Source organism: Gossypium arboreum, chromosome 13 (assembly GCF_025698485.1).
Source record: "Gossypium arboreum isolate Shixiya-1 chromosome 13, ASM2569848v2, whole genome shotgun sequence".
Taxonomy (NCBI): Eukaryota; Viridiplantae; Streptophyta; class Magnoliopsida; order Malvales; family Malvaceae; genus Gossypium; species Gossypium arboreum.
The window spans coordinates 117,193,974-117,266,062 of record NC_069082.1 but is presented as its reverse complement, the minus strand read 5'-3'; the positions used below and the strand labels follow the sequence as shown (position 1 = coordinate 117,266,062).

Here is a 72,089-nt window from a genome sequence, read left to right as displayed (position 1 = left end):
AATTATTCAAATTAACCCAAAATCATATTTTGGAAAAATTACAATTTTGTCCCTAAACTTTGTCAAAATCACATTTTTGCCCCTAGGCTCGTAAATTAAACTTCATCCTATTTCCTTACATTTTATGACATGCTGATCATTTTTCCCTTCTATAGTAACATCAAATTCACACTCTAACATGTACTTATGAACATTAGGTATTTTTACTGATTATGTCGTTTTACTCGTTTTCACGTAAAATCGCTTAGTAAAAGTTGTTTAACACAATTTTAAGCTTCATATTCTACCATAAAACATCAAAATAAACACATTTCACCTATGGGTATTTTTCCAAATATAAACCCTAGGTTAAATTATTGCTAGAATAAGCTTAACCAAGTTACTAGGATTTCAAAAATGTAAAGAACTTTAAGAACGGGGATAATGAGCACTTACAATCGAGCTTGGGAGTTTAAACAAACCTTAACCATGGCTGCTTCTGGTAGAAACGGTTGAATGAAGAAGATGATAGCTAATTTGGCTTATTTCCCTTTCTAATTCTTTTAATTATTAGTTTACCAAAATACCCCTAACTTAAAAATATTTTATTACACCCATTTCATGTTTATTTTTGTCCAGAAATTAACCAATGGTCTAATTACCATTTAATGACCCTAAATTTAAAATTTCATAACAATTGGACACCTCTAGTATGTAGAACTCAACTTTTTCACTTTTTACGATTTAGTCCTTTTGACTAAATTAAGTGCCCGAACGTCAAAATTTTCGAACGAAATTTTCACAAAATTATTCCGTGAAATCGTAGACCATAAAAATATAATAAAAAATAAAATTTTTATCGTCGGATTTGTAGTCTCGAAACAACTGTTTTAACTAGGCCCAAAATCAGGGTGTCACAGAGCACCATTTTAATGGCATTTGTTTTTAAGGTTGTTGAGTTTATTCCTCTAAAACAATTACCTCATATTGAATAGAGAGTTGTTCAATATTGTCTTGTTGAGGTTCTAGATTCATTTCTTGATAATTAGGTATGAGAACTTGAACATTGTTAAAAGTGAAAGTAGGAAATGAGTTAGAATACAATTCCTCCTCAAAAGCAATGTTTCTAACCTTATTTCTCCCTCCAAACTCAACATCCTCAAAAAATGTTGTAGTTCCCGTCTTCAAAATATTCCTAATTGTGGGATCATAAAACTTATAGCCCCTAGACCGCTCAGAATAACCAATAAAGTAAATGCTCACTATTTTGGAGCCAAATTTCTTTCATTTGGCCTGTAAAGCCTTGCCTCAGCTGGACATCCCCAAATGTGAAAGTGTTTTAGATTATGTTTTTAACTTGTCCAAAGCTCGTAACTTGTTTTTTTTTTGCAGCTACTTTAATGGGTACTCTATTTGGAATGTAAGTTGTTACTTTTAGAGTCACTGACCAAATGAGCACTTTCAGACTTATCATGTTTCAACCTCGCTTCCTCTTGCACGCAATGAGAAATGAACTCATTAGGAGTCCATTTCTCATTTTGACAGATGTAACTAAGTTTAAATTGGTTAAATTACGTAGGAAGCAATACCAAAATCACAAGAACACGTAATTCCTCAAAAAGTTCGATCTTAAGTGTCTTAAGTCTTGAAGCAATACAGAATATCTCCATAATGTACTCCTTCACATTTCTTTGACCCTTATAATTCATAGACATCAAAGAAGTCAGAAGTGATGTCATCTCAACCTTATAAATTTTGACAAAACGTTTCTCAATTTCGTCAATAAAACTCTTGGTCTGAGTAATCTCTTCAGATTTTGTGTCCATAAAGGTTCTTGGAATGTTGTGCTTCATGATCATTAGACTCATGTGGTTTGAACGATCCCAGCTCTCAAAATCCCTTTCAGCATTAGAGATGCTTGACGCAGTGAGAGGTGCAACTTGTTCTTCCCTTAGTGCAAGGTCTATGTCCATACAACCGTACACTATAAGTAAATGCCTTTTTCATTCATTGAAATCGGTCCAATTAAGCATGGGCATAGAATTGATATTATCAGATATTGTGGCAACAGAATATGAACTAGCTGAGTATAGAACGAAATAAATAATAAAAATAAGCTCACATCAATATTCATAAGTAAACAATACATTCAAAATAATGGTTAATTCCATCTCAATACACCAAATACGACATTAATATCAAGTATTTGGACAATAATATTAATAGTAAGTGATACTATTGTTGTAGCAAGCAAACATTGACAATAAATTATACCAAACAATAAATTAATCTTTGGACTAACATATTATTCACTTAGAGTACCTTATAATTTTCACATATTTATCATCATAGATGTCATTGAAATTCGCCAAATATTGATTTGCCTTTGGGTTAATTAATAAACGTATAAATCACAAATACATATAATCATCTTGATATTTTTGTTAAAAAAACTTCTTGATATTTTAAACAAACTAATCACGTAAAAGAAGTCACTTTGATGGCATTTTGTTCCAACTAATCTATTTAAAATATTAGACATCCTTAATTAAAACCCAAAGCCAAAATCTGAATTTATTTGTTTCAAAGTATTGCTCTTAATTTCATCTTTGGACAAAAATATTAACTTATAAATGGTATTTTATTATAGTAATTAAAAAACTGACAATAAAAAACATGTTAAACAATAAATCTTCCTTGGGCCAATTTATTATTCACATGTAAAACTGAATAATTGTCACATGTTTATTACCACAGTTGCACATGTAATTTTGTTAAATATTAACTTTCCTTTTGGGCCGATCAATATTAACGTAGCTTAAGCTACATGCACACAACCTTTTTATATTTTAAAACTAAATATTTTGAACAACATAGGTCATTTTGGCAACTCATTGCTTCAACTAAGTTTCAATATTCAAATTTAAAATTCCCAAAATAATCAAAGGTTAAAAACTAAAATTTCTGAGCGCTACGATTTTCAAATTTTTACAGTAAAATACAAAACCAAAATTTAACCAAACTTAAAATCAAATTCTGTATCATTTTTGACATAAATATTTAATCATAGCAAACTATTAGATACAGAAGCGTATTTGAATTCATTGTTGGAGGTTGTCCATAAAGTTTTTTTTTTTTTTTTTTATCTTTCAAGAAAATAGTTTTCTCTTTTTGTATAATTCTGTGGTGTGGAAAGAAAAGATATATGAGATAACCTATTTATTAGGGACCACTACTACTTTAAATAACTGATTATTAAATCAATTTTGAGTATTTATGATTAGGCCCTCATCCAATTATAAGTTTAACTTATGGAATCTAGATATTATTTTTATAACACGTTAATACCTATGATACTTAAAATATAATTAGTCAATTAATTTTGTATCACACTTTATAATAGTATTATAAATTATACATATGTGTCCATAATTGAGAATTTTAATCCAACATTATATACTTGGAACTGGCAGTTAAGCTTTTCACATGTCGAATGAGAATACTCGAGTATATTAAATTAGCTTAATTTCAATGACCTTTTTCTCTCTTTTAAGAAAAGATTGTAATTGAAGTTGAGGTTTGTAAAATGCTGTTATGATATTTGTATTTTTAATTTTAATATTGTTTTGCTATTTAAATTTAAGTATATTTTCTAACATAAAAAATCTTAAATTATATCAAAATCAAATTCAACGCCTCCAATATTTAAATAAATAAAAAGAAGACAAGGATTGCCATCAAAAGCAATTACTTGTAGATGCCCTACATAAGTGACAGCTCTCCAAGATAAGATTGGGTAGCTGCCCTTGCATCGTTTAGATTTGTACACGAAAGGGATTTGGATTAGAGAACAAGGAAAGAGCCCTAATGATATGCATTCGGCCAACGATGGAACTGTTGGGATCTCCAATATTCTACAACCCTTACTTCATGGATTTGGATTTTATTTGACGAAACTAAAAACATAGAAAATGTTTTAAGAAACTTGTGTTTAAAAACTTCAAACCAAAACATCCACACACATCTCTTAATACTTATTACTTTTCATATATTAAATAAAAATAATATTCAGTAATAAATCTTTCGATTAAATATTTTAAAAAATTAAAATTTTTATTTTAATTAAAAATAAAATTATTTCAAATTTATTTTACATATATTTTCTAAATATAACAATGCATATATGTAAAATTGATTTTGGAATGAATGTTGTAATGCAATTGAAATTTCAATCAATATATGGAAAGGGAAAGAAAGGCAAACAATAAGAAATAAATATAATACGTAACCAATATACTATATAAATGATTAAATATGCATATCGAAATTCAAATTATAAAAATTTTCAAAAAATCAATTGAAATAACAAGAGAATTAGTAATAGAGACATGTTTTTTTCTTTGAAATAGTGCCTGCTCCAACATATGAAATTATCATATTATCTTTATATTTATATAAACTATTAAAATAATAAAATGTAATAACACAATATAGAAAAAAAAGTAACATATTTTTATTTAAATATCTTTTGAAGAATTATGTTTAAATATTTACTTGACGTTAAAAAAATAAAAATATTAAAATAAGTAGCAAAAATTAAATTGAAGTGGAGTAGATCGAGGTGAGGATAGATGTATCCAATAGAGATAATAGTTGTTTACAAGATTTTGCATCCATAATAAAGCATGATGAATGGTGGAGCAGAGTATGTCAACTATAGAGTGGTGACGGATTTAGCAATATTAACCCCCGCCTTGCTCAATTGTCATCCCTAGTTGATAGAGAAAATGAGGTAATAATCTTTATTTTATTTACAATTAATAGACTAATACCCTAAATCAAAATAAAATAGAATTAAATTTATCTTTAAAATCTTTTTAACTTTCTACCTTATCAATTTTTCTCATCTTTTATCATAAAGTCGCATTGTCATGTTTACGAGAAAGTTAGATTCTAAAAAAAACAATTGATATATTAAATATTGGAATTACTTTTGAAGTAATTAATTTTTTAATAAATTTATTATTAGTGAATATACACCACCTAATTCTTATTCTAGCTCATAGAAATGTTCATGGGCCGGGCCAGGTCGGGTTCGGGTCGGGCTCAATTAAAAAATCATGCCCATTTATTGGGCTCGGGCCAGGCCGGGTCAAAAAATAGGCCTAAAATTTTGCCCAAGCTCGACCCGGATAAAAATACTAAAACCCGAGCTCGGCCCGACCCGCCCGTATTATTTTTATATTATTTTTAAATACATATAATACATCAAAATACTAAAATATCAAAATAAATATTTTCCAACAAATTGAAAATAAATTTTAAAAATATGTAGACTTAAATAACACTAAGATAAATGCAACTTAACAAGCAAATGCTTCTAAAATAATAAAAAATTAACAAATGCCTTTAAAATAATAAGAAAATTAACAATAAAATAAATTTTATACAATATTCAAACAATAACAACAAAATAGTAGCAACATAATAGTAAAATAGTAGCAAAATAAGGAGAAAATAACAAGAAAATAACATTCAAAAATATTTAAAAAATGCAGATTTTTTTGTCTTTTAGTGAATTCGGGTCAGGCCGGGTCGGGCCGGGTCCGGGCTAAAATACTTTACCTGAGGCTCGACCTATTTTTTAAACGGGCCTTATTTTTTTGTCCAAGCCCATTTTTTGAGTCTATATTTTTGCCCAAATTCTCTCACATTTCGTACGGGCCTTCAGGCAGGACCGGGTAACCCGGCCCATGCACACCTCTATTTTGCTCCCATGAAATTCAATGTGGCCTTACATGGGCTTATTTTATGAGCTCATTGACTGTCCAATTTTCATGGGCCGCTAGACCTCCTAAAGGGCTTTCTTCCACTGCAAATATCCAACAAAGTAATTAGTCAATATGCAAGTTTTAATGACCCAACAATTTGAGCTTATATCTACTACTTTTTACACAATGTTTAATATTGATCATAACTCCTCCTCAATTATAATGCGTTTCAACACAATCGAATTTAATATTTTTATATTAACAACAATACTTATATTAATTAAATTAAGATTCAATTGACTTAATTTATGTATTTTTAATGTCTAGTGTTTCTTTTTTTTTAAATTGATTTTTAAATATTATAATTTCATCTACCATGTATACTTTTTACTCATTAAAATTTGTCATTTTCTTGACACACAAAGAAATGACGAGCATTTCGTATTATTAAATGTAAATATATATTAAAATATAAAATATTTCTCATTGTTATTGAATTATAACAAAATAATGTAACGAAGAAGACAATATAAGTATAAAAGTAAAAATATCACCCACATTGTAATAAAAATTATAAATTAATACATAATATCTAACTATTTAGACATAATTATACTAGAATTTTAATATTTCATCCAAATAAAATTATGTAGCATTACTATGATATAGGTTATTTAATTCATCACTAAATTTTAAATAGTTTTAAGTGAGTTTTTAAAATATAAATATTGTATGAAATAAGTTATTGTATTAGTTTAATGCTAGTTGGAATAGATAATGTCATTAAAATTTAAGAAGGCTATTTGTCTAACCCATTATATCCAAGCTCCAAATATTATTCGAGTAGTAAGTACATAAACTCTTACCAAAAGGGCTTGATTGATACGATACGATACTCAAATGATTTAATTAAAATATTTTGAAGTTTGAAGATAATTTAGAATTTAAGCAGTAATATGAGGAGTTCTAATGCAATTAATCCAATCATAGATTAGAAAGGTTTTCTAAAATTTCGTTTTAACCATTCTCGACCCGCTCCAAACTCCCTTCTTTCTCACATACCCGCCGCCAAACAAGCCTCTCCCTCCCTTCCGGTCCCTGACCCAAGCCTTCTCTTGGCTTCAAGTTGCCGACTGGCCAGGAAACCAAATAAGGTAATTTTGAAACCCTAAACTTAAGTTAATATTGTGCACGAGTCATGGGATTTTGAGTTATTTGCATTACTTTGCTATATTTGATTTTCTGTTTTCAATCCTACTGCTTGCTACTTTGTCTCATCTATACTTTATCCCTTTACTTTGTTGAGAAGAAGGGTTTTTTCTTGAAGCTATCGGTTTAGAGGAAATAGCAGACCGTTGTCGCTTCTGTTTTCTGTTACACTGCTATTTGCGGTCACTATCCTCTGCTATTGATGTGAAACCGCTATTGTGGTTTCTCTGCGGTGGCAGAAGGTGCTGCTACTACGAAATAGCGGCTGTGGCACTGATACGCCACTGCTATTTGAAACTCTGCTAAAAGAAATCATTAAATTCTTTTTCTCACCTTTCAGAAAAGTAGAGAATAGAAAAAATGGCGTCAGCAACATTAAAAAAGAACTATCGCTGCTCTCAGTCGCTGCAACAGTTTTATAGTGGCGGCCCATTTGTGGTCTCATCAGATGGCTCTTTCATTGCTTGTTCGTGCGGTGAATCCATAAAGATTGTGGATTCATCAAATGCCTCCACGAAATTTACCATCGAGGCTGAGTCCAGTACCATCACGGCATTGGCTTTAAGTCCCAATGATAAGTTGTTATTCTCTGCTGGACATAGTAGGCAAATTAAGGTCTGGGACTTGGATACTTTCAAATGCCTGCGCTCTTGGAAGGTCAGGCTTATTTATTTGTTTGCTTTTTTTTTTTTTCCTAAATAATGTTATTAAGAATTTAAACTTGTTCTTTGGCTCTACAACTGTGAAGCCAAAAGGTGGGATTTGGTGTTAAAGCAAATTATGTCTTTGAAGAATTAAAAATGTGCCATTGTAATTTTGCTAGGAACGAAAGTTTAGCATGCTTTTGCTTAAATGAGGTAAGTATTTTGAATTAGTTCAATTAAACTGCATAGAAAAATTCAGTAGCAAAAGTAACAATGGAATGAAGCATTAATTATTATAATGATTTCTTTAAAATCGCATGACTTATAAAGTTCATATATTTTTCAGTCATATTATAATGAAGCGCTAATTGTTATAATGACTTGCCAAGTTCAAGTTAGCGGTCTTGTAACCAACATCAATTTCAGTGAATTGGTCTTAAAAGATACGCTAAACATGTGCGTTGGAATATATTCATTTCTTTGTACTTGAATGCCTTGAAACCTTGTTTTTTTTTTTTTTAAAGTGAAGAAGAGTGACACATAAGAATGGATCCCAATTTTTACCTACCTTAGGACATCTTTAATTAGGTACAATGACATTTTATGATCCAAATCACTGATTTCACATTGAGGGGGAAACACAAAGTGGTTGTTAAATGTATAACATAAGTTTTATATTAGTATTAATTTATAGTTAATATTGTTATGTTCACAAACTTGGCAGAGCTTTTGGCCTTCTTTTTATTTTAATATTTATCTTTGAGTAGGGGCATGATGGTCCAGTAATGGGTATGGCTTGCCATGGCTCTGGTGGACTGCTTGCAACTTCAGGAGCTGATAGGAAAGTTCTTGTTTGGGATGTTGATGGTGGTTTCTGCACTCATTACTTTAAAGGTCATAAAGGTGTTGTGACTAGTATCATGTTTCATCCTGATGTAAATAAAAGCCTTGTAAGTAGTACCTCAGTCTATTTAGACTGCCTTTTTTTTCTTTTTGACCCTTGTGCTAGCAATTGGTTTATGCTTTTTAAATGTAATCTGTCTGAGCCTTTTTCCTTGTTCCTGTAGCTTTTCTCTGGAAGCGATGACACTACTGTACGGGTCTGGGATCTTCTAGCGAAAAAGTGTGTTGCAGTGCTAGAAAAACATTTCTCAGCAGTTTCTTCTATGGCTGTGTCAGAAGATGGATGGACGTTGCTAACTGCAGGAAGAGATAAGGTAGGGGCAAAGTTCCTTCAATCTTGATATAATTATTTTATAAAACGTCTATTATACAGATTTAAAAATAAATATTTGTAATCAATCTTTTTGTAGTTGTGATTTTGTGTCATTGTATGCATATAGTAACACTACTAAACAGCGAGAATTTCCTGTAAATGCCACTAAGACTTTTGACAGCTTTAATGCTTTTTGCGAACCTTGTAGATTATTTTAAATTGTGGTTTTTGATTCTTCTATATTTTTATCCCTTCAATTGTTTCGTTTAACCTTGTCAAGTTTCTTCTTCGGTCTGATGTCTATCTAGTCTCTACTATAATATTTTGGAGTATCTTCCTAATGCTTTGTACTTCTAGGGATTTGTGTTTACATTTGCCTAATTTCTTTTCTAGTATATTTTTGATTCTTCTATATTTTTATCCCTTCAATTGTTTCTTTTAACCTTATCAAATTTCTTCTTTAGTCTGATGTCTCGCTAGTCTTTACTATAATATGTTGGAGTATCTTGCTAATGCTTTGTACATCTAGGAATTTGTGTGTATATTTGCCTAAATTCTTGGGTGCTTTGCTTTATGTTATGTTTGACTGGAGTGTATTCCGCTTTTTTCTTCTAAACTGAAGAAAGTTGACCAATCATTTGTAGCAATTCAGCTGCATTATCAAATTTTCAACCAGAAAGCTTTTCTTTGTCATCTCAGGTTGTAAATTTATGGGACCTTCATGACTATAGATGCAAGAGTACAATACCTACTTATGAGGTGCTTGAAGCTGTTTGTGTAGTTTATTCTGGGAGTCGGTTTGCCTCGTCTCTGGGTGCATTCCTCCAGCAAAGTGGAAAGAAGAAAAGCAGATCGACCGGAATTTATTTTATCACAGCTGGTGAACGTGGAATTGTACGCATCTGGACCTCTGAAGGGTAATAAAATGGAATTATTATTGTACTTCCTTTTTTAAAAAAAATCTTGCTGAGGATACCTGTCTTCAATTTAACATGTGCAAAATAAATTTATTTATTTCCGTTTGTGATTCTTTTGGTATCCCCTATGAAGATACATGTCTTTGCATTTATATATACTAAATAAATCTTATTTTTATCATTTACTTTGACAGTGCAGTTTTCTTGTATGAGCAAAAGTCCTCAGATGTTACTATTAGCTCAGCCGAGGATGAAGATTCAACAAGGGGTTTCATTAGTGCTGTTATGCTACCCTTGGATCAAGGATTGCTTTGTGTGACAGCTGATCAGCAGTTTCTCTTTTATTCTCCAGCGGAGCATCTAGAAGAAAAGTGGTCTTTAAAATTGACCAAAAGGCTTGTGGGTTTCAACGATGAGATTGTGGATATGAAGTTTCTTGATGAAGAGGAACAATATCTAGCTGTTGCTACAAATCTTGAACAGGTGCTGTAGTAAGCTTGCTGGTGGTGCATTTTGACATAGTGCTACACAGGAATTAGTTATCTCTATATTTAATGATTCAATTGTTAGCTTGATTTCAAATTTGGATTTAATTGTGCTCCTTGTTGGGCCTTTTCCTTCTTCTGTACCCAGTAATATTTGATTGATCTCTGCTGGAATTTCTTATCGGGATTTATTTTGTTAATGTGTTTCTCCTTCAAGGGGTTTGCTGTGTGCCTATATAACTTTACAGACATTTGATGTCTATGAATTTATGCGGATGAAAGTGTAAATGTCTAATTTGTATTAATTTACTCATATGCAGGTTCGAGTGTATGACCTTTCCTCCATGTCATGTTCCTATGTTTTGGCTGGTCATACTGATACTATTCTATGCCTTGATACATCTATATCAAGTAATGGAAGAAGACTTATTCTAACTGGGAGTAAGGACAATAGTGTACGGTTTTTCTTCTTTCTCACTTGTGCATATAAGCTTGCCACTAAGTTTTGCCTATGTTAGGGGAAAGGCTGGTTCTGACATTGCTAATAAGTTGGACTTATTTTTCTTCATTTACTTTTTCTTTTTATAGGTAAGGTTGTGGGAATCAGAACAAAGGTGTTGCATAGGACTTGGCATAGGTCACATGGGAGCGGTTGGAGCTGTTGCTTTTTCCAAGAAGTGCCGAGATTTTTTTGTCAGTGGCAGTAGGTGAGCACTTATCTTGGGAAGCCTTGTCTGTTTGGAGATGCAATTTAATTTTACCACATATGTGCCTTCAGTTATGACTGCTTCCAAACTTATGAGTTTGTCAAATAACATGATGCTTGGTTGCTGATTATTTTCATTCTATATTTGTGGTGGGAGTGAAGTGCTAAGATTTAACCTTCTCTTATATGATCTAACAGTGCTTATTGTTCCTCGACTTGACAAATGAAATTAGGTTTTGGATTGTAGTTGACTTGACTTATGATACACAGTGCATTATGCCTTCAAAACTGTCTGCCAATTATGCTTGGTAGCATGACATTAGATCGTGTTTTAACTTAGTGGCTGGAGTATTTTTAGATGACAATAAAGACAATAAGTTCATGATGCATCTTGGACCTTGTATTTTTGTAAGTTATGCTACATGATGGGGTCATATTTGGTTAGAATTGTGGATTGGTTGTTTTAAATTTGGCGCTTTAAAATATACTTGTTTTGTCCTCCTATCTTCTATGTTTTATGCATGTAACCTTATGCTGTGTGGAAGTAGAAACAATAAAAGGAAAACATAAGTATAGAAGCTTTTAATCATAACTGCTGGATGCAAATAAGCCCCTCTAATCCTTGCCATTCAAACTCATTAAAAAAGAGCACCTGCTAGTCGTATACCAAAGAAAAAATAAAACATAGTTAGTACCCTTAACTAAAATAGAACAGGAAACATAAAGAAAAACATTTCTAGATAATGAATGGAGATAAATTCTGGAGTGCTTCTATGACATCTTTATTTTTTGCTTATGTTATATCTTTATATTCTGGAGTGCCTCAATTCCATACTTTTCCTGATATAAGAATTTATGTTTGTAAATTGTTGCTAAGGTTGTGGCTTATTGATTTTATATTCTTACACATGTACCATCTTCTTCAGTGATCGTACCATTAAGGTTTGGAACTTTCATGGACTCTCTGATGATATTGAAGAGCCTATTAGTTTAAAAGCAAAGGCAGTTGTAGCAGCGCATGATAAAGATATAAATTCTCTGGCTGTTGCACCAAATGACAGTTTAGTGTGTAGTGGTTCACAGGTTAGTAGGCAATACATCTTAATCAACATACTATTTAGTTATGGTATTATTGATTTTTTCCTTTTATTAGAGGGTGCTGAAACTATATATATTATATCGGACGCATGCTTTTATGATTCCAAAGATAATTTTAAAAGGTTAAATGTGTTTTTCTGGCTGTTAGGATCGTACTGCTTGTGTTTGGAGGCTTCCAGAACTGGTACTTGTGGTTAAGTTTACAGGGCATAAACGAGGGATCTGGTGTGTAGAGTTTTCACCTGTTGATCAATGTGTAATAACAGCATCAGGTGACAAGACTGTAAAGATATGGGCTATAGCTGATGGTTCGTGCCTGAAAACATTTGAAGGGCATACATCAAGTGTATTAAGAGCATCATTTCTTACACGTGGGACCCAGTTTGTATCATGTGGTAATAACTTCTTTCTCTTCACTCATTAGGATTTTCTTCCATTTTAATGTTTTGGTGACATTTAGCATGCAATTCATCATTCAGGTGCTGATGGGTTGGTTAAGCTGTGGACAATCAAAACAAATGAATGCATCGCTACCTATGATCAGCATGAGGACAAGGTGTTGAGTTATACTTTAATTCTTTTAATGTTTGGGTTACTTTCTTTTTCATAGATTTGACAGGATTCTGTGGGAAATACGATGTTATACCGTTAATAGATTTTTAAGGACTTCATTGTGCTGTGTGGTATTAATTCTTTTTATGGTAAAATTTGGTGTGCAGGTTTGGGCATTGGCCGTTGGGAAAAAGACAGAAATGTTAGCAACAGGTGGCAGTGATGCAGTGATCAATCTGTGGCATGATTCAACTGCTGCTGAGAAAGAGGAAGCTTTTCGTAAAGAGGTGTGTCCTCTATACTTTTTGTACCTAGATATTATTTCCCCTTGAAGCATATTGGAATATAGAATGGGACAAATTTAATACTAGGCCTTTGGATATGCTAAGTGACTGAGTTACTTGTTGCAAATATGTTTCAATGTTGATTCTTGAATTTTTTTTAAAGATACCTGGAATATGCTGTTACAAATAAAAAAGTAAAGGTTTTCTGTAAGACTAGTATATTTTCTTAAGGGGTTAAATTACTATTTGGGGTCCGAACTTGGCAACTTTTCTCACATTGGGACTATACTTTTTTCCGGTTCAAGTTAGGCCTTGAACTTAGCAATTGTTCCTACACGGGGGATTGAACTCTAGGGTTTTCAAGGAAGAACTTGGATAAAAAAAGTTCAAGCCCTAATGTAGCAACAATTGCCAAGTTCAGGGCCTAACCTGGACCAAAAAAAAAGTTCAAGACCCAATGTGGGAAAAGTTGCCAAGTTCAGGCCCTAAAAAGTGATTTAACCCTTTCTTAAGAGAAACTCAAGCTGCAGATTAGAAGGAAATAAGAGTTAAAACATTTCTAGAGCCTCCTATATACTTTTCTTTTCTCAACTTGTTTTAACCAGACTATGAAATGAAACGGATAAAAATTATTTTATCTTGGATACACGACCTTGTTCAAGCCCGAATATTGATCCTTCTATTTTCCTTCCCACTTTTGAGTAACTCCTCGGGCTTTGTGAAAGTACTTGGAGCTTGGAATAAGACCTTTTGTGAAAGTTAGCTTTCTGTAGGATCCTAGCATTGTTGTGTATCAACTTTGACTGATATGATGAGGTCCTTTTTTCCTTCATTACATATTGTTATGTATTATTGCACAAAAAGTTTTAAATATGTTTTTCCATTCTGACACAGGAAGAAGGGGTTTTGAGAGGGCAAGAATTAGAAAATGCACTGTTAGATGCTGAGTACACAAAGGCAATACAAATTGCTTTGGAGCTTAGGAGGCCTCATAAACTTTTCGAGCTGTTTTCTGAGCTTTGCAGGTTAGTATTGCCTAATCATATCTGTTTTCTGAGTACGCAGAACATTTTCTCATAGCAGAATGTGATATAGGAAGAGAGAAGCTGGGTACCATATAGACAAAGCCCTTCATGCCCTTGGCAAGGGAGAATTTCTTCTACTTTTTGAGTATATACGAGAGTGGAACACAAAGCCAAAGCTGTGTCATGTTGCCCAATCTGTTCTTTTCCGAGCTTTCAACATTCTTCCTCCGACAGAGATTATCGAGGTATTCTATTGTAATATTCACTTGATGTTAATAGCCTCATTTGGCTGCAGGGAAGATGCATATGGCTTTGGATAACCCATTATATTTTACCAGTCCCACCACTAACTTTGAAGCAAAACATTAAGTAAAAACCATTATCATATAGCTTACTACAAATTTAAAAATGGTTTAGGTTTACATTTGGTCATTGTTTCTTTGACATTTTTTTTTCTATGAAAATTTTTAAACGGAAACCAAATGAATGGTTGAATCATATTTTACTAAAGATCAAACGGTCTGTTATGTTCATAATAATAGTTTACTAAAATTGTTTCAAATGAAGTTCGTATTTACTGGTTTATTGTTTATTATGGAAGTTGAATATTAGTGTTCAATCTCTTTCAAAATTTTTATTTCTGCATCTAAATGCGCTTTTTTCTCCTAGTATCAAGACATTCTTTAAAGAAGTAATAGCAAAAACCTTAACCATTGTTTTAGGTTTTCTGCTTGGTTGATTGAAGGTTAGGTGTTCATTTTGTTTGATATTTTAGCTTTTTACCGCTGAATTTGTGCTTGAATAAACTATGTTGCAGATAAAAGGCATTAGTGAACTACTTGAAGGTCTTATCCCATATTCTCAGAGACATTTCAGCAGGATAGACAGGCTTATAAGGAGCACATTTCTGTTGGACTACACTCTTCTTCGAATGTCCGTTATTGAACCCGCGACTCAGGATGATTTGAAGACCAAATCTTTATTACATTCCGAGAAAAATGAGGAAGATGCACTTTTAACAGATAATGCAGAAGAAGATCAAAAGCAAGTTTCCGAAGAGCAGAAACCAAAGGCCTCTGGGAAAAAGAGGAAATCTCACAAATCTGGAGACCATTCACGCTCACATAAGAAGGTCAAGGACAGCTCAACTCATGCAAATACTGCAGCTGTGCCATCGCAGGCATTACGGGATTTAAGATAGTGTTCTCCTTTTTCCTGATTTGCATGCATGTTGGCTGATCTCTTGAGAAGTTTACAGTACAGTTGTTTCAGAAGGAAATGCATCTTCCAACCCCATCGAAGAACAATTTTGAAGCATCCCTGAAAAGTAAACAGTTTAGGGGGTTACAAAGGATTGCAGTTTTTTTTATGTTTAACTTAAGATTAGTCTATAGATACGTCTACATTTCTAATCCCTTCTTTATTGTAGAATATATGATTTTTTCTGCCAACTCTTTTAGTTGTAGTGTTGACTCATACCCCGAGTAATGTCAATGGACGCACTGTTTGTGGTTCCATTATTGATTTCATATCTATATTAGTATGACTTTATTTCGTGCTTTGCATTTTTTTAATGATAAAAAGAATTCGAAAATATAGTGATCGGAGTTGATGGTTTTTAAACCATAATTAATTACACTCACTTGAGAAGGAAATTATGCGTTTGGTGGGTTGCAATTACTAAATTAAAATAGAGGGTTTTGATTGATATGTTAACTGATGATTTTTCTTTTAGAAAGTTATGAAAAAATGGAAAAAGAAATAAACCTCCATAAAAGTCATTGCTTTTTCATATATTAAATATAAATTTTAATATGAACTTATGTGACGGTTTGATGGTTAAATGTGTTCACTGTTTTTGGTATTGGATTTGAGTCGCATTAGTTATGTTTGTTGTTAAATTTTGTTATTTTAAATAAATAATATAAATTTTTTGTAAAAGTTAATTTGAATATATAAATAATATCTTAGATATTAAAATAATCTACAAATTGAAAGATATTAGATATAAAATTTTAAAAATATAAAATATTAGTGTGTGGAAAAAAGATGTTTGCAAATAATATGGTTATATAAACGAGGAGAGTTTTGTAGTTTTACAACATCAAAACTTGCTTCTTTAAAAGCTTATCTTTTGGATTTAGGTTGAAAACTTTGTTTGAAGATAGAAGTTGGTTATTTAGTTTTAAAGAATAAAAGGTAATGTTGGTGGTACATAACCACTTTGAAATGATTATTAAACTCATTTCTTAGATTTTTATATTAAAATTACATTATATTTTTTATTTAAAAAATAAATTAATTCCTATCGTTAGATATAGAGTAAATTAGTCATTCTATTGAAAACATCATTCATCTCTATAATTAAAACTTGTCTATATACATTAGCACGAGGTATATATAGCATATCACATGTCATTGTTTGGTTATGTTATCAGTTATACCATTTTTAACACTAAAAATAGATGAAAATTTTAACAAAAGAATCAATTTGCCCTTTGATCTAATGTACATGGAATAATTTGTTCATTTCTTTGAATAGAGAGAACAAAATGCAATCCCACACTTAATAATTAATTTTTCAAAAATTAATTTCTATTTTTTAACTATAAAATGTGAATAATGTAAGTGAAAAATATACTTTAAAACAAATGTTAGATAATTAAATCAACTTTTTAACTTAAAAATGTTGACCCCCTTCCTTTTTCTCTATATTTCTTATCTATACTAAAAAAAATTATGAAAAGAATATCAGACCAATTGTTTTATTTATACTATTATTTAAAATTAGAATTTTGTTGGTATCACAAATTAATCTCATATCAACTCAATTAAGGAAACTACGAATGTTTTTTATATTTAAAATAAGATATATTATTTAATAGTATTTTAATCTTACTATTAAAAATCAATAAAAATATACATATGATGATATTTGAACCCATACAAATTGTATTAATAAAACATTAAATATAGCACTCAACCAATATTTTATTTTAATATTCTTATACATCTAAATTTTATTACCTCCATCAATTTTATATCTATACTATTATTTAAATCCATTATTGGATTGATGTCACGAATCAATTAAGCATCAAATCGGTTAGGAAAATTACGAAAATAACTTTTGTATTTAAAATAAGTTATATTATTCGAGGGTATTTTAATTTTCATAGACGGTAAAACAGACCTAGAGGACACCTTGATATACCAAGAAAATTAATATTAACACCATGATAAATAATTGTATTTATTTAATATTCTTAATTTGATGTATTTATATGTTTAAATTTTCTTTACTCAAAATTTAGTTTGAATTTTGTTTTTATCATAATTTTTTAATTTTATTATTCTACATATTTCATGTGTTATTATTAATTAGTTTCAAACTATATATTTCATTATTTATTTAATGATATTTTTAAACATACCTCTTTATTCTAAATATGTAATTTCCACAAATATAATAAAATCTTAGTATTTATTAAAATTTTATATTTTGATCATTTCTTTACTAGTAAACTTAATCTCAAATTTAAATTTGTAGTTCATTGTTTTGTAAATTTAGTCAACTCTTTAACTCCAAATTTAGTCAACTCTTTAACTCCAAATTTTTCGCTAAAATTGATTACTTTGGTTAAAATATATTTCTAAGTCATTATAATTTTTTATATGTTTAGAATTTAGTCTTTTTATGAATTTAATTTTTTTTATTTTTCGATTAAAGTTTAAGTGTAATTCTTAATACTGTTAAATTTTTTATTAAATTCACTAATATAATATTTTAAAATATAAAAATAATAACTTAATAGTCATATAACAAAAAATCATTACAATAAACCTAAATTTAATAAAAAATTTAACAATTTTAACAATTGCAATTGCATTTTAAATTTGAAAGAAATTAAAATTTTAATGCAGAAAAATAAAAGTACTTAAAACTTAAGGATGATTTCCATGTGAAAAAAGAGTTAGATTTTGAAAAATAAATGTTTAATTTAATAAGAAATAGACCAAAATGAAGAAAAAGAAAACTCGAAAACAAACCCGCTAAAAACATACAAGTGTGAGGATCATGTTTAAACTGCATAACCCAAAAAACTATTGGTGGGACATTGTGATTTATTCAAATTTACAAAATCCGATTAAATTCATTAAAATTAAAAATTTTAGTCTATTGGATCTTTAACTTAGTTTTTTTACTTAAGAATTAGAAGAGCGATATAGATAATTCTAAGTATTGTATAAAAAAATGAGTGAATTAATTTTTGCATATTAAATTAAAAATTAATTGGTCATTTTATTAAAATTTTCATCAAGATGATAAAATTACTTTCTATACGTTAGTTTAAGGTACACGTGTCACCGTTTGATTATTCTATTAATCACACTAGTTTTAAAAGTACAAATAAATAATTTTTTTGAAAAGTAAATTCATTAATTCACTCAATGAATGGAACTATACAATTTAGAGAGAAAATAATAGACACTCATCGTAGATGAGGAAGGACAAACTCCACCAACACAACAAAGACTTTAGCCTCAATATCAATATAAAATTATGACACGTTGACAATTAATTTTATCACAACTTAAGTACGATATATCTGGAGTGATTGTAAACACTTAATGTGATGGTCCAAAGAAACGAGCAAAAATCAACAAAAGAATCGAGCGTTCACCAAATTAAAGAGGACGACAACAAAATCATCTTTAAAATCACTTATAAAACTAAGATTACATGCATAAACAAAACTAAAAAATATACAATAAGAGCAGACAAAAGCTTCTAAAACTGAACACTTATTAAATAATGAAAAAGTAAATAAAAAATATATAAAATTTAAGACAACATAGGTCCAAATCAACACGAAATTATTTATTATTATGAAATACTATCTAAAGAGAAACAAATTAAGAAATTGTTGACGAAGAGCCTCTCACTTTTTAAGAAAAACTATTAGGCCGTTGAAGTTTTAGTGAATGAAAGACATCGCCATTTATCTATCATAAATTGTAAAGATAAGAAATATATCTATAAAATAAATCTGTAAATTGAAGGAGAAATAAGAAATGATAAGAAGAGGAAAAATGCGGGTACTAGTCAAACCGCTAGAAGAATTTTATTTTTTTAGAGATTTTGTTAACAAAAATGAAGAATTTGTTGTTTGATATAACCTATAGTATTAATTATAGAAATCGACCTGTCCTCAGTCCTCACCTTGTTCTCGTGATATAAATTTGCACCGTTTCCATCACTCTCCTCTTCTCTTTGGTTTTCATTTTCGTCACCATCCAAACAATCAAATCAAAGGCACCTAAAATCCTTTCCTTCCCCTTTACTCTCTTCTTCTCTCCCCCATTTCCTCACCTACTTTTACCTTATTTTCCTCTTCCTTTGTGTTTACACAATCTAAGCTACCCCCATGGCAACTCCCCTCCCTATCTGATCCTGTGACCAGTATTTTCCAGTACCCTTTTCTCCTTCTCTCTTTTTTCATTATTAAAACCCTAATGGAGACTCTTCATGGTTCGGTACCATCCGCGTGTGCGGACACCGCAGCCAACGGCAACACGGTGACGCCTTTTCTGAGCAAAACCTACGACGTGGTGGACGATCCGTCCACCGACTCGGTCGTATCGTGGAGTAGTGATAACAACAGCTTCGTTGTCTGGAAAGTGCCCGAGTTTGCGAGGGACCTTTTGCCCATGTATTTTAAGCACAATAACTTCTCCAGCTTTGTCAGACAACTTAATACTTATGTGGGTATTTCTTTGATTTTATATTCTTTCACTTTTCTTTTCTTTTTTAATGTTGCAAGTTGCAATTTTTTATACTTATGGAGGCTAATGAGACCTCAGCTTTAGGTTTATTTGGATTCGAACATTACACCAATAAGATATTATTATATACTATCGGGAAAGTTTGGGTTGTATGGAAATTTGGTCTTACTTATGTTGCCTTAAAAAAATTAGGCGAGACTGAAGTCAACTTTGAATAGTTTTGAGTCAGTGATGGAGTGGAAGGAGAGTTTTCAGAACCGATATGGTTGTTGGATAATGAATTTATGGTGTAAGATGAATTAAATGGAATATGAGTTTGATTGAATGGTCATATTAATTTGTTGAAATCTAGGAGTAGGGATTTGCCACTGCAATTTTTACTGCTTTCTGAACTTTGATAATCGAGTAGCTCTTGGCTGTTGGAGTTCCTCATAGTTTATAGGATTCTCAATGGCATGAGGATGATTGGTTGAATTCATTTTCCCTTGAACATAAATGTGGAAGAATAGATATGAAACGTAATATGTAAAATCTGAATTTTCGGGTATATGGTATGGGGCTCTTACCTAATGTTTCCTAAGTTTGGCCAAAAGGGTTCAAGGAGCTGGTAAAACTCTATTTATTTGGCCGTCTATTAGGCTAAAATTGGAAGTTTTGAAGTAAGGCTAGCTGAAGAACTGATTTCTATTTCTCCCTATCTTCCCTTCCTCCCTCCTAGGCTCCATTTTATTCTTAAGATACAAATTTGGTTAATTAAACTATATATAACATTGTTTTAGTTGGTTGTGAATTGTGACTGATGCACATGGAATTTCTAAATTGAATGCTATGAACTTATTCTTATCTACCTTACTGCCATGGTGGAATGCTGATGAGTTCTAGTGTCTTAAGTTCTCTTTTTCCGATAGGAATCCTGTAGTAGTTACTAGCTTGATTTGGTATACAGACACATTTGCACTTAATTTCCATCAAACATGAATCCATATATATATATATATACCTATTTATATATTTTGACAGATTTTGCTATCATATTAGATGATGCTAGTTTAGAAATCACCTTTCTTTCCTACTTGTCTTATATGTTGAATTTGAATTAGTTAAAAGTTTCTTGTACATTCTTCTATCCATGTCAATAGTTGAAGCCAGAAATGTCTAGTGCTATTGCTCATGCTTGTTATTTGTATTGATCTCATGTTCCTAAAGGCTAAAGGTTCCAAACCCTCACTGACTTTCTTTTTTCATATAAAATGCTATGAAGTCTGGAGACTTATCTTGCATTCCATGATATTTTCTGTAGTTGATTTGTTTCTTCTTTGTTTTTGCCTTGTTTGACCTTAACTATACTTGTTTACTTAAGAAATGAGTCTAGAGGAATTGCATCATAAGCTAACATGTTCTTTTGAGGGTCTTCCTAGTAAGATACAAAATCCAACGGACTAGCTATGCTGACAAATCAAATCTTGATTCATATTAGCTTTTTCTTCATTCCTTTTTTTTTGAAGTTTGTTTCATGTCTTAAGATGTTTCTCAACTAACAAGTGAACCAAAGCATGGTGGAGAGAGTGTTATTTGTAAGCTGCTGTCATGGATTGTAATTTGGAATTATTCATTGAGAGGGTGAATGTTAGATATTTAACTTTTCTGACATATTTTCTTTTTCTTGAGCTGAAGAACTCATCAAATTGTAATTGTGTTTGTCATCTGCAGGTTTAAGTATGTGCTTGTAATTACTAATCGATTATGGTCAGGCATTGGGGTTCAACTGAGCGCATGATATGTGATTCACTTAGATATAAAACTTCAATCCTGCTTTATGCATTGCGGACTTGCTATATTCGGTTTAGCAAGTGAACACGATAATTCATGTCTTTGATTATCCTAATCTTTTTCCTATAGGGTTTTAAGAAAGTTGACCCTGATCGTTGGGAATTTGCTAATGTGGGATTCCTAAGAGGTCAGAAACATGCCTTGAAAGCTATCAGCAGGCGGAAGCCTGCTAATGTCCATTGTAATCAGCAACAGAACTCATCCATTGGAGCTTGCGTTGATGTAGGGAAGTTTGGGCTTCAAGAGGAGGTTGAAGGACTTAAGAGAGACAAGAATGTTCTCATGCAGGAACTTGTTAGGTTGAGGCAGCAGCAGCAAGCCACGGACAACCAGTTGCAAGCTTATGGCCAGCGTGTACAGATGATGGAGCAGAGACAGCAGCAAATGATGTCTTTTCTTGCTAAGGTCATGCAAACTCCAGGTTTCTTAAACCAGCTTTTACAGCAGCAAAATGAAAGCAATAGGCAACTGACTGGAGCAAACAAGAAGAGGAGACTCCATAGGCAGGATGAAGAAAATTTAACTGGTGAAAATGGTGCCGTATCTCCAAATGGGCAGACTGTAAAGTTCCAGCCTTTACACAATGAGCACCAGATGATGGAGGTGAACACATCACCGAGGCGGGAACATGGCGCTCCTCCTTCCAGTGCATTACACAGCAGTAGCTCCTCCAGTGAGATTTCGGAAGTGACTCTTCCAGAAGTCTCACCAGCTTCTTGGCAGTCATATCTGCAAGCAGAATCAGGGGTTCCCGACTCTAGTCTGTCAACTGCTGCTGCTCAATTAACAACTGAGACAAGTGTGCATAAATCACAGAAAGATGCAATTTTCGGTAGCGTTCCTCAAATGCTAGGATTTGTACCTGATAATACTGTTGGGCCTGAGAGCAGGAATGCTGAATATCTTGATCCAATGTCAGTCGTATCGAATGCTACAATGCCCGTAGAAGCTGACGAGTCTTGTGCAGGTCAAGATATGGAGATCATGCTTGATGGAAGCCCGAAACTTCCAGCAATTAACGACACATTTTGGGAACATTTTCTGACAGGAAGTCCACTCACTGGGGACACAGATGAGATTAACTCGAGTTCCCTGGAAAATGGTGCATACGGTGGATAGGAAGCAGTTTTAAGGGAGGAGAGTGGATGGGATCAGTCATCTTTGCTGACAAATAGGCCTTCTTTACATCACATTAGCAGGAAGGGGTGATGTCCTGCAAGTTGTATACGCAAATACATGTTTGTTTTTCTTGCTTTTATGAGGTAAAACTTGGTACTGCCTGTGTTCCTGCTCATTATGTGATCGGTTTATTTATGGTTTTAGAAGGCTTAATATTATATTCAAATTTTGTATTGGTATCATGTTGCGATGAGTATATTCTGAATTAGTGGATCTATTTGTTTTAACACATCATTTACTCTAAAAATAAACAAGGTGGCTTCTTTATTTTTAGAATCTTTTAGGCTGTCCTTGACAAAAATAAAAAAATAAAAAATAAAAAAATTTTAGGCTGTCAGGTTATATTGCAATAATAATAGTAATTTTTACAAAAAATAATATAATATGAACTAAACATACATTAGTTGCGTTATTTTCCTTAAATTAATAAGCCTCAAATTCTAATTCCAAATAACTAGTATTTATTATTTCAATTAATAGTTAGTTTTTCTTGTTTAACAATTATTAAAACTTTGTTTGACAAAAATATAATGCATAGATACAAAAAGTCAATTGTGTCATTGCATGAAATTCACACCAATTTAGCCTTGCTGTTACTAAAAAATTAATTAAAATTCTGTCAATTTTTTTCGTCTTTATTGTTAAAATTAATTGATAGATCAATCAGTTAATTGATGAATAAATTAGATGTTGACAATTTATAATTTAATATTATATTATCTCATAAAAATTATTAAAAATATTAAAATTTTTATAAAATTATTGAATTATACAACTTGCAAATTTTTTATAAAATTCATAAAAACTTATACATATTATAAAACTTTTATTAAATTCTAGTAAGTTATAAAATTAATAAAACATATTTAAAATGTTTACAACTTTATAATAACTTATAAAATTCATAATAACTTATAAAAATATAAAAATTCAAATAAATTATAAAATTTTTAAAAAAGTCATTTAAATCATAAAATCGTAATAAATACATGACATCACACCAACCATTGGATAATGAGAATAGCGAATTGTTTGGGATATTTTCATGTTGAATAAAACGTTCTCAATCATTCACAGATAAGACGATAATTACAAGATCCTCTCATTTTTATTGATAAATATTATTTTTATTTTAAAATTTTATCTCCAATTTTTAGGTACAACACCGTAGTTTGGATATTGAAAAATTGAAATTTGTTTACTAAGTGTTGTATGATATTAAGTATTGTTTACTATAAAACAAAAATTTTAATATTCAACAGTTGCAAATATTATCATATGCTAGTATTTATTCAACGGTTAGTATAATATTACATGTTCATTTTGATTTTAGGGTCTAATTTTTAAAATGTGGAATCAATAAATGAATTTTTATGATCATTATATATTTTAATATTTTATAATATTTTATAATTTATTAGAACTTGTTTTGAATTTTATAAGGTTTATAATTATTGATATTTTATAATTTATTATAATATTTAAAAGTTGTATGAATTTTATTATAAATTTTATAATTTTATAGAAATTTCAAATTTCAAATATGTTTTATTTTTATCTTTTATAATTTATTAGAATTTTTTATAAGTTTTTATGAATTTTTATAAGTTTATATAAATTTGTAATGTTGTTATATATATATTTAAATATTTTTATGATTTTTATGAGACAAATATAAGATATAATCAAAAATGACTACGTGTCGGTATTTGATTGGTTCGTCAATTGATTTTAACCGTCAATATGATCAAATATAGAAATAGTTAACAAAAGGGCTTTATTGATTTTATTTTTGTTGACGACGTGAGCTCAATTAGATCGAATTGGATCAAATTTTGTATAGGAACTCAATTAATTTTTTTTAAATACGTTTAAACCATTAAGAAAAAGGAAAAAGTTTGAAACGTATATATATATATATATATATATATATATGTATAAAGTAAAAAGAAAGTACAATTTTTATTTATTTAGTTTACACCGGTAAAAATCTCATTACTATTTTACCATTAGAAAAATCACATTTGGTTGTAAAAAGAATATCGAATGATGTTTTTGCATTACGATAAAAAAGTTCTAAATATGGTAGTATAAATCTCCAGTGAGGAAAATCTCGAACACATGAAAGAAACTCGAATAGAAAATAAAGAAATAGGACAATACTCCAAGGTGTGTATCAAACCACTATCTTTAAGATTATATTCGCTCCAATCTATATTCGGTGTGCAAAAGAGTTTCAAGCAAATTAACCTCGAAGATACAATGAAGCCAATGACTATTTGCGACTTGAACTGACGAGAATAGTCCATTAAACACTGAGCAATGAATAATAAGAAACTCAATTTCTACAAAGAATTTTTACAGTAACTCTTTATGGAATAATCTAATAAAATTAGAAAATGAGGAATGATAGAAAGAACTTTTAGAACTTGTTGGTGTGATTTCCAAATGAAATCTCATTCTTATTTATAAGAATTTTCATATCTCTTCATAGAGACATCTTTCAATAGGTGTCTTTCTCGAATAATAATGTCTTAAAAAATATAATTATTCATTTAATATTATAACTATTCAAATAATATTGTTTGAATAGTTATAATTCTTTAAAAAATCAAATGATATAACTTTAGACTAATGACAAAAAAATTATCTTTTGATTAATTACATTCATTCATTTATAGTTATTGGAACACTATAAATATTTGAAAATGTTCGAACAATCTCCCCATTTTTAAAATATTTTAGATTTTTATATTTTTGGAAATCAATTTGCATAAATGAATGTGCTTTATGATTGAACCTTTACTTAGTGAAAATATGTTAAAGTTAATCGAAATTACATGGTAGATTAAGCTTTGAACCAACTATTCCATTTGATTAACCGAACACATCTCACACAATTATTTCAACATCGGTCAATGCATAGTATCTAGGGACACACTTTCACTCACATAGGTAGATTCCATTAAGAGTGTTCTCGTAATTATAACACTCTAATATATTTATGTTGTGGGTTCATTAAGAGTACACTACTCATCCTTCCTTTATCATTACGGGTACCTAGCACTTTAACCTTAGGATGAATTTATTTATAGTGCTAATAGTCACATACTAATAATGTACTTTGTCTCATTGAATTTAAGACTTGATGTTATACCAAGCGTTGAGTCGAGTTTCCATCATGGGTGACTCTAATTAATGACCTTGAGTCCCATCCCTTTTGAGGTCTTTTTGACTACATCTTTAGCAAGCCTTTTTATCAAAGGATCCGCCAAGTTTTCACTTCTCACATAATTAATAGTGATCACACCATCAGAGATTAATTGTCGTACATGGTTATGTCTTAATCCAGTGTGTCTAGAGTTTCCATTATATACTTGGCTATATGTCTTTGCTAGAGTAGCCTCACTATCACAATGGATAGAAATAGATGAAATTAGCTTAGGCCATAAGAGTACATCATAAAGCAAATTTCTTAACCATTCTGCTTATTTAAATGCAAGGGCTAATGCAATAAATTCTACTGCCATGGTAGAATCAGTAATACATGTTTGTTTCTTGGAACCCCAAGAAATGGCCCATCCACCAAGAATGAAGATCCATTTACTAGTAGATGCATGATCTTCCAAACTTGTAATCCAACTAGCATCTGAATACCCTTCTAAAACTGAAGGATATCCATTATAACATAATCCATATTTAATAGTTTTCTTTAAGTACCTAAGTATTCTATTCAAAGCTTGCCAATGCAAGCCAGTTGGATTACTTGTATACCTACTCAATTTTCTAACAACATATGCAATATTTGGTCTTGTACAAGTCATTATGTAAATAAGACAACCAATTAGACTTGCATATTTCAATTGATCAATTTTCCTACCAGCATCAGATACTAATTTTATTTGAGGATCTATGGGTGTAGATGCTGTTATACAATTGAAAATATCAAACTTTTTAAGCACCTTTTCAATGTAATGTGATTGTGATAAAGCTATAGAGCTTTCCTTTCGGGTTATTTTAATCCCAAGAATAACATCTGCTACACCTATATCCTTCATAGCAAAGTTGTTTGACAAGAATTTCTTTGTGTTTTCTATTTGTTCCAAATCCATGCAAAAAATGAGCATGTCATCTACAAATAAGCAAATTATGACACCTTTTTCATTTTCAAATTTGTTAGATATACACTTATCAGATTCATTTTTTTATAGTCATTAACTAAAACAACCTTGTCAAACTTTTGGTGCTATTGCTTTGGTGCTTGTTTAAGTCCATATAGAGATTTAACAAGCTTACATACCTTATGCTCCTGTTCTGGAGCAACAAATCCTTCCGGTTGTTCCATTTACACTTCCTCTTTCAATTCACCATTTAAAAATGCAGTTTAACATCTATTTGGTGAACAACCAAATTATATGTTGAGGTAAGTGATATTAATAGTCTAATTGTAACAATTCTTGTTATGGGAGCATAGGTATCAAAGTAATCAATACCTTGTTTTGTGTAAAACCTTTGGCTACCAATCTTACTTTAAATTTATCAATGGTTCAATCGACCTTCATTTTCCTTTTGAAGATCCATTTACAACCTATTGGTTTTGTAACAACCCATTTCTTTGTGATGTTAGTACAATGGTTTCGGGGCCATAAATTCGACGTGTGAGTCCGTAAATATTTACAATTTAATATTTACGAGTCAAATATGGTATTAAAATAAATTTTGAATTGGCAATTTATGTTATTTGAATGAATAATTAGGTTCAAGTGGTATGACCTTAAAGTCAAGTGGTTTTAGAAAATGAGATACCGGGACCTCGTTTCTATAATAAAATATTTTTGGAATGTTATTAAGATTCTATTAAAGTTTCGTTAAGAAATTTTGATGTTTAAATGGTTAATTAAGTGAAAAGGACTAAATTATAAAAAGTGTAAAAGTTGAGTTCTATTAGTTAAAGGGGTTAAATGACTATGGAAATGAAAGTAAATGGACTTGAATGGTAAATATACCATTTAAGGTGATAGTGGATGTACTTGGTTATGGTTCAAATGAAATTATGATAGTTTTAAAGGTTAAAATGGTAAATGACCAATTAAACTTAAATTAAATAAAACAAAGTTTTTTTTTATCATCTTTTCTAGTTTTTTCTTCCACCGAAATTGAGCAGAAAAAAACCATTTCTATTTGTTTCAAGTTTCGGCCAACTTCAAAGCCTTGCATGGTATGTGAATTTGATTTTGTTTTTAATGATTTTTATGTTTTTGAGATCATTGTAGCTTAATCTAGCTAACCCGGGGGTCAACTTGTTAAATTTTCAAATGTTATGGAATGTGCCATGGATGAATTTGAGGTGTTTGTGAAAGTTTATGATAGATTGTTAAGCTTTGTTGTTAAATAGACATATTTTATTAAGTAGTTTTTGATGATTTTAAGGTATAAGGAAAATATTGCAAATGGCTGATAAATATGGACTATTATAAAAATAGGTAAAAATTGATTTATATGAATTTTATTTTGAAATGATTAAATTGCAAGTTTTAGGTTTAGGGACTAAATTGCAAAAGGGTAAACTTTGAAGGTAATTTTGTAAATTTTAATTATTATGGGTTATAAGCTAAATTAATTATTCTAAATGCTAGAACGAGATTAATTGAATAAAAATGGTTAATTTGCATGTTTTGAACTTAGGGACTAAATTGTATAAAAGTAAAATGTGGGGGCAATTTTGTGAAAATGTTAAAAAGGACTTAATTGCATAAAATGAATTGATTTTTTTGTTGGAATTATTGAATTGGATGGAATTATTATTTTAGATCAAGAACAAGTGGAAAATCGAGGAGAAGAGAAAAATGACCAAATAGCCCCTGTACTTAGTCATTGCTGCAATTTAGTCAGGTAAATTAGTATGAACTGTAATCAATTAAATGGTGTTTAAATTGAATTTTTATTATATTATTTGATGTAAATGAATCAAATTATAAATGTATCAAAGGTATGATGAATTGACGGATATTGAGTCCCAGTTGAATCTTAGGAATTTTTAGGATACAAATGACATGTCATTAGAGATTTCATGTTTCGAGTGCTGGTCTTGAATGACCTTATAATAGTCAGGGATGTCGGGAAGTGCATTTCTGAGACTCTGTTCTCGTAAATCAGACTCGTAAATATTTAAATATTTATTAAAAATATTTACGAGCTAGTTGTGTAGTTAATTGGGTTTTGGAAGTGAATTTGCATGAATTAAAAGTAATTAGGTATAAGGACTAAATTGCATATAGGGTGAAAGTTGAATTATAGATTAAAGAAAAATTAAAAGGACTAAAGAAGCAATTTTGCCATAGTTTATCAATGAGGCAGCATAAGGGTGAAATTATTATAAAATATTAAGTTAAAATATATTATAATATGTTACTTAATATTTAAGTATATATATTATATTATAATAATAAAATGAATAAATAAAAGAAAAAGAAAGAAAAGGAATAGAAAAACCAAAACAAAACAGAAAGAAAAAGAAAGAAAAAAAAGAAAGAAAAGGGAGAAAGAAGAAGACGAAGGGTTTTAGGGTTTTAAAGTTTCCAAGTTTAGTTGGTTAGTCAATTTAGTCTCTTTTCTTGTAATTTTTATATTTTTGGAATCCCGGTCTTAAGTACTACCCGACTCATGTTGAAATTTTAGCAATTATTGAGTTTTTAAATGTTGATTAGTTTTAGTATTAGGGATTAAAGTGATAGATTTTTAAGCTAGAAATAAAAAAAAAGATTAAATTGTAGAATAAATTGTAAATTTTGAGTAATAGTGACTAAATTGTGAAAATTTTAAAATTTAGGGATTTAAGATAAAATAGGAAGTTAAATTTAGTTTAAATTGGAATTTGCATGAAAATATAGGATTAATTATGAAGAAATAAAATGAGTCTCGGTTTAGGGACTAAATTGAAATTGAGGCAAATATTGAGTCAAAATTGAAATATTCAATATGAAATTGAATTGTATTATATTAATGAATTTTAATTATTTTCAATTTTGTAGCTAACGTCGTACAGGAATCCTCGACCAAAAAGGGGAAAGATAAAGTTGAAATCGAATAGCTCGGAATTTCTGGTTTGTATTTCTATAATTCAAAACTAGTTATTAACTGTTGTATTTTTGATTTCATGCATATGGTAAGTGTTGAGGTGAGTATTTGACACTTTGGCATTGAATTGAATTAAAGTTGATTGAATGAATTAAATTGATATATATATTATAAATGTATTGATTGTTGAATTGAAATGAATATATGTATGTGTACAAATATGATAATTGAATTTTGGTTGTATTTGGAAAGTGAAATTAAACCCTATTAATCGTATCGGGCTGAGTCGGGTATAGATGGCATGCCATAGGATTGGATGAGTTCAGGGACTTTTTCGACTTTAAGTCAATGAGACATTGGGTGTCAATTTATCACTTTGGATTTATTCGAGCAGGCACTGGGTGCCAATTTACTTCGATTTAATCGATGAAACATTGGGTGACAATTTATTACTTCAAATTATTCGATAAGGCACTGGGTGCCAAACTAGTGTGTTTGGTTGGATCCGTATATCCGTCTGAGTCTGAGTCGTGCTGATAGGGGTAATGAAATAATAAAGTTTTATAATTGATATTGAAATGGCATGGTACGAGAAATGAAAGTGATATAGTGAATTAAAAATAGAATGTGAAATATGTTGTAAATACATGGAATATATGAGTTATATATTCATGAATTGAATATGGAATGGATAATGCCATTGTTTAAATGAAATGTGAAACAAATTGTGAAAAGCTATTTATATAGCAAGTATGAGAATTAGGATATTTGTAAAACAAATGAAATATGATATGCTATTATATATGAATTCAAAGAGTTGGCATATGGTAGTTGTGATTATTAAATAATATTAATATGTGTTTTTATTTCAAATATACATTTGTAATCTCTTATCTTTAAATATTTGGATTATAGAAATACCACCGAGTTTTTACTCAGCATACAATTTTGTTTTCGATGCACAGGTTAGGTGCTTAACTTTTGATCACCGATTCAACATTCAACAACTCTCCCGAACTCAAACGTAGTGATGATTACTCTTTTGCGTAGGCATGTACCTAGGGTGTCTAAATAATAATTATTTTGTGGTTTGATTGTAATTAAGGTTATAAGTTTAATAATGGTTTGGTATATACATATGAATATGTGTTTGTGTTTGAAGTTATATTATGGCATTAATGTTTAAATGTTCATAAACTAGGCAAAATGGATTAAAGTAGGTATGTTTAGATTTTGGACTTGAATAATTCTTTGATGATATGTTTTGATGATATAAATATGGTACAATAAGGGTACATTGGTTAGACACCTAGGATGATTGTTTTGATATTGAATGTGTTTGATTGTGTTTTGAACTGGTTAAACAAATGATTTTTGAATTACTTAGTGTCTAAGCTTGCAAGGAATGATAAACTTGTTGTTTAAGGTACATTTTGAGTCCACACGGCCAGACACACGAACATGTGACTCGGCCGTGTGAGGCACGCGGCTAACACACGGGCGTGCTAGGCCATTTCGAAAGGGCACACGGGCATGTGGCTTGGCCGTGTGACCCAAGTCAGAGAGTTATAAGGGTATAAACACGGGCTGGGACATGGTCGTGTGTCCCTATTTCGAATGTCCACATGGTTTAAGACAGGGTGTGTCTCCTGACCGTGTGAACCTTGTAGCTTTGAAAATTTTTAATACTTTACGAAAAATTCTCTAATTTTTCGAATTAGTCCTGACTTGTTTCTAACGCGTATTTTGGGCCTCGAGGGCTCGAATAAGGGATAGTAGTTATGAATTTAATTAATTTATGACCTAAATATTATATGATAGAAAATGTTTGAAATTTATGTTTTTTTGATATTTAAACTTCAGTAATACTCTAAAACCCTATTCTAGCAACGGATATGGGTTAGGGGTGTTACAGTCCTACAGATGGCTGAGGTCTTACATTTGTCCACAGCTCATGCGAGCAGCATCGTGTAGCTTACATTCCGACCCAGAACTCGTGTGAGTAGGCCTATTTCACAGCTCGTGTGAGCAATGATGTAAAAGAAATGTTACGATTATATGAAAAGGCACACTTTGTGTGAGGTTTTTCGAATATCCGATGTTATTCTAGATGGTTCAACGGGTAAGAAAAATGAATGAAACGGTAAATTCACAATTGAGATGTAACATGAGGTTATAAAAAGATTGACGAATTAAATGATATACTTATATATGGGAAATCTACTTATGTTATGGATGAACTTATTTATATTATGTATAAGTGCACTAACTTGTGATTTGATGATGTTGAGTTTGAACATGCTCTCATACATATATCCTTTCCCTACAAAAATTAGACAAAATAAACTTATTTGCCAAAAAAACAAGTTTGAAACCAAACTTATTCAACAGACTTCCAGACACTAAATTCTTCCTAACTTCTGGTACATAGAGTAGATCATTCCAGGTTAAAACCTTTCCAGAAGTGAATTATAGTTCAATAGACCCTTTGCCTTTGATTGTTGCGGTGGAAGAATTCCATATGTACAAGACGTTGTCATTTTCACATTATGTGAACTTTGTGAACATGTTTTTTTCTTTGAGCACATAGTTGGTTGCTCCGGTATCAATCCATCACGCATTATTATCTTGTGCCATATTAATTTCAGATATCATTGCAATGAAATTTTCATTATTATTAGCCTTAGACGATGATTTCTTCTTTTAAAATTGACATTTATTCTTGAAATGTCCCGGGTTACCACAATGATTGTAACAACCCGTTTTTGGTCAAATCAGAATAGTGATTTCGGGACCACAAATTCGATGTTGGAAAATTATTTTAATATTATTTTTGGTATTTATAGAATGTTATTTGATATGTGGGAAAATTTTGTGAGCTAATTTTATCGATTGGTTGGTTAATTTGTGAAAAAGGACTAAATCTTATAAAATGAAAAAATTGCATTCTACTTGTTAAAGGTGTTTAATTACTATGATTTATTAAATTAAAAGTCAGTATGATGATATTAGACCATTGATAGTGTTAATGGACAATTATGGCCATTCATTATATGTTTTTATATGTTTATAACAAAGGTTAATTTGGTAATTGTTAATTATAAGTTAATTTAATAAAACAAAACAAAACCAAAATTTGTTTCATATTTTTTCCATTTCTGAACTTGAAGGAGAAGGAAGCCATTTTAGGGCTTGAAATATTCGGCCATTTCAAGATCAAAGTGTAAGTCCATTTTAGCTTGGTTTTTGATGATTTCTATGTTTTTGTAATTGTTGCAGCTCAATTTAGCTAGCCTGTACCTTTAATTTTGTAAAGTGATTTTTGATGAAAATGCATAACAGGGATTAAATTGTGAAGTGTGCAAATTGAGCGGTTAAATGTGAAATAAATGAAAGTTTTGGGCTGCTAGGGACCTATGAATAATTCGTCCAAGCTTTGGTTTATTGAAATTATGTGAATTTTTTGTATTTGTGAATTAGGGACTAAATTGATTAAATGTGAAAGTTTAGGGGCTAATATGAAAATAAGCCTAAATGTATGTCTTGGACTAAATTGAATGAAGGGTTGATTAAATAAGTTAATTTGAAATATATTTAGATCAAGAAAAGAGGAATTCAGAATTAGATCGGTGGAAAAAGCAAGGTTATCTAGTAGTCGATCCAATCTGTCAATTCCAAATACGAGGTAAGTTTGTATGTGGTAATTTCAGTATAAAAGTATGTTAAAAGCTTTGATATTGCATAAACTGTGATTATGAGATTATGGATAATATTCAAATTGTGAAAACGACTCTACGAATGCATTCGATGATAGTAACAGAAAGTGTGAAATCCCGATTGAACTTTAGAAATAGATTTGGATACTAGTGTCATGTTATTAGATGATAAGTTGAGTTGGATTCGGGCCATGATATTAGCACTTTGGGTGCAAGTTATACCGATTTGGCTTTGGGTCATGCATATCGGATGATTTGGCTTCGGGCCATAATAATTGTTCTTCGGATAAGTTACCTTGATTTGGCTACAGGCCATGGTATAGGTACTTATTGTATGAGACTATTGACTATACAATTTCTATTCTGAATGGTTCAATGGGTAAACGGATGATGTGGTTGAGAAAGTGGTTAGTACGAGGCGATAAAGGTATGTAACGAACTTATTTGAGTATTAAATAAAGAAAGTTGAATGAGATGGTATTTAATCATATTTTAAGACTTGTGAAAGGTTTGTAGTTAGTGTGAAATTGGTTGATTTACATTTATTCGATGAGTTAAGTTATTTACATATGAGCTTACTAAGCTCTGAAGCTTACTTTGTGTTATTTTTCTATGTTTTATAGTGAATCAAGGTTAGCTCGGATCTGAAAGTTGTCGGGAACATCATCGCACTATCAGACATCTATTTGGTACTTTTGAGTTGTGTATATATGGTATATGGAATATATAGGCTAGATGTGGTATTTTGGTTGTGATTATGGCCATGAGTGTTGTCTTGTAAATGATGTTATTGTTAATGAGTGTTTGACTAATAGAAAATGGTTGTAAATGTATATATTTTGGTTTATATATATAGCCATGAGTGATGGCTTATTTTGACATGTTTGGTATGGGTATGGTTAATTGAATTGTGGAGTTTAAATGCTTGAGAAATGCTTTGATGAAGTATGATTTATAAGTTAAGTTGATAAGTATTTGATTAGGTAAATGGCATTGAATTGAGTATTAAATTTGGTTGAAATGGATATTATATGAATTGTGCTTTTGGTTGATGATTTTGGCTGCCTAATTGAATGATGAAATAGTACCATTTTGGTTGTTTAGATGAGCATGAGTTGGGGTGGCAAATTGGCCTTGCAAATGACCTATTTTTGTCCACACGGGCAGAGACACATGTGTGTAACTTGGCCATGTTGCATAAGTCAGTATACCCTCTAGTTTTCACACAGTCTGGTACACGGGCGTGTCCTTGGCCGTGTGATACAAGTCAGTATATATGCCCTGTTTCCACACTGCCAGAGACACGAGCGTGTCTGGAGCCGTGTGAGACACATAACCTGTTCACACGAGCGTGTGACCCCTGTATGGTTGATATTTTTCTAAGTTTCCAAAATTTTTGTATGATATCGGTTTAGTCTCGAACCACTTCTAAAGCATGTTTAAGGCCTCGTAGGCCGTTATAAGGGACAATGTGATTGTGTTGAATGATTTATAAGAATGAATGTTTTATGGTTGATAAATGTATGCTATACATTGTGTATTGATTGGTAATACCTTCTAATCCTACTCCGGCGATGGATACGGATTACGGGTGTTACATTTTATTGGTATCAGAGCCAGGTTTAGTCGATTCTAGGACTAACGTAGCGTGTGTGAGAGTCTAGCTATACATGCCATTTATACTTTGTGATAGTGTGATGATTCCTGATAGCTTAAATTGTGTTTTCATATTGTAATGGATCCCGAACGAGCTGTAGCCGATGATGTAAAGAGTAATGCGCCTGCTCTTGCTCAAGGGGCAGCACCATCAGAATCTAGGCTTGTAACGAGTAGCCACGAGGGAGAGGCTAAACAAACGTTTTTCCAAATAATGAACGAGTGGTTTACAGAGTTCGTTCGAAAGAATCCGACTGCTCAACAACCTCCACCCCCACTTATTCCTCAACAAATCCCTATTGTTCCTCAAGTTATAGACACGATACGGTTGAACAAGCCACCAGTAGATAAGATTCATAAACATGGGGCTGAAGAGTTTTGTGCTAGTGTTGATAATGATGCTGAGAGAGCTAAGTTCTGGCTCAAAAATACGATTCGAGTATTTGATGAATTATCTTGTACTCCTGATGAATGTATTAAATGTGTTGTATCTTTGCTGAGAGACACCGCTTATCAATGGTGGAGCATGTTAATATCTGTGGTTCCAAAAGAACGGGTTACCCGATAATTCTTTTAGACAGAGTTCCGAAAGAAATATATAAGTAAGAGATTCCTTAATCAAAAGCATAAAGAGTTTCTAGAGTTAAAATAAGGCCGAATGACTGTCACTGAGTATGAAAGAGAATTCGTACGGTTAAGCAAGTATGCTCGAGAGTATGTGTCTACTAAAGAAATAATGTGCAAGCAGTTTGTTGATGGGCTGAACGAAGATATAAAACTTCTAGTTGGAATTCTAGAGTTGAAAGAGTTTGTCGTTCTAGTTGAAAGGGCTTGTAATGCCGAGGATCTTAGCAAAGAAAAGAGAAAAGCAGATTCAAAGGCTAGAGACTTAAGAAAAAGATCAATGAGTAAGTCGTATCAATCTTCATCAAAGAAATTCAGAGATTCATATGCTTGCCCAAATGCTTCAAACAAATATTTGAACAAAGATTGTAGAAAACAATACTCAGGTTCTAAAGCTCAAGCTACTTCAGTAGCGAGTGTTGGCAGTGTGGGAGACAACAAACTATAGTGTCAGTAGTGTGGGAGACGACATTGTGGAGAATGCTGGAAAAATAATAAAGCTTGTTACAAATGTGGTTCACTAGATCACTTCATCCGGAATTGTTCTGAGCTAGATGAGAAAGATAAAGTTCAGAATGTGAGACTAAATAACACGTCGAATAGAGGTAGACCACCTAGAGTCGCCGGAAATGTAAGTGGTAGTAGAGGGGCGACAAAGGATTCAGCTGTGAGGTTTGAGGCCAGAGCACTTGTTAGAGCCTACACTATTCGCGCTCACGAAAAAGCGTTATCTCCAGATGTTATCACTGGTACTTTCACTCACTATGACACTAATGTGATTGCATTAATAATCCAGGATCAATTCATTCTTATATATGTATAAATTTAGTAACTAGTAAGACTTTGCCTATAGAGTCTACTGAATTTGTGATTAGAGTATCGAACCCTTTAGGTAAATGTGTTTTGGTTGACAAAGTCTGCAATAATTGTCCGTTAATGAATCGGGATTTCTGTTTTTCGGCTAATCTGATGTTGTTTCCATTCGATGAATTTGATATGATTTTGGGTATGGATTGGCTAACGATGTATGATGCTATAGTGAATTGTAGACGAAAGACGATTGAACTGAAATGTCAGAATAATGAGACTATTAGAATTGAATCTGATGATATGAATAGTTTGCTAGTTGTGATCTCGTCTATGTTAGCTCAGAAGTCTGTGAGAAAAGGGTGTGAAGCTTATCTTTCTTATGTACTTGATACAAAAGTGATAGAAACAAAGATTGAATTGGTACCAGTTGTGTGCGAGTATCCAGATGTATTTCCCGAAGTGTTACCTGGTTTACCACCTATCAGAGAGGTTGAGTTTGGTATTGAATTAGTACCGGGAACAATGTTGATATCGATAGCTCCGTACAGAATGGCATGATAGTGTTAAAAGAATTGAAAGCCTAGTTGCAAGAGTTGACAAATAGAGTTTTCTAGACTGAGTTTCTTTCCCTAGGGTGAACTGGTGTTATTTGTAAAAGAGAAAGATGGTACGATGAGAATGTGTATAGACTACCGACAGCTCAACAAAGTGACGATTAAGAATAAATACCCTTTGCCACAAATAAATGATTTGTTTGATCAGTTAAAAGGGGCAGCAGTGTTTTCAAAAAATTGACTTGAGGTCGGGTTATTACCAGTTGCGAGTTAAAGACTCAGATGTGCCAAAGATTGCATTTAGAATAAGGTACGGACACTACGAATTTCTTGTTATACCTTTCAGACTAACTAATGCACTTGCCGTTTTTATGGACTTGATAAATCGAATTTTCAAGCCGTACTTAGATCGTTTCGTAGTTGTGTTTATTGGTGACATTTTTATTTACTTTCGAGATGAATCTGAGCATGCTAAGTATTTGAGAATTGTGCTACAAACTTTTAAAGATAAACAGTTGTTTGCAAAGTTCAGCAAATGTGAGTTTTGGCTACAAAAGGTTGGTTTTCTGGGACCTATAGTTTGACCCGCGGGTATCCGAGTTGACCCAAGCAAAATTTCTACAATTATAGATTGGAAGCCTCTGAGAAATATATCCGAAGTCCGTAGTTTTCTAGGACTAGCCAGCTATTATAGATGATTTGTGAAAGGATTCTCGATGATTGCGAGTCTGATGACATGATTGCTTCAAAAAGATGTTAAATTTGAGTGGTGAAAAAAGTATCAGTAGAGCTTCGAGCAGTTGAAAGCATTATTGACAGAGGCACCAGTGTTAGTTCAGCCTGAGTCGGGTAAAGATTTCGTAGTTTTCAGTGATGCATCGTTAGATGGCCTGGGTTGTGTTTTGATGCAGGAAGACAAAGTTGTAGATTATGCCTCGAGACAATTGGAGCCACATAAAAAGAATTATTCGACACATGATCTAGAGTTAGCCGTGATAGTGTTCGCATTGAAAATTTGGCGCCATTACTTGTTTGGTGAGAAATGCCATATTTATACTGACCACAAAAGCTTAAAATATCTGATGACTCAAAAAGATTTGAATTTGAGACAGCGGAGATGGTTAGAATTGTTAAAAGGCTATGAATTAGTGATTGATTATCATTTGGGGAAAACGAACGTAGTTGCTGATGCTTTGAGTCGAAAGCCCTTATTTGCTTTACGTGCTTTGAATACACAGTTACCTTTGTTTGATGACGGTTCGATAGTAGCTGAGTTGAAAGAGAGACCTTATTTCTACAGCAGATTTGTGAGGCTCAAAAATTTGATAATGAATTGCAAGAAAAACGATCTCAGTGTGAGTCAATTTCTGATTCAAAGTTTCGAATAGGGCCTGATGACTGTTTGATGTTTTATGATAGAATATGCGTACCAAGAAATTCTGAGCTCATTCGGAAGATTCTAAACGAAGTACACAGTAGTTGTTTATCAGTATATCCAGGAAGTACGAAAATGTATAACGATTTGAAATAGCATTATTGGTAGCACGACATGAAATGAGATATATCTGAATTTGTTTCGAAATGTTTGATTTGACAGCAAGTCAAAGTTGAGCATCAAGTGCCGTTAGGTTTATTACAGTCTATTATGATTCCTGAGTGGAAGTGGGATAGAGTAACAATGGATTTCGTATCGGGTTTGCCTTTATCTTCGAAAAAGAAAGATGTGATCTGGGTTGTTGTTGACAGATTGACGAAATCAGCTCATTTCATTCCCGTACGTACAGATTTCTCACTTGATAAATTAGCTGAGTGATATATTTTAGAAATTGTGAGATTACATGGTGTTCCCCTATCTATTGTTTCTGATAGAGATCCAAGATTTACTTTGTGATTTTGGAAGAGATTGCAAGAAGCTTTGGGTCAAAGCTGCATTTTAACACTGCATTTCAAACGCAAACAGATGGTCAATCTGAATGAATTATTCAGATACTTGGGGATGTATTGCGTTGTTGCATTCTTGAGTTGAAAGGTAGCTGGGAGAAATATCTACTATTGATTGAATTTGCTTACAATAATAGCTTCCAATCGAGTATAAAAATGGCACCGTATGAAGGTTTATACGGTCGTAAATGTTGAACACCGTTGTATTGGAATAAGCACAGTGAAAATAAGATTCACGGGGATTGATCTGATCAAAGAGACTAAAGAAAAAGTGTAAGTAATTCGTGACAGTTTGAAAGTGGCTTCGAATCGACAGAAATCGTACGCAGACTTGAAATAGAAAGATATTGAGTTCCAAATCGGGGATAAAGTGTTTTTAAAAGTGTCGCCGTGGAAAAATATGTTGTGGTTTGGTCGGAAAGAGAAATTGAGTTCGCGATTCATTGGACCATATGAAATTACTGAGTGAGTTGGGCCAATGGCATATCGACTATCTTTACCATCTAACTTAGTGAAAATACATAATGTGTTTCATGTGTCGATGCTTCGACGATGCCGATTCGACCCTTCACATCTCATTTTCCCTACCGACGTTAAAATTCAGTCTGATATGTCATATGCTGAAGAATTGATTCAAATTTTAGTTCATGAGATCAAAGAGTTGAGAAATAAGAGAATTGCATTAGTAAAAGTATTATGGCATTAACACGAGGTTGAAGAAGCTACATGGAAACCTGAGGATGCTATGAGAAAACAATACCCGAACCTGTTCACTGGTAAAATTTTCAGGGACGAAAATCCCTAAGGGTAAGAGTTGTAACAACCCGTTTTTGGTCAAATTGGAACAGTGGTTTCGAGATCACAAATTTGATGTTGGAAAATTATTTTAATATTATTTTCGGTATTTATAGCATGTTATTTGATATGTGTGAAAATTTTGTGAGCTAATTTTATCGATTGGTTGGTTAATTTGTGAAAAAGGACTAAATCGCGTAAAATAAAAAAGTTACATTCTACTTGTTAAAGGTGTTTAATTACTATGATTTATTAAATTAAAAATCCTTATGATGATATTAGACCATTGATAGTGTTAATGGACAATTATGGCCATTCATTATATGTTTTTATATGTTTATAACAAAGGTTAATTTGGTAATTGTTAATATAAGTTAATTTAATAAAACAAAACAAAACCTAAATTTGTTTCATCTTTTTTCCATTGCCGAATTTGAAGAAGAAGGAATCCATTTCAAGGCTTGAAATATTCGGCCACTTCAAGATCAAAGTGTAAGTCCATTTTAGCTCGGTTCTTGATGATTTCTATATTTTTGTAATTGTTACAGCTCAACTTCCGTACCTTTAATTTTGAAACTGTTAAAGATTTTAAGAGTTTCCATTGATGATTTTATGAGTTCTTTGATGTTTGAAGATGAAATATGAATTTTTGATGATAGATTTTTGTGTTTTGTAAAGTGATTTTTGATAAAAATGCATAATAGGGATTAAATTGTGAAATGTGCAAATTGAGTGGTTAAAATATAAAATAAATGAAAGTTTTGGGCTACTAGGGACCTATGAATAATTCAGCCAAGCTTTGGGTTTATTGAAATTATGTGTCTTTGTGAATTAGGGACTAAATTGATTAAATGTGAAAGTTTAGGGGCTAATGTGCAAATAGGCCTAAATGTATGTCTTGGACTAAATTGAATGATGGTTGATTAAATAAGTTAATTTGAAATATATTTAGATCAAGAAAAGAGGAATTCAAAATTAGATCGGGGAAAAGCAAGGTTATCGAGTAGTCGATTCGATCTGTCAATTCCGAATACGAGGTAAGTTCATATGTGGTAATATCATTATAAAAGTATGTTAAAAGCTTTGATATTGCATAAACTATGATTATGAGATTATGGATAATGTTCGAATTGTGAAAACAACTCTACGGATGCATTCGATGATAGTAACGGAAAGTGTGAAATCCCAGTTGAACTTAAGGAATAGATTTGGATACTAGTGTCATGTTATTAGATGACAATTTGAGTTGGCTTCGGGCCATGATATTAACACTTTAGGTGCGAGTTATACCGATTTGGCTTCGGGTCATGCATATCGGATGATTTGGCATCGGGCATGATAATTGTTCTTCGGATAAGTTACCTTAATTTGGCTACGGGCCATGGTATAGGTACTTATCGTATGAGACTATTGAGTATCCAATTTCTATTCCGAATGGTTCAAAGGGTAAATGAATGATGTGGTTAAGAAAGAGGTTAGTACGAGGCAATATAGGTATGTACAGAACCTATTTGAGTAGTAAAATGAGAAAGTTCAATGAGATGGTGTTTAATCATGTTTTATGGCATGAGAAAGGTTTGTAGTTAATGTGAAATTGGTTGATTTACTTTTATTCGACGAGTTAAATTATTTACATACGAGTTTACTAAGCTATGAAACTTACTTCAGTTATTTTTCTATGTTTTATAATGAATCAAGGTTAGCTCGGATCCAGAAGTCATCGGGAACATCATCGCACTATCGGACATCTATTTGGTACTTTTGAGTTGTGTATATATGGTATATGGCATGTATAGGCTAGACGTGGTATTTTGGTTGTGATTATAGCCATGAGAGTTGTCTTGTAAATGATGTTATTGTTAATGTGTGTTTGACTAATAGAAAATGGTTTGTAAATGTATATGTTTTGGTTTATATATATAGCCATGAGTGATGGCTTATTTTGACATGTTTGGTATGAGTATGGTTAATTGAATTGTGGAGTTGAAATGCTTGAAAAATGCTTTGATGAAGTATGATTTATAAGTTAAGTTGATAAGTATTGGATTAGGTAAATGGATTTGAATTGAGTATTGAATTTGGTTGAAATGGATATTATATGAATTGTGCTTTTGGTTGATGATTTTGGCTGCCTAATTGAATGATGCAATAATACCATTTTGGTTGTTTAGGTGAGCATGAGTTGGGGTGGCAAATTGGCCTTGCAAATGGCCTATTTTTGTCCACACGGGCAGAGACATGAGCGTGTGTCTTGGCCGTGTGAGACACACGGTCATGTTACACAGCCGTGTGTGCCCTGGTGTTGATATTAAAATGAAATTAGTATGCCCCACACGGTCTCACACATGGTCGTGTGACTGGCCATGTGGTACAAGTTAGTATACCCCCTAATTGGCACACGGCCTAGCACACGGGCGTGTGACTTGGCCGTGTTGCATAAGTCAGTATACCCTCCAGTTTTCACACGGTCTGGCACACGGGCATGTCCTCGGCCGTGTGATACACGTCAATATGTATGCCCTGTTTCCATACGGCCTGAGACACGGGTGTATCTAGAGCTGTGGCACACGGCCTTTCACATGGGCGTGTGACCCCTGTATGGTTGAAATTTTTCTAAGTTTTCAAAATTTTTTTATGATATCGGTTTAGTCCCGAACCACTTCTAAAGCATGTTTAAGGCCTCGTAGGCCGTTATAAGGGACAATGTGATTGTGTTGAATGATTTATGAGAATGAATGTTTTATGGTTGATAAATGTATGCTATACATTGTGTATTGATCGGTAATACCTCGAAATCCTACTCCGGAGACAGATACAGGTTAGGGGCGTTACAATGATAACATGAGCCTTTTTGTTTCGTTTTAAACTTAGGTGCTCTATCAGTCTGTTTGAACTTTCTCTTGAATGGTTTAGTAGTCTGTACTTCCTCCGTAACATGCACTTTGACATTTTCAGAATTTAGGTTATGGTCTTGTTTTTGATATTCTTCTTCAATACGAAGATGATTTGCCAAAGCCTCAAGAGATATTTCCTCTTTCTTATGTTTTAGACTTCTTTTAAATTTTTTTCAAGATGGAGGTAACTTGTCTATTATGGTGGATACAAAAATCATTTCATCCATTTTCATATCATATTGCTTAAATTGATTCAACATATTTTCAATATCACGAAATTGTTCCATAACAGAACAACCATCCACCATTTGTTAACTATTGAAATGACTAAAAATAAAGTTCTTATTTGTAGCATCTTTGGTCATGTATCTTGTCTCCAATTTGTCCTATAATTCCTTAGCAGTGACCTTGTTTTGATAGGTGTCGAAAAAACCATCAGATAAACCATTCAATATGTGGCTTATGCAAATGTAATCAGTATTGTCCCATTTTTTGCCTTTCTTTGGTTGCAGTAACAAATTCATTTTCATTCTCTTTCAGTCTTGATGTAACCAAAACATAGGCAATCTTCAAAGTTGTTAATAAGAAGTGCATCTTTTTCTACCATTGTCAGAAATTGCTACCATCAAAATGATCAAGTTTGATAAAGTTGGAAGCCAACTCCTTTAGTGTTCCACTTTCATGTGTTGTAGTAGTCATCATGAATTTTATAACCTTAAAATTGTTAGCACAAATCTCCAATGAGGAAAATCTCGAACACACAAACATAACTTGAATAAAAAATGAAGAAATAGGAGAAGGCTCTAAGGCGTGTATCAAGTCACTATTTTTAAGGTTATATTCATCCCCACCTATATTCGATGTACAAAAGAGTTTTAAGCAAATTAACCTCGAGGATACAATGAAGCCAATGACTATTTGAGTTTTATACTGACAAAAATAGTCCATTAAACACTGAGCAATGAATAAAAAAAACTTAATTTCTACAAAGAAGTTCTACAGTAACTCTTTATAGAACAATCTAATATTATTTGAAAATAAGGAAGGATAGAAATAACTTCTAGAACTTGTTGGTGTGATTTCCAAATGAAATCTCATTTCTATTTATAGGAATTTTCATATCTCTTCATAGATACATCTTTCAATAGGTGCCTTTCTCAATAATAATGTCTTTATAAAAACATTCAATTATTCATTTAATATTATAACTATTCAAATAATATTGTTTGAATAGTTATAATTCTTTCAAAAATCAAATGATATAACTTTAGATCAAAGACCTAAAGATTTATCTTTTGATTAATTACACTAATTCATTTATAGTTATTGGAACACTATAAATATTTGAAAATATTCCAACAGTCCTAGTCCTGCATTTTTAAAATTTGAAATTTAATCTATTTACTTTTAATTAAAGAAATTTAATCTCTATTTGTCAAAATTTAAAATTAATGTCTAATTAATAATATTATTAATTGAATTTTGTTAACTGGAAATTTATTTTTTAAAATTTGAATATAAAATGTCATATATTCTAATTCAAGAAAAATCTATATGACACTTCATGCTCGACCCAGACGACGGACCCAAATGTGAGATGCCGCATTCATTGCTGACAATTCAGTCTAACTTCGTACTTTGAATACACTAAGAAATTAAGCATGAGACCATTTAAACCTGTATAGACATCATGTTTAAACAACATTTCATTCCATTTAATCTATTATGCAAGTTCTCAATTCATCATACAATACCCTTTAGTTGTTTAGTCTTAGGTACATATTATTACTAGTGGAACTTCAAAGAAACATTGCAAGGACTTTGGTGAACTGAGTTGTATGCTTTTAGATGCTTTTAAACTATCTTCTCTTAATACCTGCGCACAAAACAAACATGTCTGCATGCTAAGCATTAGATGTTTAGTGGTGTTAATATAATTGAATAATAATGTATATATATACTAGGTAATTAAACATGCGATTAACTCATATAATAAACCATCCAATCAAATTCATAATGAAGATCACTACCTTATAACAACACTCCCTCAAACTTCCATATGAGTTAAGTTTTGTATTTTAATGTATTGATGTACCCTCAAGGTATTGCATTTAATTTCATATATCAAACAACTTGACCCACTTTATAGCATCATTCACATTTCAATTTTAACTCAACCATAATCATTAACTTACTGTATGTTAAACAACCGGTTGCAATTTCCATACCTACGGTTTATATTACCCGAATTTGAGCATGAACAGATACACGAATAACATGACGAATTATACTCGTGACCCAATAGGGAATATGGAAGTCAAATAAAGTGTGCTCAGTGCTAATTTACCTCAATAAACGCTCACAGACTCCCAAAACTCTGGAGCTAGTGATACATTTCCACGAACATCCAGTGCTTTGAAGAACAATTTGATATCAATATATGCTCGTGGGCACCAAATACTTTGAAACTAATGATACATTCTCGACCCTTCAAAAACTAGAGTACTAATTTCATTTTCATTTACTATTATAACATAATCCAATATAATCCGTTCATGATGTCAAATACAATTCAACTCATAATAGCATTCAGATAAGTATAATTGATAACTTCAACAATCATCATCCATTTATTTATCATTTTCAACATTACCGTTTATTCAATAAATCTAATAAACTTTTAAGACATTTATTAGTCAATCTAAATTTAAGTCATTAATATTTAATGATGGTAAAAGTAAATTCATTAAGCACTTGTTTCTCTTGTTCTTCTCATCCATCTCTCCAATAATTTCCTGCCTCCGCATGAAACATATACTACAATATCATTCCCAATTACTAATTATAACAAAATCTAAGCATGGATGCAAGCTATATCTATTATATTTCCCACCCACTAATACCATAATATTAACATTAATTTAATAAGGATAAATGTTGGATATATTGACAGTGTATTTTTTTTACAAACAATTTTAAAATTTTAATATATATCTTTTTTAAAATATTTATTTTAAATATTTTACTATATCCTATAAAATATTTCTCAACCCCTAATTCTACGCAATAGAGTTTTAAACATGTATTATGTAGCAAATATTTTCCCATTTTGCTACCTTTGTTTTTGAGATGGTAGAAATTAATGGAAATGGACTGTGGATATCATACTAATCCACTAACAAGTTTTTAATAATGATTTTATTATTCCCAAGCCGGTAAATTTCACATTAAGGCTTTACTAATTTTCCTAATCAAATTTTACTAATTTACTCATTCTGTAATTTAGTCTTTCTACTATTTTCACTAACTATTCAAATAAATTATTTAATAATTTTAATTGCTAATTTTCTAGTCAGCTCGTAAATATTCTTGGTTTAATAATTAGTTTATCTTGATTTAAGAAAATTCAGCTTCGAAACTAAATTTTCCGACACCAATAAAAATTGGGTCATTACAATGCGTTAATAATATTGTAAATTTGACTTTAATTTTTCAAATAAGAAGTACAGAGAATAGATTTCAAGAAATGGAAAAAGAGACTAAATTGAAAAATCTCAAAGAGTACAGGGACTGCAAGCAGAATTAAACCGAGAAGAGCGCGTAGGAGTACAACGGCTAGTTTCCATGTGTATATAAGGGGAGGCGGCTTCCCTCTTTCACTTCCCTCTCTGATTGAATTTTCGGCTTCCTCTCCCATTCACGCGATTTCTCAATCCCTCGTTTTCTGGTTCCGATTCCGATTCCTATTGATATTTTTTTTTTGTTTTTGGGTTATTTCTCTATTTCTGAAACCTTTTAACATTCAGGTTATTTCTCTATTTCTCAACTCTGTTTTTTTAGGTTTCTTGGTTCGATTTAATTTTCGTTTGATGATTTTGGGTTCCCTGTTTTGATTTGTTTTCCTTTCTAGTTTTCTATCTCTCGTGGTTATATTTTTATTTTAACCCACAGTTTCTTTCTAAAACTTGAACTCAGCTTTTTAGGGTTTCTTACTCCGATTCATTCTCTGTTTTGGTTATTTCCTGTTTGTTGATTTAGGGTTCCCTGTTTTGACTTGTTTTTCTCTTTTAATTTCTATGGGTTGGGATTATACGAAGGAGCTAACTGATCTGTTGAAAACAGGGTTTGATTTGCACAGCAAATGCATCATGGGGTTATCAGGGATCCACCATCATTTCTCAGTTGCGGCCTGGGTTTTATGATCCGAGGAAGGCTCTTTTTCAGGCATTGGACTTGGTCCTTTTTCAAGGATCAAGTAAATTAGTAGATTTATATATTTTCATTTTACAAAATTACAACTTTACTTTATTCACTCCTCGTGGGTAAAAACCATTATCATTATCGGGTGTCGAGAGCTTGAGGTCTTTTGATTACAATGGGGAAAAACAAGCCATCCTTGGATGCCTGCTCCCTTCAACCCTCTGCCGACTCAAACAATGTCTACACTTTAGTCACCAACACCAAATCCAGGGAGAGTCATCGACTTCCAGTTCCAGATGACAGTATTCTATCCATGCTCGCCATTTTCATCGATGAAAGCACGAGAGATGGTCCGGAACCGGAAGATGCGCACTCGGTATTGTATTTTAAAGCTTCTGATTTGTTGGATGGTCATGGTCATGGGGTTTCTCTTGATGATCAAAGTGACGAGATTACATCAAGATTGGCAACCTCCATAGATCACTCCGACGTTGCCTCTCCTACTACATTAAAGGAGATTCCCCAGCTTTCACACGATGACAGCATCTTGTCTATGCTCGATATTTTCACAGAAGATAGCACGATGATGATAGTCGGTGAGAAAAGGGAAGATGGCCCTCTGCTGGTTTCACTTGGTGATGAAAAAGATGATGAAATCTTCTCATTGTTGCAAAACTTCATATAAGATCATAGTTTTGTATTTGCTTTTAAGGAAATTAATAGCAATGGATCTTGATTGTTTTGTTAGTATTCATTCGTACATGTTAGAATTATGAGAGATTTTCCCCCCTGCATTTGTTGAAGTTGTAAGTTTCTTACAATTATTTTAGAGAAAATAAAACTAAATTTTCAATAATTATAAGCTCCAAAGTTTGGATGTAATTCCAACATTTTAGAATGTGAGTCATTAAGATGCATGAATATTTTTTCATATATTTAGAAGATGATATCTTCATAATCAAAATAAATAGTATTTTGTTAGTTCATATATAACAAACATTGCTGTACCTTTGAGGTAAGAAATAAATCCCAGTCTGCAACTGAATCAGTATTTGGGATTATATTTTTAATTCACACTTATCTTTTTTTTTTTTTATAGTAATTGATTTGAACTAAAACTTAATTAAAAGGAACTGATGAAATCTAAATCCACATTTGGATGGTGTTTATTTGATTTCACAAACCATTGAACCAACACCATGTAGTCAAACAGCAGTTATTCTACTTCCTCATTTATGCAAAATTTAAGTAGTCTCATGGTTCAAGATGTATATTTATTTCTATTTCCTTGTTTTTTTGGGGACTTCATGCATCAATTTCTTCTTTCCTTATTGCTTCTACTTCTTTTCTTCTATGAGAGCGAAAAGGGTAGATGCAAGGAGGTTCCTGATACACATATTCTACACTTCTATTTATGGAAGTGAATTTTAGGTCACATAACTATGTTTAAATATTATATTTAATCTTTATATTTTTATTTTGACATCATTCAGTTTTATAATGTCACTAGTTATTCTAAATATTTTATTTTGTTTAAAATGTTAATGTAAATTTTACAAATTGTTAATACTATTTACATTTTATGTTGAATTTAGGATCACTGCAATGCCATCTTCTTTTTCACATGGCTACTAAGTGAGGATTTTGTTTTTATTTTTTGTTTTTAATTTTAGAATGTCATTTAAATAAATTTAACATAAGAATTTTAACATAAGAACTAAATCCAAATATATAAGAAAGTACAGAAACGCATATTTGTAACCTTTAAAATAAAAAGGTTTGGATCGAGTTTTATGATAATTATTGTTTATGTTGAATATATAAATATTATTGGAACTCCCGAGGAGCTTCAAAATGCAGTAAATTATTTAAAGAAAAAATTTAAGATTAAAGATCTTAGAAAAATAATGTTTTGTCTTGGCCTACAAAGCGAGCATTTAAAAGATGGAATTCATGTCCATCAGTCAATTTATACAGAAAAGACCTTAAAGAAATTTTACATGGATAAAACGCATCCATTGAGTACCTCGATGGTTGTGTGATCGTCAGATTGAATTTTGTCCTTGTGAGAATGATGAAAATTTTCTTGGTACTAAAGTACCATATCTAAATGGCATTGATGTATCTTGCAAACAACCTAAGATCTGATATAACTTTTGTTGTAAACTTGTTAACAAGATTTAGTTTTTCTCCAACACGTAAACATTGGAATGGAATTAAACATGTATTCGAATATCTCAGAAGGACCATTAGTATGAGATTATTTTATTCAAATGATTCAAAATCTCTATTAGTTGGCTATGATGATGTTGGTTATTTATCGGATCCACATAAATGTTGATTTCAAACAGGATATTTATTTACATATGGGGTACTGCCATATCACGACGTTCAACAAAGCAAACATTAGCTTCTGTTTCTTCAAATCATGCAGAAATAATTATAATGCATGAGGCAAGTTGAGAGTGTGTTTCGCTAAGGTTATTGACCCAACATATCTAGAAGCTATGTAATTTGCCTTTACAGGAAAAGATGTCAACTATCTTATACGAAGATAATGCAGCATGTATAACTCAATTGAAGGGTGGTTACATCAAATGTGACAAAACGAAACATATTTTACTAAAATTATTCTTCACCCATAATACTGAGAAAAAAAGTGATATAAATGTTCAACAAATTTATTCTAGTGATAATTTATCATATCTTTTTACTAAGGCATTACCGACTTCAATATTTGAAAGACTACTATATAAGATTGGAATGCGTTGACTCAAAGATGCAATGTAATGTTCTCATTAGGGGGAGTCTAAAAACAAGTTGTACTCTTTTCCTTTAATCAAGGTTTTGTTTCATCGGGTTTTCCTTATAAATGTTTTTAATGAGATACCTTGTAATAGAAGATTGAGTACTCTTTTTCGTTCATTAGGGTTTTTATCCCACAGGGTTTTCGTTAATAAGGTTTTAATGAGGCACATTATCTACAAATGGACATCCAATGGGGAATATTATGAATATATTATTAAGTGGATGTCCATTAAGATCAAGATAAATTTTGATATACTTTAAATTCTAATAGTAATTAGAATTAGATCTCTACTTCATTTATACTTATTGCGCCTATAAATAGAATTTGAAGAAGCATTGTAATAATTCTATTAATCAATAAAATACATTTTCTATTGTTTCCCATATTTTCTTTGTTCTTTACTCTCTCTATTTCTCTTTATTTTATAACATAAACTAATTTTTTATAGAAATTTTAAACTAAATTTGATTTGTTTGAAAGAAATATTTTAATTTTAATTTATTTAGATGATGTAATTACTTATACGTGGATTTAGTAATTATATCATTAATTCATTAAATAAAATTAAAACCCCAGTTAAAACTAGTATAAAGTAAAGAAAAGAGTAAAATATTTATTTATCATCACAATAATAATATCCAATAATGTTATTACATTAAAAGAAGAAAGTCTAATTATGACCCTAGACCTTGTACTCTTTAAAATTATGAAATTTAATCCTTTGCTTTCAATTTCAGAAATTTAGTCCCTTTGTTTGTTTGATTTGAAAATTAGAGTCTAATTGATTAGAAAAAAAATTAGAGTCTAATTATTAACATTATTAATTAACTTTTACTAAATTTGAATATTAGCTATCAATAAGATTTTAATTTCTAAATAGAATTTTTGAATATTAAAATTTAAATAAAATTTATTAAAGATATTATCAATTGCACTTTAATTCTTCAAATAAGAAATAGAGAGAGTAAATCAGAAATAAAAATAAAGAGAATAAATTTCAAATTGTTCAAAAAGAATAAGGACTGTAAGAAATAAACCAAGAAAAACGCCTAGGAATACAACGGCTAGTTCCCATGTATATATAAAGGGAGGCGGCTTCCCTCTCCCTCACTTATTTTCACTTCCCTCTTTCACAGAGTTTTCAGCTGCCTTTCCTATTCTTGCGATTTCTAAATTCCTCGCTCTCGCCCCTACGATTCTTATTGACTTTTTTGGGGTTATTTCTCTGTTTCTGAAACCTTTCATAATTCAGGTTTGTTTCGATTTCTTGTTTCTGATTTTGATCTACGGTTTCATTCTGAAATTCAACTCTGTTTTTTTAGGTTTCTTGGTTCGATTTAATTTTCGTTTGGTGATTTTGGTTTCCCTGTTTTGATTTGTTTTCCTTTCTAGTTTTCTATCTCTCTTGGTTATATTTTTATTTTAACCCAGAGTTTTCTTCTAAAACTTGAACTCTGCTTTTTAGGGTTTCTTACTTCAATTCATTCTTTGTTTTGGTTATTTCCTGTTTGGTGATTGTTCCCTGTTTTGACATGTTTTTCTCTTTTAATTTCTATGGGTTGGGATTATACGAAGGAGCTAACTGATCTGTTGAAAACAGGGTTTGATTTGCACAGCAAATGCATCATGGGGCTATAAGGGATCCACCATCGTTTCTCAGTTGCGGCCTGGGTTTTATGATCCGAGGAAGGCTCTTTTTCAGGCATTGGACTTGGTCCTTTTTCAAGGATCAAGTAAATTAGTAGATTTATATATTTTCGTTTTACTAAGATTACAACTTTACTTTATTCACTCCTCGTGGATAAAAACCATTATTATTATCGGGTATCGAGATCTTGAGGTCTTTTGATTACAATGGGGAAAAACAAGCCATCCTTGGATGCCTGCTCCCTTCAACCATCTGCCGACTCAAACAATGTCTACACTTTGGTCACCAACACCAAATCCAGGGAGAGTCATCGCCTTCCAGTTCCAGATGACAGTATTCTATCCATGCTCGCCATTTTCATCGATGAAAGCACGAGAGATGGTCTGGAACTGGAAGATGCGCACTCTGTATTGTATTTTAAAGCTTCTGATTTGTTGGATGGTCATGGTCATGGTTATGGGGTTTCTCTTGATTATCAAAGTGACGAGATTACATCAAGATTGGCACCCTCCATAGATCACTCTGACGTTGCCTCTCCTACTACATTAATGGAGATTCCCCAGGCTTCACACGATGACAGTATCTTGGCTATGCTCGATATTTTCACAGAAGATAGCACGATGATGATAGTCGGTGAGAAAAGGGAAGATGGCCCTTTGCTGGTTTCACTTGCTGATGAAAAGGATGATGACATCTTCTCCTTGTTGCAAAACTTCATATAGAATCATAGTTTTGTATTTGTTTTTAAGGAAATTAATAGCAATGGATCTTGATTGTTTTGTTAGTATTCATTCGTACATTTTAGAATTATGAGAGATTTTTTCCTCTGTATTTGTTTCAAAGTTGTAAGTTTCATACATTTCGTTTGGAGTAAATTTTTTTCCATTTTTTATGACAATAAATGTTAATATAAAATGTTTCTAATATTTTATTAATTTTTAATAATAAAATAAATTACTAAAGGTGGGTTTGAACGAGCAGTGCAGTGCGTTTAGCTTAATTTTTATTTTAGGTCACAGTATAATCTTAATATCATTGCTATTTTTACATTAACCATAAATAAACACACTGTATTTTCAAACTCATCCTAAGTCGATTTTGACTCAACCCGGTTCAATAATTATACTAAAAATAAATAAAATAACACGCAAATTATTTTTTATTTTTCTTCATATTGCCCAAATACTCCCAAAATACCCTAAAAGCTTGCTTCTAAACGACAGAGTTTCACCGAGGTACAATATATTCAAAGTATGAAGCTTAAAAGATATATGTTAAGGATATCCGCACAGGATTTTTTTTCTAATGTACTCCCCGTAACATCTTCAACGCCATAACCTCTCCCTCTCAGAAAAACTTTCATTTCCTTCAAATTTTGTTGAAAAGAAAAAAAAAAATTTCCGGCGAAGAAAAGTTCGGCTTTTCTGCATTAACGGAACTTCATGGCGGTTAGTGTAATGTTTATGAATTTTCTTTTTGTTCCATCATCTTGTTTGGTCGGTAAGAATATTTATGTCACATCCTTTTTTTTTTCTTTCAATTTCGTCACAGAATGGAAGAAAATGTTCCGATTTGTTTAATTATTTAATACCTCATTATTATTAGGATATTATCTAATATAAGTTTAGCATTCTGCCATTATCATGCATTTGAATTTTCTTCTTATATCGTTATATGATATTGTCATTTTCTCTACTTAGCGATTTATATATATATACAGACATACGTATAATATATTACTGTCATTCTTCTTATATTGATACTTTTGTAATTGAAAAGATTTTGATTATATATTCTTATTGGATTTGTTGCAAACTGTATACGGATCTTTTTTATTTCATTTCGTTGTGCGTGTATGATCATTTGTATGCTAATTAGAAATTTATTGGCTTGCTAAAAGAAAATTGCTCAAACTAATGCTTCATTTAAAAAGATTTAGAAAATTTACAGAATTTAACTCGTGCTAAGGCCTCCATAATTTGTATTCAACATTATGTGTATGCTTGCATGCGAGCATGTATGATTATGAAAATCCTATTGGGAATTTTTTTATTTGATTTTGCCATTATTTCTTGGTAAAAATGCATGTGACAATGGGGGATAGAATACTAGGTTGCGACAATTTTTCATATTCGAGCATGGATTAAACATATGATCAGACCCTCCAAATATATGGAAAATATTTTTAAAAATTGAATGTAAACACCTACCTATATCTAACACTTACACTCAAATTCTAAGTAATATAAATAGAACATGTTTTTTTAGTTTCGGGGCTTACAAGTTCTTTTTTTTTTTAACAGATCCGATCAGTGAAAGTGAGCAATGTCTCCTTGGGTGCATCTGAGCAAGATATAAAGGAGTTCTTTATCTTCTCCGGTGAACTTGTATATGTTGAAATGCAAGGGTTAGTTATTACCATAAGATGTTTAAATTTCACAATCTCTTTTTCATTCACATTCTCTTCTCCACTGTATTGGATACAAATAAAAAAAGGTTGAAATTGTTGGAATTACTTCTTATGCCTTCTGATTCATGTAGTTATTCCAGTATAGTGATGTTCTGGAATCTCTTGAACACTATTACTGCTTTGCCTTTTGGCTTTCAGTGATAATGAGCGATCGCAAGTTGCATATATTACTTTCAAGGAACCACAGGGAGCAGAGACTGCAGTCCTCCTTTCAGTATGAACCTGTCATTTCTTTAGAGCTTTTTCCATATTGGTCAGATTGATTGCTTTTACTGACTTTCCTGCATGCATCATGTAATAGCAGTTTATGCTTCTGTTATAAGGAAAATGAATATGAAAATTAAATGTCTATGCACATCTCTGTGGAATCTTATATCTGATGTGGTTGTGAAAGCACTTAATGTAATGCTTTGCCCGTGGGATCACCATGCCAGTTCCCATTTTGTTTAAAACTATGGTACTTAGATTCGGGGTGAGTATCAAATTCAGGCATGTTTCCTACATGGCTATATGTTCATTTTTAAAAGATTTTTTCATGTAATTGGAAGATCATACCTTCATAGTCCATACTCATGTTCGAATGTGTAGGACATAGGTAAAGAGCAAGAGTACTTCAAGAAAAATTTTTACAAATTGATAATTGATAGTGTTCTAACGTTGGTTAGCTTTTTACAAAGAAGCAAATCTCCCATTAAGGCTAACGTTGATTGGTCGGATTGAAAATTTTCATTTCGTTCTTATTGATTCGGATACACGTTTCTTCAGGGGGCAACAATTGTTGATCAGTCTGTTACCATAGAGCTGGCTCCTGATTACAGGCTGCCAGACCATGTCTTTACAACACCGGTAATGTCCTAACTACTTGAATCCATTTTGGGTTCACTTGCTAATTCATGGTTTCTGATATGAAAAGATTGTTTGATGACCACAGGGAACAGGGGATAAAGGTAGTGGCCAGGCTGAAACTGGTTACAAGAAGGCAGAGGATGTTGTTAGCACCATGCTAGCGAAGGGATTCATTATTGGCAAAGATGCATTAGGCAAAGCAAAGGCATTTGATGAGAAGCATCAGTTCACATCAACTGCCTCTGCCAAAATTGCATCCCTTGATCAGAAGATTGGTTTTACTGAAAAATTTAGTGCTGGCACAGCCATAGTAAATGAAAAGATGCGGGATGTGGACCAGAAATTTCAGGTTTCTGAGATGACAAAGTCTGCATTTGCAGTTGCCGAGCAGTCCGTTAGCACTGCGGGATCTGCCATAATGAAGAACCGTTATGTTTTGGTTGGAGCCTCATGGGTTAGTGCTGCGTACAACAGGGTTGCTAAAGCAGCAGAAGATGTGGGGCAGAAGGCAAGAGAAAAAGTTTTGGCTGAGGAGCAAGCTCAGAAACCGGAGGACCATGCACACGTTAACGAGTCTAATTCTCCCAAAGGTTCTAAACCGGCCGAAACCAGTGGGCAACCTTCCAATCCCTCATCTGAACAAGCCTTAATCCTCAGTGAGCAACCTTCCAATCCCTCAGCTGATCGAGGTTTACTCATTTAGGCTTTTGCTTGGTAGGGTGGAAAGATGAAAAATTGTTGGTACGAGAATAGAAAAGTGGAAAGATGAAAAGAAAATGAAATTTTTAAAAAAGTTCACAAATCTTGTAAAATGCACCACTTACATCTTTCTCATTTTTCTCCTTTTTGATCATTTCAATTTGGAATGAAGGATGAAAAATGCACATTTTGTTTTTCTCATTTTTCATTTTTTTCTTTTTTCCTACCAAGCACATTCAAAATATAATTTCCTTTAGCTTTCCACTCTGTTGTTTCCATTCTTCCATTTACTACTTAAGCAAGGACATCTTTAATCTGCAAAAAACTGTAAATACCAGCATGGGAAGTACGGATTTTATCATCTGAGTTATGCCTTCCGGTTTGGACATATTTAAATGTAACCATGTAAGATAGTTTTGTCACATATTCTTTGATATGTTTGATACAGTTGAGCTAGAAAATAATAGATGCCACCTCAACATTTCAGCATAAATTTTGTATCATATTTACCAAGTTTATTCATGTTCAGATCTTTCTGCACTTTAGAAGGAGGATGATTTTAGGTTTGCCTTTGTCTTTCATGTGTGATTGCTCTTACTGATCACAAGTGTCATCCCCCCGACACTGCAGGGATCACCATGACCCATATCTTTTTTTTTTCTTTTTCTAAATGCAACAGCTTAAGTATCTTTCATGAATGAATAGAACTTTGGAGTTTGGAGACTGGATCATGTCCAAGAAGATTATGTGAAATAAAGAAAGTTATGGGGATGTTGAAGTTTGTATTTCTATATTTCATCGTAGTTATTTTTGGATATATATCTCTTAATTTTGATAAATTATTGAAAATTAATTAAAATTAAATTTTTAATAATTAAAATTTTAAATATGTTTGATAATATTTTAATTTTTACTTAATATAAAATTTTTAATAAAAAGTGTTGAATAAGATAAGTGGGTATAATTTTATTAAAAATAAAAATAAATTATCTTTTTTAAAAAAATGTGATATTCAAATTACAGATTTATCTTCCATCTAAAACTATTCAAAATAATATAAAATATTATATTAATAAGATTAAAATTAAAACTAATAGTGGTTTAAAATTAATATTTACTTTTATCAAACAACATAATTATATTCAATATTTATATTTACTAATTTACGAATAATTTTAAAAATTAAATTCAAGACTTATAAAATTAAGGAGTAAAAATCAAGTACTTAATTTTTCAGCATTTAAATATTTAGTTTATCAAACACACCCATAATCTAATAAAAATAAGTGCCAATAATCTATATATTTTATCATAATTATATTTAAAATTTATATATTTATATATAAAATTTCAAATATTAACTATACTATGTAAAATTTATGGCAATATATTTAAAAATAAAATTTTGGGTTCAAAGTCTCAAATCTAATCACCCCAAATTATTTTTTACAACAAAATTATATATTGATAATCACAATCTTTTTAGATTATACTTTAATTAAGCATTATTAATCATTTATCTCTGAATCATATTATTTTTCTCATTTTGATACCTAAAATTTAATTTCGTCTGCCATTGATTCCTTAGAGTTAATTGTGCTAAAAAAACCTTAAGAGTACACGTACACGTACCAATACGTGCCATGTGACATTTTTACTTAGTTTAACATAATGTGGCATGTATAGGCTTAAAATTCTTAAAAATTGTGTATAAATTCTAAAAAAATTTATAATATCTAAAATAATAATTAAAAATTTGGGAACACCTCATACCCAATTCGATCGTCGATTCCGAGTTATAAGATGCTATATCCAGTGTCGGAGCAACTACAGTAAATTTAATTACAATTTATATCATTAGACATGCAAATATGAGTATTATAAGATAATGATACGATAAATAATCATTTCTGGGTCTTATACAACCTTACAAAAGCCCTAATGATAACTCGAGATCGAATTAGGACTAAATTGTAAAGAATTCAAAATATTGAATTGACGTCACGATTTTGAGGGTTCCTCATTGCGACATGACATACTGTTTTGGCCTTGTTGCGTTGTGGCCTGAAGTTCAGATCTCGTCACGATGACATCCATTTGGCATCGTGATGTGCAAAAAAATGTTTATTCAAATTCTATTCAACGTCAACTTGCAATTTTCCAAACAAAGCATAATACATACATACACCAAAAGATCAGTCAATATAAATAGCCCTCAAACATCAATTCATGCACTTCAACACCCTTAATCAACAATATATTAATGCCTTATCATTTACAAGTTAATTACTTAGAAGATTACATTTAAATTCTTAAACATACCCATCCATTCATCTATGCCATAAATAGTTGCAACTTTTAATACATTTCAAACCACATTTTGAGCCCATGTACATACCACATCCTAGTGACCAATTTCATACTCCCAAATTCTATTCCAAAAGTGCATATAGACATAATCTTGTACCAAAAATTGATTCAATCTAGGTATATGTTGAATAACTAACAAAAGAAAGTATACAAACATTGTTGAGTCCGAGATTTTTGACCGGATGCTGAAGTCGATGCTCATAACCTCGAATTGGACCTAACTTGCATGAAAAACAAACCATACGTTGAGTGATAAAGCTCAATGATATTTCTATAATTCAAATCAATATAACATATGGCATAGCCAATAGTATACAATTTTCATGTTTATACTATTGATCAATACAAATGCACCATATAACCAAACTTATTTAACACATCTTTTATGGATATATCATCATTATGTCAATTCTTAAAGATGATTTATGTAATCATTTTATGAACTAGTAATTTATATGAATATTTCATACTATTATCATAATGCTAGTTAAATTTGCATAATTACTCAACTTATAATATATAACTATACTTCATTCCATTACCAAGTCAAATGAATCATTATTCATCTTACCAAATCGGCTTTCCTATTCTTTAACATGGTCGTGTGATCTTTTACATACTCTTGACATTTAATGTTGTATATAAGTGCCTATATTCCAACCTTGTAACATTTAATCAATTCTAATCATCATTCAACCAATTCATATTATTAACATGATTTGGACTCGAATGGATATACAGATCCAATCAACACACCAATTCAACACTCAGTGCCTCATTAGAACATCTAAAATAAGTAAATTGCGCCTAACGCTCATCAGTTTAATAAAAAAAATAATTGTGCCTTGCACTCGTCGGAACATCTGAGGGAAAAATGTGTCCAATGCTCATTGACATATAGTCGAAGTAACTCGTACTCAATCTATCCTATTACTTGTCAACTATATATTCTAAAAGATTTAAAATTATAAAAATTAAATTAAAAGTTGACCATATTAGGTGTCCAAGACTTACTTTGACCGGTAATCAATCAAGGTTTGTTTAATGCTTAGTCAACATTAGTCAGCCTTGATCAATACCTAATCAATACGATTACCAGTCTCAATACCTAATCAATACGATTACCGTCTAACTCTAGTCAAATCTTGGTTATCCCTAATCAACATTTAGTTTTAAATTTACCAGGAATATATATATATATGAATCTTTTGAAATTTTCTAAAGGTTTATCTAAATTTTAACTAAAATTCTATAATTTTGATTTTTAGAATTTATATATTTTGTCGTTTCCTAAAACGTTTAATTGATTTTTTATATTTTTGAGATTTTTCTAAAATATATATTTTATTAAAATTTTAAAATGTTTAAATATTTTTAATATGTTTAAATGTTTAATTTTAAAATTATATATATACATATTTAAAAGCTATTAATAGGGTAAAAAGAGTCATGCGCCTGATTTTGATAGGCCATCAGTCCTCTCAATTTTTAATGCAATTAATTTTTACACTTTAAATGCAAAAAAAAAAAAAAAAAACAGATATACTTTCGGGTCAAATAATAAATAAAGTTATTAAATTTTCGTTAAAAAAAGAAGCTTTTTAATTATATTTCTGAGGTCCAGAGTGGCAACGCCAAGGCATAGCACAGAATTGAAACTCCCCAAGTCCAAGGAATTTAAACTCATTCCTTACGCTTGCCGTCTTCTTCCTTCTTATATTTTTATATATCAAATTCAAATTCAATTTCAAAGTTAAAAGTAATTGCTTCTCTATTTTTTTCAACTTTTCCTTTTCTCTTTTATATTTCATCAAATCTCTCTGGGTTTTGCTCTCTCATCTACTTCGCCTCTATAATAACTGTAAGCAAAGGGCAAAGGGATTTTTTTTTTTTGAATTTTAATTTTCTTATGATTCTTTTTTTTTCTTGATTTTTTTAAATTGATGTATTTAGGATCTAGGTTTAGCTGACCCTGCAGTTACCATTCTGAACTTCATTTTTTGGTTTAAGAAAATAATTTTGTGTTACAATTTTCTATAAGTTGTTTTCATCTTAAGCTTATCTAAGTTTAGATTTTGGGCACTTATGCATCTATAGCTGTATTTCAACTGCTGCTATAATGGAAGAATAAATGATCTTTACTTCAATTATTTGCTTTAAATTAGGTAATTTTTTTTCTTTTATTTTCTTTATTCAGCTAGTTGGTTTTGGAGGTTTTGAAGTCAATATATCTTTTTATAATGTGGGTGTTTTTTTTGAAGATTTGGGTAATAGGGTTTTGAATAACTTTGATGCTATTAGAAAATGTCCAGATCATTTATTAGATCTACATGAAGTTCTGTGGATAAATCCTAGGGAAGAAAATGAAAGCAGCAAAAAGCCAGATATTTAGTTTTCTAATTAAGGATGATGGGGCAAATCATATATTTTTCTCTGTTTGATTATATTGCAACATATATTTCGTTTTGAGGCATTTGGGAATCCTTTTTTGTTTTGTTTTTGGAAGATTACATGGAAAAAATCTTATGCGGAAATTCTGCATCTATGGTGGTTGCATTTAGGCATTAACTTTTGCAGACATTTATTCAAGATGTAAATTTTTTGTGTTTTGAAGGTTTGGTGAAAATGGAAAAAGAATTGATGGATAAAGTTAGTGCCTTTGGTGAACGCATCAAGGTTGAAGGAGCTGAGTTGGGCAGAAAGATGAGCGCTGGCATGAGCTCAATGAGCTTTAAGGTGAAGGAACTCTTCCAAGGCCCGAACCCAATTGATAAGCTTGTTGAGGATGCTACATCTGAGGCCCTTGACGAACCTGACTGGGCCTTGAATCTTGATATTTGTGACATGGTCAATCATGAAAAAGTGAACAGTGTTGAATTGATCCGTGGCATAAAGCGGAGGATAATGTTGAAGAGCCCTCGGGTTCAATACTTATCCTTGGTCTTGCTTGAAACTTTTGTCAAGAATTGTGAGAAGGCATTCTCGGAGGTGGCAGCTGAAGGGGTTCTTGGTGAGATGGTTAAGTTAATTGAGGATCCTCAAACTGTTGTCAATAATCGGAACAAAGCTTTAATTCTTATTGAAGCTTGGGGGGAGTCAACCAGCGAGCTCCGCTATTTACCTGTTTTTGAAGAAACTTACAAGGTAACAGCATAAACTATTTTTCTAGTTCTTTGCAGCTGTGGAAGTGAGTTGAGAAAATATGATCATATAAATTTGTTCACTAGGTTTCCTAAGGTGTGTATCTGAGTGAAAGTCATGTGAAATCTATTCCTTTGATTGCTATTACAGCCTTGGAATTGTAGTTAATTTAGGAATTAGCGTACAAAGCTTCATTCAATCACGGAATTGGAGTTTTTTCTGTAAAAGGAAAAACTATATTATTGTTTATTTTGTTTAGTCTCTTGAAATATAAGATCAATTCATATGATCCTTGAATAAGCATTGTCAAACAATTAATTCTTTGCTAGTAACGTAAGGAATTGGAATTTTTCCCGTAAAAGGAAAAAAATATATTATTTGTTTATTTTGTTTAGTTGCTTGAAATATAAGATCAATTTGTATGATCCTTGAATAAGCTTCGTCAAACAATTAAATTCTTGGCTAGTAACATTTGTTTGCATCAATGTCTCTTGAGCTATTTGTGCTTTGTGTTACATTAGGATTTAACATGCATTCTAAAATATGCAGTCCAATGTAGCTGTGAAAGATAAAGCCTTTTCTTGTGGCTTGTCGATTGATGAATTTTAAGATTTTCTCCAATGATCCTTTTTTTTTTCCGCTGTAGAGTTTAAAATCAAGGGGTATTCGCTTTCCTGGTCGTGATAATGAGAGTTTGGCTCCTATTTTTACCCCTGCTCGTTCAGTTTCAGCGGCAGAAGTGGATGCCAGTCTTGCACAGCAGCTACAGCGTGATGTGCAGCTTCAGCATGATATTCCTGTTCCAAGCTTTGCTGCTGAACAAACAAAGGAAGCATTTGATGTGGCAAGAAACTGCATTGAGCTTCTTTCAACTGTGTTATCCTCATCACCCCAACAAGATGCTCTTGAGGTATTATCGTCTTCTTTATTACACTTTTTAGTTGCTAATTTCATGTACCAATAAATTATGCTTTGTTCTCTGCTGCCAAGTAACAAGCCTTAAAAATTGAGTTTTGGCTTAATGAGTCATTCCTTTGTTTAATGATGTTAGTCTGTTCGGTGCAGTAAGCCTTTAATGTGCAAAAGCTCATTTTATTTGTCAGTCAATATTTTTTCCTTTTTCCCTGTCTTCAAGGAGGAAATTACTTTCCTTTTAGATCTCTTAAATCTTTCAGTTGTCTGTTTATGATCTGTATCAGACAGTCGCACTTGAAGGCTTGTAGCTAATGCATGTTAAATTTCCTCCTCAATAATTAATACTGATGAGAATGCTGACGTGTGCAACAGTACCAAGTTTTCACTTTAAAGTTTGAAGGGGATGTCTTCGACTTGTTTTGCTTGCTCTGCAGCTGGTAAATTAGAATTAATGCTTTGTGATAAGATGACGTATCAGCAGATTAGATTTAAGTTTACTTGGTTTATTTGGTGACTGTTGATGGGCTTATTTTGATGATCATTGACAATGTGACATACCAATGACAGTTTCACAATACATGTAGTTCGATTCCAGTTAAGACTCAGATGATAATGATGTCATTCTTTAAGGTCCCAGTAATTTTTGTCTGTTTGATGTCAGGATGACCTGACAACCACGCTTGTCCAGCAATGTCGTCAGTCCCAGTCCACTGTTCTAAGAATCATCGAGACTGCTGGAGATAACGAGGCCCTGCTTTTTGAAGCTTTGAATGTGAATGATGAGATCCAGAAAGCTCTCTCAAAGTATGAAGAGTTGAAGAAGCCATCAGTAGTTCGTCACGAGCCAGAACCCGCAATGATTCCTGTGGCTGTTGAACCTGATGATCCGCCCCGTCATACAAACGAAGATGCCTTGATTAGGAAAACAAGTGGTACTCGACATGGGACGCATGGTGGAAGCAATGATGACATGATGGATGATCTTGATGAAATGATTTTTGGTAAGAAAGGTGGGGGTTCATCTGAAGGGGGGCAAGATTCAAAGAAGCAGCAAGCACCTAAAGATGATCTAATCACATTCTGATTCCATAATACTAGGACGGAAGGCCTATGCGGGGCCATTGTAGCCATTTATCCGAAGTTAGGAAGTAAAAACACACGACAAAATTGTTGACTTTTTCTTTGGTATACTAGGATTGGATTGGATTGGTTGTCCCTGCAAATTATGTGTAAGTAAATTCATGTCTGGATTTGTTTACTTCAATATTTGATGAGTAGAGAGTATACATGGATGGGATGGCTCTCATATCCATGACTTGATATCTGCTGCATTCAATTAACGTTAATTCTTTTGTCATGAGATTAAAATTACAGTTGTGGTATGTATATTTGAATGCAAAAACAGGGATGGTGATGTGATGTGTCCAAAGTTATGGACATTGGATTAAAATTTCAATGGAAATTTTAGATTATTTGATTTTCATGTCAAATATATTATCAAATAAAAATGTCTATTATATTAAAGAATATTATATATTTTTGTGCTTCTGCAATCACTATAATTTACAGTAACGGTTAGATCATTCAGTTACTCTTAAAATTGTGATATTAAACCGTACCGGTGCTTAGTTAGGTTATAGATTTGATTGGTTGAATTAGTTTGATTAAAAATTAGAAAGATAAAATTAAATTAAAAAATTGGTTTAACTATTTGATTCAACTAATTTTTTTTTCGTCAATCGATTCAAAATTTTTTTTGAATTGATATCTGATTAGTTTTCGATTCAACCGGTCCGACTGACCATTCGAATCCTATTCAAACAATATTATTGTGCAACTTTATATTTTTTCTACGTTTAAAAATTAAATAAACCTTCAAATATTCCTTAGATAATATTTTTACTAGTTTAATATTTCGCTTGCAATATTTGGTCTCAAAATTTTGGCCGCGTTCTATACTCGGTTTAGAGCACAAACCCTACCAAAACCCTGCCCTTTGGTCTTTGTTTGCCTTATCATTTTCTCAGTGAATACTTTCTTTTTCTTTGAAGGGATTGAGAGAATTTTATTTGAAATTTCTTGCTGTTCAAGCCAGTAAATTGTGATAAAAAGGGTTTTGAAGTTAAAACCCAAAACCCACATTTAAAAAAAAAAAAATTCTGGTTCAAAATGGGAAAACCATATATAATGGGCTAAGCTCAGCTTTTGCAGCCGCCTCTTCTGCTGCTGCTCTTTTATCCCAACCCAATAACAATGTTGCTTTTGCTGATGGCCCCTTCAATTTTCCTTTATTTTCTTATTCTCCCCAGTCTTCTGTTACAGTCAAAGAAAGAAAGATCCAGTAGAGAGAAGAAGAAAGGAAGAAAAATTTAGAAAGAAGGGGAAAAAGGATAAGAGAAAAACTGTATTCTGAATTCATAAACTCCTTTACACTGTTTGTTTATGTTTTTATTGCGTGTAACTATTGAGAAACAACTTGGCAACTACCCTCCAGGTGTTCCCAAAACGACTCGTTTCAATAAAGGACTAAAAACACTAAACGCAACATTTTAATGTTTCAGCCCTTCCTCCCTAAACGACTTCGTATAATTGCAATTAAAACAAGTAAAGAAACGTAACTTTTTACATGTAATTTAAACTAACAAAAATAACAAAAATGAAAAACATTTGCAGTAGCTGGATAGTGTCTCGATCTTGTCCATAACAAATACTCCCATCGTGAAGCTGATCCTTGTCCTCAAGGATCAAAAGTTGGATACCGTTGCTGAAAAATACTCTAAACTTCCCAAGTTGCATCTTCTGGAAATATATCAGCCCATTCGACAAGCACCTCAGTGACAACTTGGTTACCCTGCTTAGTCATCCTTCGGTAAGTGATTCTGAGTGGTTCCTTTAAAATAAAGCCATCTCTCCAACTTTGGTTTCTACAGGATAAAGGCCTATATTTCTGTGAAAGTATCTAGTTCCTCAGTTTCCTCAAGGAATGTTGTCTATAAGGCTGAAGCCTTAAATACACCAAATATTCCACTTCAAACTGTCGTTCTGACCTTCTATGATCTATCAATTGCTTAGTTCTTCTTGATGGTGGAGGCTTCTGTCAACCTTCTTTACCTATGAGGATCCAACCAAATAAGGCAAATGAATGAGAGGTGCCTGGCCATACAAGGTTTCATATGGAGTAGTCTGGATTGTAGAATGATATGTTGTGTTGTACCACCATTCTGCTAATGGCAACTAACTGACCCATTTAGAGGGTTTCTCTCTTGTCATGCATCGGAGGTAACCTTCCAAACATTTGTTCAAAATATCTGTTTGACCATCTTTTTGTGGATGGTATGCAGTAGATAAGAGGAGTTTAGTGCCCAAATGCTGAAAAGTTGTTGCCAAAAATGACTACGGAAAATCTTGTCTCGATCTGAAACAATCGACTCAGGAGCTCCATGTAGTTTATAGACCTGATCCATGTAAACTTAAGCCACTGTGGTAGCAGTATATGAATGTGCCAAAGCCATGAAGTGCCATATTTGGTCAACACCGTCTATAATCACTAAGATGGTTGTTTTACCCTTGGACATTGGTAGTCTCTCGATGAAGTCCATGCTGATGGCAGCCCATGCTCGATCAAGAGTAGGTAATGGTGTCAATAGGCTAGGATAGGCAGCATGTAATGATCCAAAATTCACGGGCACCGGAAAAGTGAGTTATAGGGCCTCCGTCTTAGTGAAATAAGTTCAAAAATAATTATTGGAAATATTTATGAGCCCAGTGGTGTGTCTAATTAAGTTTTAATTAGGTGAATTTAGCTTACGAGTAATTAGTAAAAAGACTAAATTGAATAAGGGGTAAAAGTTTAATTCTAAAGTAATAGAAAATAAAAAGGATTAAAATGGAAATTAAACCATTTACAAAAGTTGAGGTGGCATATATGTATTAAATTTAATATTTTATTTAGGTTATATTTAAATATCATATATACTTATTATAATTATTAATTAACCTTATGGTTTTATATTAGATTATTATTATTAGTATTATTATTAAATAAATTAAAGAGTAGCTAATTGTATGGTAATAAAATATACATGTGTAAAAATTACATTGGTACATTTGTAATTTAAATACTTAGCCATTTTGATCCTTTTATTTTCTATTACTTTAGAACTAAACTTTCACACTATATTCAATTTAATCTTTTATTCAATTATCCTTAATTAAGCTAAATTTACTTAATTAAACTTTAATTAACAACTCACTTAACTTTGTAAATATTTTTGAATCCATTTTTCTGAAATAGAGACCCGAAAATGCACTTTTTCGATAACTATAAAATTCGGGTTATTACAATTCTTCCTCCCTTAATAAATTTCGTCCTCGAAATTTTCCTTAAAAGAGGTGGGGATATAGAACATTCCCGACTCCAACACAAACTTGGTGATGTATTTTTCTTTTGGATAAATGTGGCATGTACATAGGTGTTGTGTGATCACTTGAATATGTATATTATTATGGTTATGAAGGACGAATTATAAGGTTTAGATGGTTAAATGAAATGGTAAGAAATGTATATGATATTTTGATACATACATGAACATTAAGTTGTTAAATGAATGAAGTTTTCAATCAATTTTGAATGATGCTATGATAATTATTTAAGTTAAAATTATGTTAATGATATAAATATTAGTTAGGTGAATTTGAAACATTGGTATTGGTTGTTTTTGGTTTGAAATTGCAGGGGGTTTTAGGTAAAAATAAGCAAAAATACTGTCAAAATTTTTATAAAAAAATTATGAAAAATTTTCCGGAATATTCGAACAAGTCCTATTCTACTTTTAATACGTGTTTTGGGCTTCGAGAGTCCAATATAGGGACTTAATTATTAAATTATACTATGAAAGTTATATTAATTGTAAATTATTCGTAAGTTGTCTGATATGTCCGGTAATGCCTCGTAATCTCGTTTTGGCGACGGTTTGGGGTTAAGGGGTGTTACAGTTATTGGTATAAGAGCTATTCAGGTTTAATCAATTTTCGACCTAAATCGAGCTCGAAAATTGAGTCTAGAAGTACATGCCACTTTTGAGTCGAAACTGAGTCGGGATTTTTGGATGCTAACCTATTTGTTTGTTTCTGTTTTATAGATTAAAGATGTCTGATGAAAGAATAAATGATACCGATGAAGAAATGCATACCGGAGCGTGTTAGATGAAACTGAATCGGTAACACCTAGTAGTAACCCGATGAGAAACCAACCTACTATAGCAGAGAGAAGAAATGATAGAGATGATTCTGATATGTTGAAAAAAATTGCCGATGCACTACAAAAAGTAGCGAAAACTGTTCCTGCTACGACTTTAGTTCCAACTCAAAGACGGGCCCCGATAAAGGAATTGTGAAAGTATGGTGCCACTAAATTTATGGGTCTGAAAGGAGTCGATCCGTCTGCAGCTGAAAATTGGATGGAGTCGACTAAAAGAATTTTACAACAATTAGATTGTACCCCCCGAGAGTGTTTGATTTGTGCTGTATCATTGCTACAAGGAGAAGCTTACTTATGGTGGGAATCAGTAGTTCGACATTTGTCGGAGGATCAAATAACGTGGGGCCTATTTCAGAAAGAGTTCCAAAAGAAATATATCAGAGAAATGTATATCGGAGACAAGAAGCAAGAGTTTTTGACATTGCAATAGGGTGACATGTTAGTAATAGATTATGAGAGGGAATTCTTGAGACTCAGCAGATACACCTCAGAGTTTATTCCAACTGAAGTTGACAGTTGTAAGAGATTTTTACGGGGTCTGCGAGATGAGATCAAATTACAGTTGGTATCTCAACGTATTACTGAGTTTGTAGATTTGATTGAGCAAGCCAAAATGGTAGAGCAAGTATTGGGCCTAAATAAAAAGACTAAAAGTGTCAGACTAACTGGGAAATGTGCGGGAACTACCAGCTCAAATTCGCAGCCAAAAAGATAAAAGGAATCACAAGGTGGCCGGAGATCTAGTTTTAGATCAGATAGAGGAGGTAAAAGCAGAAGGAAACATACAATAGTATCTACTAGCAGTGTGAGAGGTCCATCACGGAGTGGAGAAATTCCAGATTGTCAGTACTGTGGAAAGAAACATAGAGAGGAATGCTGAAAATTAACTAGAGGCTGCTTTAGATGTGGTTTTACCGATCATTTCATTAGAGACTGCCCGAAAACTGATAGTGCTGCACCAATAACATCACAGAGATCAGTATCTACATTTAGGGGTAGGGGATCTGGTAGAGGTGGTTCAGTTTCTAGAGGAGGTTGAGTTAAGAGAAGCGGTGACATTGTTAGCCAGCAATCTGAGGCCAGAGTACCAGCCAGAGCTTACGTGGTCAGAACTTGTGAAGAAGGTGATGCTCATGATGTGGTAACAGGTATATTTCTGTTATACTCTGAGCCTGTTCATGCTTTAATTAATCTTGGATCTTCACATTCCTATATTAATTCAAAATTAGTTGAGTCGGGGAAATTAAAATCTGAAATGTCTAGAGTGTCTATTGAGATGTCGAGTCCGTTGGGACAAACAATATTAGTAAACCAAGTCTATCCAAGATGCCCGTTGATTATACAGAATAAAACTTTTTCGATAGACTTGTTGATTATGCCATTTGGGGATTTTGATATAATACTGGGAATGGATTGGTTATCTGAACATGGAGTGATTTTGGATTGCTATAAAAACAGATTCAACATTCAGATAGAGAGTAAAGATTGGGTTGAAGTAAATGGTATTCGTACTAGTGGGCCTGCACGAACTGTTTCAGCAATAAAGGCTTGTAAATTACTTCAGCAGGGTTGTTTAGCATACTTGGCATATGTTATTAATTTAGATTCAGTTGGCAGTCAGTGCGGTAAAATTCAGACAGTTTGTGAGTTTCCTAATGTATTTCCTGAAGAATTACCAGGTTTATCGCCAAATAGGGAAGTCAAGTTCGCTTTTGAGGTTTACCCGGGCATGTAACTCCCCTTAACCCTAAATCGTCACCAGAAGAGGGTTATAGAGCATTACCGGAGTTTACAGAATAATTACACACAATTCCATTATTTTCTTATGTTTATGTCAAAGCTATCTTCTTGAGAAGCAGTCACTAAAATATTTATAACTGGAGCTACGAAACTCCAAATTAAGTTCCTTTAATTTTCCTTAAAACTAGACTCATATACCTTTCTACCATAAATTTTTTAGAATTTTTTGATTTAACAAATTAGTACAGTTTATTCCTCAAAGTTACCCCTGGTCTGCTATTTGACAGTATCGACCTTTCTTTACTAAAATTTAATTATCTCATAGCATAGGACTCGGATGATGTTCCCATTTATTTCTCTTGAAAATAGACTCATTAAATATTCTAATAATATAAATTATAGCCCATAATTTATTTTATACAATTTTTAATGATTTTCCCAATTCAGAATAGGGAATTCCAAAATTAATCTGACATTGTCTTACAAAAATTCAAATTCATACCAAATTAGTCAAATCCTATTTTATACCATAACCAAACCTAAATTTATTTATTTCATCCTTACATTTACAATTTCAAAATGACACACACATTAGACATCCTAGGTACATGCCATTACCCATAATTAACACACTTTACCTCATTGAATTTGGGATCGGCCTGGGACGCTGATTCAACGTTCTATCTTTTCTTAACCTACGCACGGAAACAAACCGTACGCTGAGTATGGTATACTCAGTGGTATTTCTATAATCCGAACACTTGATAATATAACAATTAAACTTAAAATCACAATAACAAATATAACTATTCATTTATTTATTTTATAGATAAGTTTCATTTACTTACCATAAAAATTCTATACAAGCCATATAACAAACACAACAACATATTTGCTCAATTCTTTTCATTTGCTTACCGTATAAATTCTTTACAATATATTCACAGTTCACTTGTATTCACACTTTACTTCTTAACAATATACCATTTTAATTCATTCTAACATCAATCATCATCCATTTGAACTTCACTCATTTCATGAACCTTTTGGTTCATGTTTTCAATCTCATATCTCAATTTCAATTCTCAATTCAATTTCTCATTTCATTCCAATAGCTCAATCAATCAAATTCACTTGATTTATCTTTTCACTTATTTACCCCTATTAACAAGACTCGGACTCTGATAGATACGTGGATTCCTCCCAAACACACCAGAATATCCAACCCAAACACACCCAGAATATTATAAATCCTCTATAACACACCAGTATAATATATCCTCCCAAACACACCAATAAGGCATTAAATGCCTCTTCGGATAAACCGAAGTATATAATAACAGAAACATCTTCTCGGCCGAACTACAAATCTCCTTATCACAACACAAATCCAATGGCATGCCATTTGTATCCAATCTGGTCCGATACTGTTAATAGGGTATTTGATTCACTTTCCCAATTTAATAAATCTTTCATCAATATACTATTCTAATAATCACATATATTCACACATTTTCACATTTTCATACTTTTTCATTCAATTCAACAAATATATTTCAATTATTCACATTAATTCATAATTCAATACAACTCAATTCACTTTTCAATATCAAATAATCAATTATCACAAATCTCATATATTCATATTAATTCCTCATATTTCTAATCAATATAATTTTCAATATAACATTCATTCAATAATCAAATTTTTACATAAATCATATATATAATATATATTTCAATCAATATAAATTCAATCAAAATGATTTCAATCAATATAAGTTTGATAAATTCAGTCACATACCAAAATCAATCCATTTCAATTGTAAAACATCATAATTCTAACACTAACAATTGTCATATTTATATAAATATAACAAATAATGACTGAGTTCAGATTATAGAAATACAAACCGTATTTTCTCGAGCTAACTCCTCAACGAACTTTTCTTTTCCTTTAGATGTGATGCCTCATTTCCTTGTTAGCTAAAAATAATAACAATTTACATTATTAATTACAGCATTAATTTTAAATAATTAATTAAATTTCTACTCAATTTATGCCTAATGTTCGTTTGGTTGCAACTCCCAAATTTTCTTCATACTTTATCCGGAATTATTACTTTGTTGTTCTGGCTTTATCAAGAACTTTATATTTCATTCGGATATATTACTTTATTGCTCTAGTTTCAACAAGAGCTTCATATTTCATCCGGATAACTTAGTTCTTTTCTTTTTTTTCTTCCTGTGTGAAAAACCCAATAAACTCTTGCTAGTTGAAAATTCATATATTTATTTCATACTTCAATTCTATTCATTTTCTTCCATATTCATCCTAACTATCAAGTATTCATAATATAACCCTAATTTAAAAATTTCTTTGAATTTAATCCCTCTAATACAAAACTTATAGCTTAACTTACAGTTTAATCCTTTATTAATTCTAACTTAAAATTTATTCAATTCCATCCTTAATTTATCTTTTTCTTCAACATGAACCATGCTTAGAAATCTCATAACTTTCAAAATTTCCACTTAAAACAAGTAGTATTTATCTCTAGGATTCCAAAAACTCAAAAATCATAAGAAAATGGGCTAAATTGACTTACCAAATTAACTTGGAACCTTTCAAACCTTATTTTTCCCTTTTTCTTTTCTTCCTTTCTCCCTTCTCTGTTTCGTCCCTTGCTATTTTGTTTCTTTCCTTCTTTTTTATTCTTTCTTGTTTCTTTCTTTTGTTTCTTTTATATATATATAATAACAATAATAACTATATTAAAAATCTATTTAATAACAAATATTTATTTAACACTTGTACCAAACATTTTATACACTTGTTTTTCTTTTCTTTTATATATATATATTTAATAATTTAATAATATACTTATATAATAAGTAAACATATATGAATTTAACAAATGTATGTATACTAATATTACACATGTCATTATACATACCATACATTTGTCATTCTTTTCTTTATTTATCAAACAAAAATCTCATTATTTAATTATTTAATTAATAAATATCTTTTATTCTAAAATTAAGTAAATATACAATTATATTCCAAGTGTTCAAATACATATATTACACTTGTACAATTTTATCATCATACATTTGTCTTTTTTCAATTTATTTTATAATATAATAATTTAATATCAATTAAATAATAATAACCATAATAATAAATTAATTAATTAATTAATATAAGAAAATCCTAGACTCTTCCATCTTTTGCCGCC

At 31.6% G+C, this 72,089-nt stretch overlaps 4 protein-coding genes across 7 annotated transcripts; all 4 read left to right on the top strand.

Annotated features, from left to right (window-relative positions):
* Positions 1–6,754: 6,754 nt before the first annotated feature.
* Positions 6,755–15,401, top strand: LOC108464141 (protein TORMOZ EMBRYO DEFECTIVE). The gene is made up of 15 exons (XM_017764257.2): positions 6,755–6,904; positions 7,300–7,616; positions 8,371–8,553; positions 8,671–8,820; positions 9,519–9,736; positions 9,931–10,219; positions 10,542–10,676; positions 10,810–10,928; positions 11,854–12,010; positions 12,174–12,420; positions 12,505–12,581; positions 12,745–12,864; positions 13,756–13,886; positions 13,957–14,131; positions 14,704–15,401. Exons 2-15 carry the CDS (start codon positions 7,320–7,322, stop codon positions 15,085–15,087), a joined length of 2,682 nt encoding a protein of 893 aa, XP_017619746.1. The 5' UTR covers positions 6,755–6,904; positions 7,300–7,319; the 3' UTR covers positions 15,088–15,401.
* A 3,588-nt stretch (positions 15,402–18,989) lies between these two features.
* On the top strand, positions 18,990–22,828 carry LOC108464494 (heat stress transcription factor A-1b-like). 2 transcript variants are annotated; one of them, XM_017764823.2, is made up of 3 exons: positions 19,044–19,652; positions 21,573–21,630; positions 21,730–22,828. In XM_017764823.2, the coding sequence occupies exons 1-3, from the start codon at positions 19,404–19,406 to the stop codon at positions 22,620–22,622; spliced, it is 1,200 nt and encodes a 399-aa protein (XP_017620312.2). In that variant the 5' UTR covers positions 19,044–19,403; the 3' UTR covers positions 22,623–22,828. The 2 variants fall into 2 exon arrangements, with proteins under 2 accessions (XP_017620311.2, XP_017620312.2); XM_017764822.2 differs by having other exon boundaries at positions 18,990–19,652; positions 21,573–22,828.
* Positions 22,829–52,683: 29,855 nt separating this feature from the next.
* LOC108462776 (binding partner of ACD11 1) lies at positions 52,684–55,729 on the top strand. The gene is made up of 5 exons (XM_017762682.2): positions 52,684–52,854; positions 53,710–53,813; positions 54,015–54,090; positions 54,642–54,722; positions 54,808–55,729. The coding sequence occupies exons 1-5, from the start codon at positions 52,849–52,851 to the stop codon at positions 55,423–55,425; spliced, it is 885 nt and encodes a 294-aa protein (XP_017618171.1). The 5' UTR covers positions 52,684–52,848; the 3' UTR covers positions 55,426–55,729.
* Positions 55,730–59,380: 3,651 nt separating this feature from the next.
* LOC108461171 (TOM1-like protein 1) lies at positions 59,381–63,355 on the top strand. Of its 3 annotated transcripts, none has more exons than XM_017760904.2 (4): positions 59,381–59,550; positions 60,406–60,935; positions 61,579–61,842; positions 62,509–63,355. In XM_017760904.2, the coding sequence occupies exons 2-4, from the start codon at positions 60,417–60,419 to the stop codon at positions 62,929–62,931; spliced, it is 1,206 nt and encodes a 401-aa protein (XP_017616393.1). In that variant the 5' UTR covers positions 59,381–59,550; positions 60,406–60,416; the 3' UTR covers positions 62,932–63,355. The 3 variants fall into 3 exon arrangements, with proteins under 3 accessions (XP_017616393.1, XP_017616392.1, XP_017616391.1); XM_017760903.2 differs by having other exon boundaries at positions 59,381–59,652; XM_017760902.2 differs by having other exon boundaries at positions 59,381–59,956.
* Positions 63,356–72,089: the final 8,734 nt, after the last annotated feature.

Bases quoted from the DNA above. Each gene is read 5' to 3' on its own strand.
- LOC108464141 (XM_017764257.2), top strand. From the start codon at position 7,320: ATGGCGTCAGCAACATTAAAAAAGAACTATCGCTGCTCTCAGTCGCTG. The intron at 7,617-8,370 runs GTCAGGCTTATT...ATCTTTGAGTAG, and splicing joins AATGCCTGCGCTCTTGGAAG to GGGCATGATGGTCCAGTAAT. The intron at 8,554-8,670 runs GTAAGTAGTACC...TTGTTCCTGTAG, and splicing joins CTGATGTAAATAAAAGCCTT to CTTTTCTCTGGAAGCGATGA.
- LOC108464494 (XM_017764822.2), top strand. From the start codon at position 19,404: ATGGAGACTCTTCATGGTTCGGTACCATCCGCGTGTGCGGACACCGCA. The intron at 19,653-21,572 runs GTGGGTATTTCT...TTTTTCCTATAG, and splicing joins TCAGACAACTTAATACTTAT to GGTTTTAAGAAAGTTGACCC.
- LOC108462776 (XM_017762682.2), top strand. The intron at 54,091-54,641 runs GTATGAACCTGT...ACGTTTCTTCAG, and splicing joins AGACTGCAGTCCTCCTTTCA to GGGGCAACAATTGTTGATCA. The intron at 54,723-54,807 runs GTAATGTCCTAA...TGATGACCACAG, and splicing joins ACCATGTCTTTACAACACCG to GGAACAGGGGATAAAGGTAG.
- LOC108461171 (XM_017760902.2), top strand. From the start codon at position 59,923: ATGATCTTTACTTCAATTATTTGCTTTAAATTAG. The intron at 59,957-60,405 runs GTAATTTTTTTT...TGTGTTTTGAAG, and splicing joins AATTATTTGCTTTAAATTAG to GTTTGGTGAAAATGGAAAAA. The intron at 60,936-61,578 runs GTAACAGCATAA...TTTCCGCTGTAG, and splicing joins TTTTTGAAGAAACTTACAAG to AGTTTAAAATCAAGGGGTAT.